Source organism: Impatiens glandulifera, chromosome 6 (genome assembly GCF_907164915.1).
Source record: "Impatiens glandulifera chromosome 6, dImpGla2.1, whole genome shotgun sequence".
Classification (NCBI taxonomy): domain Eukaryota; kingdom Viridiplantae; phylum Streptophyta; class Magnoliopsida; order Ericales; family Balsaminaceae; genus Impatiens; species Impatiens glandulifera.
Genome location: NC_061867.1, coordinates 51,133,947 through 51,206,035, shown reverse-complemented (window position 1 = coordinate 51,206,035; position 72,089 = coordinate 51,133,947). Strand labels below are relative to the sequence as shown.

General features: G+C 27.6%; 6 protein-coding genes across 6 annotated transcripts; 1 reads left to right on the top strand and 5 right to left on the bottom strand.

The window, feature by feature from the left end:
* Positions 1–1,861: 1,861 nt before the first annotated feature.
* On the bottom strand, positions 1,862–2,890 carry LOC124943807 (aspartic proteinase CDR1-like). Its single transcript, XM_047484279.1, has one exon. It carries the CDS (start codon positions 2,888–2,890, stop codon positions 1,862–1,864), a length of 1,029 nt encoding a protein of 342 aa, XP_047340235.1.
* Positions 2,891–11,819: 8,929 nt separating this feature from the next.
* Positions 11,820–13,416, bottom strand: LOC124941932 (60S ribosomal export protein NMD3-like). Its single transcript, XM_047482316.1, has one exon. The coding sequence runs from the start codon at positions 13,399–13,401 to the stop codon at positions 11,857–11,859; it is 1,545 nt and encodes a 514-aa protein (XP_047338272.1). The 5' UTR covers positions 13,402–13,416; the 3' UTR covers positions 11,820–11,856.
* A 19,778-nt stretch (positions 13,417–33,194) lies between these two features.
* Positions 33,195–34,241, bottom strand: LOC124943806 (aspartic proteinase CDR1-like). The gene has a single exon (XM_047484277.1). The coding sequence runs from the start codon at positions 34,239–34,241 to the stop codon at positions 33,195–33,197; it is 1,047 nt and encodes a 348-aa protein (XP_047340233.1).
* Positions 34,242–42,820: 8,579 nt separating this feature from the next.
* LOC124942189 (60S ribosomal export protein NMD3-like) lies at positions 42,821–44,406 on the bottom strand. The gene has a single exon (XM_047482647.1). It carries the CDS (start codon positions 44,389–44,391, stop codon positions 42,829–42,831), a length of 1,563 nt encoding a protein of 520 aa, XP_047338603.1. The 5' UTR covers positions 44,392–44,406; the 3' UTR covers positions 42,821–42,828.
* An 8,475-nt stretch (positions 44,407–52,881) lies between these two features.
* Positions 52,882–56,363, top strand: LOC124943805 (subtilisin-like protease SBT4.3). The gene is made up of 8 exons (XM_047484276.1): positions 52,882–52,961; positions 53,236–53,327; positions 53,412–53,658; positions 53,770–54,262; positions 54,907–55,001; positions 55,088–55,433; positions 55,535–55,754; positions 55,918–56,363. Exons 1-8 carry the CDS (start codon positions 52,882–52,884, stop codon positions 56,361–56,363), a joined length of 2,019 nt encoding a protein of 672 aa, XP_047340232.1.
* Positions 56,364–58,137: 1,774 nt separating this feature from the next.
* LOC124943804 (non-specific lipid-transfer protein-like) lies at positions 58,138–58,482 on the bottom strand. Its single transcript, XM_047484275.1, has one exon. The coding sequence runs from the start codon at positions 58,480–58,482 to the stop codon at positions 58,138–58,140; it is 345 nt and encodes a 114-aa protein (XP_047340231.1).
* Between the last annotated feature and the right edge of the window lie 13,607 nt (positions 58,483–72,089).

The window sequence follows — 72,089 nt, the reverse complement described above, 5'->3', positions numbered from 1 at the left end:
CCGTACTAAGAGATAAAAAGTCCTATATCAATTGTGACTTCGGTTTTGGCCTCAATATTTTCATTCTTTTTGCAAATTAAATTTCTTTCGAGAGTTAATTTTTCTTATCATATAGAAAACCATTCCAATATGATATCTTTTATTCAAAAAAGATTTATGGAACATCAATTTCCTTTCAAGACAATCCTCTATAATTTACTCTTACTCATTTATTAAAATCTATCATGTTCATTTTTTTCATTTTTTTAGAGGGGTCAATGTTTTGATAGACTGAATCAAAAAATAGACTGTTTATATATCTGCCAAAATAGGAGGATATATATATGTATGAAATTTTGTTATTTGAGATTGCAATAAGGTAAAAGAGAATGTCCAACCAACTAAGGGAGCTGAAGCCACCAAAGTAAGAATGCGCTAACTCAGTTAGGAATTTTACCGCACCGCCCTCATGAACCCCTCCTCGAAAGTAGACTCACATGCAACAACGAAGATCGATCTTAATGTGTCCTATATTTTAGAATAGATTGTCAATTCGCATTAGCGTGAATGAACATATAATTAATATTTGCATACCTTCAAATAAATGGTGACATGACCATAATACAAAGTTGTGCACATATAAGAAATTGATTTTCTTTTTTTTACCTTCTCATTAGGCTTCTTTTCTTTTAGGTTGGTATGGTGTAAAATGTCATAGCTTTATTTGCTAGCAACTTGTTTCAAGTCCATCATTCTATCTCTAATAGAATCGTTTGTTTCTGTACGCCCAAAAATCAGTTCCGTACCGACATCGACTTTTCTACCGGTGAAACTATGAAAAGATTGTATAAGCTTTTTCCCTTAAGATTTTTTATTTAGAGATTCTTTTCGGTTCAGTGATTATTTACGCGAGGGAAATAGCCTCAACTCTTTGGCCTACAATGAAGCTGTTGGCTTTAGACATGACTAATTTTATACCACTTATTTAAATAAATCTATTTTGGATATGCTCCAAACACAAGCTTATTTCTAACATATTTATAAGAGTCATGCATGTTATGTTCATAATAATTATTTACGTTTGGAATGACACATGACTAGAAAATGATAGGAAATCGTATAGAAAGCATACATATGGGAGAGGGTAAATGTGATAAAAACCTTAAAATATCCCCTTAACTTTGGCTCCTCCTCTCTTGTTTTTTCTAAGAAAATCCCTCTTTTTTCCTCTTCATTATCTATAGCGGGAATGAAATTTAGAAATTTCTTTCATTCCAATGTAGAATTTTCTATTTTGCCCCTTTTTTTATCTAAAATTCTAGTTTCGATAATCTCCACATTCCCCCAAAACTTTCCCACTCATCCATTTCGTTAGTGTCGCCGAGCCATTCGTGTTGTTCGTACCGTCCGTTTAATTTGTTTCGCGAGTTTTCTTTTTTAATTTTCTGCAAAAACACATATTAATACAAATAAATATATTTTTTTATATCATTTATTTTATTTATTCTCCCATGGTAATTTATTTATATATTTATGGCTTTATTTTTTATTTTTTTTATTTTTTTCCTCATTTAATTAATTTGGGATTCGATACAACACCTTTTCTTGATCAATTATTTTTATTTTAAACCCTAAAATGATTCTGTTTATGAATTTCAGAAAGAAAAAAAAAACAATTTTTGTTTATAAAAATAAGCTTGAGATTTTTTTAAATTATAATTTTGGAAGGTGAAAAAAAATAAATCTCTATAACTTTATTATATATGTAATAGGAGCCCTAAATAATTAAAGAAAAATAAAGAAAAATAATCTTATATGATTTTATTATAGTAATGAGAACTCAAAAATAATCTTATTGGATTTTATTGTAGTCATCTGAACTCTATGGTGTTATAACATGTCTCGAACAATCAGTTGGTTTGAAATAGACCTTCTTTCGAGGAATATTATATCCAATCAAGAAATCCGTTTGTGCCTGGCTCCCAAATACTGATAAATCATCGTCTTTTTTAATATCAAAACACAATATATCTCTAATTATAGAAAAAGCATTCATCTTTGACAACACTACGCTAGCGCTATTCGAAAAATGAAAGGTGATAATAGGAACATTGGCGTCAATATCAAAGCAAAGTTCATTAGGATTAGGAATATCTAATGGTGGCTCATTAGTCTCTTCTCTTATGGCATCCATCAATTTTTGTATCACATGCGAGGGCAAATAGCTGAAAATAGCACTTGTGTCAATCATGATGTTACCAGATTCTCTTCTCATTGGAATTAATTTAGATCCTACACTGATTGATCTCAATGTGAGATAATAATGTGGGCTGTCACTCTTTTTCGTCAAAGGGGTAGACATAACTCCATGCTGATTCTCATTCATGGCTGCATTATTTCCAAAGCTAATCATACTCTTTGCATTTTGGTTTGAACCGAACTCAGATACTAGGCAGTATGAAAACATTCCACCAATCAAATGTTTAGTCTGAGTAATGAATGATAGAGGCCCATCTCCAAGACCGATCATACCGGTGCTCTTCACATCATATGTCCCTATGTTGTTATACCCGCACCCATGAGCAATGTTTGGGATGGAAGTGCGGCCAATTATATAAGTTTCCTTGACTAGTTCTCCATTGCTTCTTGAACCTCCAGTGTAGGCTAAACCATATTTACAATTTAAATTAGGTTGAGTACAAACACGTTTGGATCCTAATTTAAGACACTCATTTGAATCACATCTCAATCTTTTAAACGACGATGATTGATCGGGATTAAATATGGGTTGATTTTGCTCGAAACAATTCACACATGAGCGACACTGAATCCATGTGATGTCGGACCCGGTGTCCACCATCACCGCCTGCTTGGCAGGCGGTGTGCCAACGTAAATCTCCATGGAGTACATATACGGATATGAAAGAGTCGCAATAGTTGTCGATATGTATGTAGTTTCCACCGCGTGGTTGTTGGGGAGTTTTAAGATAGACTTCAAATAAGACAAGCGAGACTGAGACCTAGAATGCTTAATATTTCTTGCCAAAATGCCAGTTCGGTTCGATTTTAATGAATCTGGGTGGACGAGATAGGTAGAAAAACCTATTGGTTTGGAAGTAGTTGTATTATAGGAATTTGAAATTTGAAACATGAAATAAAAGAATAGTATTATTGCATTGTATAAAAAAGATGTCATCTTTTAAGGTAAAGATGAGATATTAAATTAAAAATATAACCTCAAATTTATAGATGATAGAATTAAGGTTAGAGTAAGACCAGTTCTACTAAATATTACGGTAATATTGATTAGATTTTACTTAGAAATGAGACAATTTTGTACTATTAATAATATTATTATTTTATATTTTAAAATATTTTATTCTTAACAAATTTAAACACTTAATCTTATAATTATTTTATAAATGTATTTTTTTTATATTTTTAACAACAAATAGAAGGATAGTTTAAAATATAATTGTTGTGCTCTAATTTGAAATTTTTTCAAAGTTTGAAGTCACAGCATTAATAATTTTAATAATCTGGAATTTATTTTCTAATAAACATTTTTTCACTTACTTTAACATGAAATATTTTTGTTAAATAATTATAAAATGTCATATATTTCATTGAATTAAAAATGAAGATTTATAGTTTAAAGTTCCAGCATTATATAGTAAATGGGAAAAGAAACAGGTTTAGATGTATTATTTGTATAACTATTTAATTTAGACATGAATTATAATAAATATTTAAAATTAATGTAATCTTAAAAATTGACTTATTTAGTCTTTATCCTCAATTCAGCTAGAACATAGTCAACATTTATTTTTATAAAATTATTTTTCAGTTCAAACTACTCTAAATTATATATTTTCCTAAATCCTTCACAGATTACTTCTTTTCTGCTTTTCAAGTTATTCTTTTTCCTATTTTCATTACTGCATTTATTTTACTTTTATAATTTTAAATTTATATATTATATACATAATCTAATATAGATTTAACTCTACCAATAATACCACTTCATATGAAAATTCTTCATAGATCAAAGTTAATATTCTTATATATATATATATATATATATATATATATATATATTTAAGAGTTTTATTTGATCTGTTTTAAAAATATAAATTTATATTGAAAATGATTAGAAACATTTAACCACGACAAATATGACATGAAAGAATAAAGTATCGAGTTCGTAGATGCTCGAAAAGAACGATAATTTTCCAACCGACTTTTCGAAACAAATCTCAAAAAGTGTCATAATAATAGCATTATGGATTATACGCATTAGATGACTACAATTATTGAAAATTCAATGTTTTTTCTCTTAGTCCATTAGAAAATTATTGAGATAATAACTTAAATATGTAGGTCTACCTTATAAACCGCAACAATTTAAACTTACAAACAACTATTCAAAATCTCGGATATCACTTAATAAATCTCAGTAATATTCCTTCAAAATCTTCAAATACTAGTTACACCGCGATAATATAATATTAAGTGAGTTGTGATTCAACCGTAATACATACTATAACAACTTACACTAATACATATTTTTCACGTTATACAAAGAGTTTAACCCTATAGAACAAATAAGTTTTAACATATACTATATGAGAAGTTAGAAAATTTTGTTTTTTAAATAACTTTATTAGTTAGAGTCAACATTTTATTTTAATATATTTAATTTTCTATTCAAACTAATCTAAATATATTTTCCTATATCCTTAAGATTTATTTTTTTCGTTTTCAATTATTTATCCTTTTTTCTTATTTTCATTTCTCTACATTTGTTTACTTTAATTGTTTTTTAAATATTATATATATATATATATATATATATATAATTTAATATAAATAACTCAAGAGTCAACACTTAAGAAATAAAAAAATAAAGTTACATATTTTTTTGGTTTTTTAAATATATAATAAATGTTGTAATTATTTTAAATAAATAAATTTACATAAATGTGAAACATAACATAATAAAGGGAAAATAAATTATTTAAAAGATAGAAACAAATTAATTAGATGTATATATAATAATTTTAACCATATATTATATGAGAAGTTAAATAAGTTATTTTTGTAATCATTTATATATCAAAAACAAACTAATTATATAAATACGTCAAAATAGATTTTCATCCAAATAATAATTGTGCTAACTAATAATAGAGGTTCCATACATTTAAGTTCACTCATATATAATCTAAAATTTGAATTATAATAAATTTCATTTTATTTTTCATATATAATTATTTTTATTTAACTATTTTATAATAAATAAGCTATATTCCGATTTTTTTCAACTTTATTATTTACTAGATTACAATTATAATTTCTTCAACTTTATTATTTACTAAATTAATGACTAGATTTTAAAAAATATATATATTATATTTAAGTAATATTTGGTAGAGTTTTTATGTTTGGATTTTTTTTAGTGTTTGATAGTAAAAAAAAATTCTTTATAATAATTGGTTTGTTTGTATGATTGTGAACAAAAATGTAATAACGGAAACATATGAAAAATATAAGTACTAAAATGTATGAAATTTTAAACTTTTTATTATTTAATTTATTTAAAATAAACTAAATATATTTGTTTAGAAAAATAATTCTTTAAATAAATTAGTTTTAAATAATAGATCTAATCTAGTCTTTTTATATATTAATATTATAATATAAATATATTTTAATCCAACATAAACAATATAATTATATAAATATCTTTATATTCAATGTATATACTATAATGCAACGAGACAAAGTCTTCGCAAAAATTGTAGTCTAAGTAATTTATTTATTTTTGTGTAAAATTTTAATTTATAAAATTAATATTATAAGTTGTTATAATGATAATGTGTGTTGCAATGTTAAAATGCATCAATAATATGATGATAAAAAGTTAACCTTACAAACTCACAAAAGTATTGTACATTAAATTATTTGTGAGAGACATTTAAAATATTTAAAATAAAAAAAATTAGTCCAACTTTTAATTCATTTAATTTTTGAATTTGTTCTCTTCAAACATGTGAATTTTATAAATAGAAAATAATAAAATTAATATTTAATAGTGTAATATTTCTTATATACTCATGTTACCAGATGGTTATCGATAAATAGTCGTTGACCCTCTTTTATAATAAAAATTCGGCCATCGTTTGTGCCAATTTCATAAATATGACTCTTACACACGTGAATTTTCCTAATATAAATTAAAAAACATGATATTAAATAGTTACAAGTATTAAAAAATTTCATATTCAATTTATAAAAATAAAATAATTATATTGATTTATGTTTAAATTAATTAATTCTAAGGTCAAAACATAATTAAACAATTAATTAGATTAATTATTATAATAATTAAAACCTAATTAATTAAGGAAAATGGACAAATAAAATAAATAAAATTATATGAGATAAATGTTGTACTCATTTTATCTCAAAATAATTTTAGAAAAAATCAAGGAATTAAAATAAATAATTTAAAATGAATGGCCCAAAAATTATTTATTTAACCCAAAATATGCAAAATAAAATAAATTAACAAACAATTTGTCATATTTATTTTAAATATTTTGTGTATTGAAAAGATTAAAATTAAAGACAAAATTGTGAAAGAAAAATAAATTCGTATTGAAAAAATAATATATAAAAATAAACTACTTTAAGAATTTCAACATCGGTTTAAATGTCATGAATATTTTTAAAATAAAAAGATTTTAAATAACTCTTGACCGATTCTAGAATTAATTAAAAATAATTAATTATTTTGGATTCAAATTTTGATAATTCGGAAATGTGCATTATCAAATTACAATTTGATTTTTTTTTTTTAAATTGTTGTTTAAATTAATTAAAAAGAATTAATTTAAAAGAATTTTATTTGAAACAAAGTCGCTAATTGATATTTGAAAATCAATGAAAATGGCATATGAGTACAAACGTATTAACTAGTTTATTTAATTAGTAGTTTGGAGATAATCGGGAAAGGACTTTCACGCTTCATCATCCGTACCTGTTTTAAAAGCGGTCTTTAATAATAAATTTAGGTTTTGAAAAAGCGGTTGTATAACATTTTATTTTAACCAATTATTCTTTCGGTCCTAGGCATGTATAGAATTTAGCGTTATTTAAAAAATTGTAACAACAATTAATTAAATGATGGTACATATTGTTGATGACGACTATGAAAGAAAATACCTAAAGAACATCAGTTTGAAAGGCATTAGGGTTTAAAAATAAATCATGAACAAGCCTTTGTCAAAAAAATGTTGTGGAAACATCTCAAGAAATATTTTGAGATCATTTTCTAATTTTTGGGATTTTTGGAAAATGATTTAAGATTCTAAAATTATTAAAATAATTTTAGATTTTTAAAATGGAAACCAATCCGGCCTTATGACTAGTGTCATAAATCTTGGATTCATTTTATAATTCGGGGGCTATGAGCCCTCGATCCTATATCATGAGTCTCTCGATTAGGGCTTAGGATTCTCAGTCAGACCTATCGGTCCTAACTAAAAAGCCTAGGCCTGGTGCTAAGGACTATCGGTCCTTGGCTAAAATTCTCGGTTAGGGAGTTAAAACTACCGATCCTAAGTTCGTTTGGGGCTAACTTCATCGGTCAAGGTTTGGGAATTCTCGGTCGGATGTGAGATTAAAAATCATCGGTTGGACGTCTCGGTCCTAGGTGAAGAACACTGGTCGGACCTCTCGGTCTAAGCTGAAAAGCCTTGGTCGGACTTTTCAGTCTTGGCTAAGTTTTATCGGTCAGACCTCTCAGTCCTGACCAAAGATCATTGGCCGGATCTCTCGGTTCTCAAGAACATCAAAGTTGCAAGTTTTTCAATTTTGATGGAGGCTTAGATTATTCGATCCAAGGGTTTGGGTAGCTTCACAAAGCTCCCGTGTACACTAGAATATCATCCCAATGTATCAATCGACCTAGGTGATGATCAATTCGTTCAAAATAATTTGTAGCCAAAAATCGTGTTTTTGGTTTTAAAGTTGTTTTAAAGGGTAAAGAGCTAGCCAATAGCTTCATTATATGTCATATATTTGATTGTAACCAAAATAATGAACACTAGTTATTTCATTTGGACCAGTTCAAGAACTTAAAAATTTTAATTATTTTGAAAATTTTGATTTTGATCAAACATGATCTAAATAGTTTCTTAACATCATCAGAAACTTATTGGGATGCTTTCTAGTTAGTTGTTCTTGAAGATTAGTTCGAGAACATCAAACCCGTATTTTTGTATTTTTAAAATTCTAATTTGGATATTTCTATTTAAGGTTGATTGGTTAATTCTAACCTAAACAGAAAACTTGGAAATGATCTTAAGATCAATTTTCAATCCTAAAATTTAACAATCAGGTAGTGTACAAACTTGTGGATATTGAAATATAAAATTTCAAATTCAAATTAGAAATATGAATTCGAGGGTGATTGGAAGCATACCAAAGATTGTATAACATTCTTTAGACCTTAGGGAAGCTTTGAGATGCTCAGATCCAAGCTTTAAGGCCTTATACAAAAATTTCAATAAATCTGAAAGTTTGAGCTTTAATAACGGAATTCTGGTTTTTCTGATTTGAATCTTGAGAGTTGATCTCTTAGCTTCAGAATTGTTGAGAGGGACTATTTATAGAATCCCCAAGTGGTTGATCCATCCAAGTGAATTGAATCACGCAAAGACCATTAATGGTGTTTTGGTTGTTCTTGAATTAACTTGTCGGAATAGGCAATGATGATGCCTAGAATTATAGGGAAAATGATCACGTGGTAAGGTGATCAATCCACCTTTCCAATCAACCAAAAAAATTTAGAATCAGTTGAGTTCCATCTTTTCCATCTTTGAAAAATAAAAGATGGCGATCGTCCTTATCCTTCCGGTGATTGCGTTAAAGAAGATGACTGCATGCGAAACGACGACATTTCAAGGCTGTCTGGCGAAAGCGGAACACGTCGTTGGTGTTATGTTGTGTTCCGTCAGCGATTGGGTGCTTCGTTAGCGTTTCGGCTAACAAGCGTTAGCTGATCCTATGCAAGGAGGGCGCACAATCTTTTGGCTGCAATGGGCTATGCGGGCGCGTCTAAGGTGTTTGATGAGATTGCAATGCTTATCTGATGGACGTGGTTCCGATTGTAACAATAATTCTGTATTTCGGCTACTCCTGATTACAAATTTGTTTTTATTTAAAACATTAAAGGTTTGTTTGAAATTAATTTTTATTTCACTCTTTTTGATTTAATTTTGATATTTTCAAATACAGAAAATATTAAAATAAATAGGATAAATATTTTGCCAATTTTTTTTTATGGTTTAAGGTTAAGTAAATAATTTTTTGGGATGAAATGAATACTAGATTTCATCCTAAATTATTTGTTTTAATCCCTTAATTTTTTCTAAAATTATTTTAAGATAAAATGAGTACAATATTTATCACAAATAATTTAATTTTTTGTTTGGTCATTTTTTTTAATTAATTAGGCTTTAATTAACACGATAATTAATCTAATTAATTGTTTTATTAGGTTTTGGCCTTAAGTTAATTATTTTGATTTTATTTATTCGAAAATAAATCAAAATAATTATTTTAATTTTATAAATTAGGTAGGTAGATTTTTAGTGTTTATAGAGTGCACCTCTCGAATCGAGTTTGAATAATACAAACTGGTTTTGAAAAAGTTAATTTGAGTATGACATCTAACACTAAATTTTCTTGTCCAATTTATAATGAGGGTGTTTAAAAAGATATAATTTGTAGTGTGCTAATGTTGGAGTGACCTGGTGCTGCTGTGTATATATAGCAATTCATCGAGGTGCTTCCAAGCGTTGTTTTAAGGATCTTTATTTGATCATTATTCTAACAAGGATAATTTTTGGGAATCCTATTTTACATATATTAACAAAGAACCCGTAAAATCCATGGAATAAAGATAATTATAGGTATTGAAATATCGATTCATGTATAGCATGAATATGAACATTGGTTTTCCGATGAGCCTCTCCGATAAGGCATCTTTAGGTTGAATGATGACTGTGGACTAGGGAAAGCATACCGGTCTAGTTAAATTTGAGGTTAGAGGCTAGGAATGAAAAACCACAATTAAAAAGAATTAAAAAGAAAAAGAAAATTTTAAAAAATTATTTTTAAAAAATTATTTCAGAAAAGCTCATAACGCGAATTACCGTCAATTATTTTTGAAGAATTGTCCTTGACAAATGGCTCACATACTGTGGTGAAACCATTTTATGTCACTTGATAATCATTATTATATATATATATGTGATATTTTAATTCTTATTGAATTAGATATGCAATTATATTTCAATTTCTTTTATTATTATTTTTTTTCGTTAGATTGATAATTTTGACATTTATTTGTTCACTTATTATACTCACTTAAAATCATTCTATATTTTGATATTTATAAAATCTAACATATAAAAAAACTATAAGAGAACATAAGAATTTTTTTATTACAATTTAGATAAACTTTTAAATTAATTAATTATTATTATTTTAAATTTATGATAATAAAATTTTATAATTTTATAAATTTTTTATAAAAATTTAAATAAAAAAAGTGTAATTTATATTTTTAAATCAAAAGGAAATTAATATTTATTTAAATAAAATGAATTAATTAATATAATTAATTTTATTGAGTTTTAAAAAATTCTATTCTCAAAATAAAAGAAAGTTTGGGTTTGATTCGGCCTGACTGTTTATTCAAATTGATTTGTTTGGACTTCTTTGGATCCAGATCCCAAAACATAATTCACACTAAAAAAGAAATATATAATATTTAGATAGTTTGTTTTCATTTGGGCCGGGATTTAAATTAACTTCCTTCATCAATTTGTTTTTTTTTTTTTAACTTTAACCACGGTATTTAATTTCGAAATTTGCTTATAAACTGTCTAATATAAAATTTATTTGCAAGCGTACTTTATTGCACTTCAATGAAGCTAACATCACTTATATTTACATTGTAAAAAAAAAAAATAAGCAATTGCACTTCAAGCCTCACCTCTATTTAACTCGAAAAGAAGCGATCATATTTCCATGATCGAAATTTTTATATTCTTTTGTCCCGAACGAGATTTAATAATATAATATTAATGCTGGATTATTGTTGGTTTTCAATAACAGTAGAATTGATCAGTAGAAAATTAGCCTAAGCAAAGCCATTAAAATGTATATGAAAATTAGCTTTACAAAAATCATTCAATGAGAATATTTTTTAAACAAATTATAATAATGAGATTATTATCATATTTTAGAAACATTTAATTGAAAACCATTATAATATTTTTATATTATTAATCAAATTTAAAATTTTAAATATAAAATGATTAATAATTAAAAAAAAATTATATAAATCTCTATAAAATAAAGTGAGATCAAATAGGTTTTATGGGTTTTTTATTATTATTATTATTATTATAAAGTTTAACTCCGTTTCATAATTTTGTTAAGTTAAATAATTTTGACACTTTTTGACAAGTTTATATACATAAATAGAATTTTACAACTTTATAAATAAATTTAATAACTTTATAAATAAAATTGACATTCTTAAAAAAAAAAAAAAAAAAATTAAATAAAATTAAAAAATAAAAATAAAAAAAATAAAAAATAAAATTAAATAAAAATAAAATGTTTTCAAATGTAACCTCGAGAGTTAATAATATGGGGAATCAACCATGTGGTGGTGTTCCCAAATCAACAAAAGGAGAAACAAAACATGAAAAATAAAAAAAGTACTTTCAAAACATAGAAATAAATCATCAAATCCCATAACAGAAAATAGAAGACAAACAAAAACATAACTTATACTTACTCAGTCATGTTACCATCATCATCATGATCATCATTTAGTTCAAGATCAGCCAGCAGTTCATCCAAAGGCACAGAAGGCACATCCTCTCCATCAGTTACAGATCCCATTTCAGACATCTGATATTCCTTATTCCTATATAAAGATATATTAAACCTCAAATCAGGATTCTCCTCCAAATCCCTCAAGAAACTTTCATATTCAGAATCCCTCTTCTCTTCTTCTCCTCTAAGTCCTCTAGCATTAGGATCAATTTCCATATTCAAAGATTTCAGCTTCCAAGACCGCACCTTCTTTCCATGTTTCCTCAGCCGTTTCTCTTGATAACACTTCTTCACTAAGATCACTTCAGGAACAACAAGACCTCCTCTATACTTATCAAGCTCCATATCATTACTATTAGCACCATATAAGTCATATCCAAGAGCATAGTCTCCCGGATTCAACAAATGGCCCAAATGAGTTCTTATGTTAAATATTGTATCATTTCTACCAAAATCCGACACTCGAGCAACTTGGGCATCAGCCATTAAGTACTTGGAACCAGCAATGCTAACTTCTGAGGAGATTACCTCAATATCTAGAACAACATACTGAACGAGCTGCTGACTTGTAAGTAGTGATTTGAATCCGACTCGCCAATACTGATCGGCGTCTAGAAAACAGTGTCTGAGGCTAATAGGGTCCAAAAGGGATATAGTGTTGCTAACTTTAATGCAAATTACCATTGGTCCGAGATTTCCCAAGCTGTTTGAAACTTTCGAAGGTAGACAGATGAGATCTTCGCGACAGATTGGGCATATCTCGACTGAAAAAGTGTATTTGTAATGGTAAGTATTGCTCTTTTGGTCTTGAGAGACAAGTTGTTTATCGTCGCGACTTTTGATCGGAACAACCTTCCTTAGAAACTCGATGAATTTCACAGCGTGACTCCTGTTACCAAAGAAGAAATCCATTCCCTTATCCAACTGGATAACTCTTATGGATTTGACTGCAGCATCGTGCTTGAGTATAAGCTGCTCAAGAAAGAAGAATGATCGTCTATGAGAGACGTGTTGCCTTAATTGGACTGCGGCCACCCACTGGTCAGGATTCGCTTGAACTCTGGAACAAGATTCACACATGTGATCTTGAACTACAAACTCGACTACATAAGATTGCTCAAGTATAGCCCCGTTAAGGACTTCTTTCTGAACAGTGAGTTTCACTTTTATCCTCTTCGAGTGAGGCTCTGTCCAGATAAAATCCGCATTTACCAGCCTGATTTTGTTTATATTCTTCAGTCTCTTTACGCAGAAGGTTAGAAGTTCCTTAGATTCCAATTGGGTTTTAACCCATGTCCTTGGTGGCTGTAAATAACTATCGCATTCAGGGCAGTGTATGATAATCACATGCTTTTGTAAGCCTTCTGTGATATCAACTTCTGATCGAAGACACTTCACACACATGTTGGCAGCATTAGGGATCATTGAGATACCACATTTACAACAGAGAACATTACAGACTGTTTTCTGGACGGTGAACATGGCTGATTCCATGGACATTGCTACAGACCTGAAGGAAGGATGAAAATAATCAATGAAACATCATGATTTCATTCAAAATCAATGTTCTGTCATAGTTTTATTTGTTTGGATAAGAAATATCAGATCCTAATGAAGTCAAAATTCTCTAATTTGTCTAAAAAATCCACAATACAAAAGCAACTATGAGATGAATCGAGGAAAAGGGTTTTCAAATTTAAGCTGACTGAAGACATTATATTGCATGATTCATCTCATAGTTTAAGCTATAAAAGAAACGGGAATCTCATAATATCCGATATAAATCATATAATTTTCAGAATAAACATCTTCACCTGTTTCACAGATTAGGAGATTTCAAGAGAAAGGTAGTAATGGAGAATCTCTTACCTTGTTTTGCCTATAAATTGTTGAGAAAGAGACTGCAGAGAATTTCAGGTATACTTTTTTTTTAGGTTTCTTCTCTTATAATAATTCATTAAACCTAATATTTTATTTTAAAATATTTTTAATTAAAATTTATTTATTTTGAAAAAAATTCTTAAATAAACATTAATGTTTTCTTAAGTTTATCTTAACATTATTATTATATTATTTTTTTTATAATATTAATATTTTTAGAAAATTCTTATTGGTGAAATTAATTTCAAACTTTTAAATTACATTAAATAAACCTTTTATATTAATAAATTTATTTTTATTGTAAAAAAATAATTCTGATTTTTTTAAAGAAAAAAGTGAGTATATTATCAAAGATTTTAATAAATAGTTTTTATATGTTTAATAAAAAAATTACTTTGAATACAAAAATAGGTAAAAAAATAAATAAAAATAACCCATTATTAATTATATGATTTAAAAGTTATATTAAAATAATAATAATAATAATATAAATTTATAGATGAGAAATGATTAGGTGAGAGAATTTGGTGAGAGAATGACTTGGAATAATCTTATTATTCACTGAAAAATCAAATATATTCTCTATTTTCTCTCTTTCTGATCACTTTTATATTTTTCAAACAACCAATGAAGAATGAAGGTGATGTCAAGTCATTCCCTCACCAAATTATTTTACCAAATTTCATCTCTCTATCAATCCTCTTTATAGATATATACAAATATTTAATTTTAATTATATATGCTTTTAAATTAAGTCTTTTAAAAAAAATATAAAATTATTTTCCTTATTTTAATTTTAAGTTTACAAAATAAATTGTATTTTTTTATTTTTTTATTTTTTATTTTAAGTTGAAAATTTAATAAAAATAAATAATTATTAATTTTAATAAGTAATATATATATATATATATTAAATATATTCATTAATAATAAATTGCAATAATTTTTTTTTTTTTATATATATATTTTTTTTTTTTTGATAAATACAACTTTTAGTTATAGAAGAACCTGATTTACACACAAGGATTGATTCTCCTAATTGCGGTCTTGTTTGTACTTTATAGCACAAATATTACTATTTTTATTACCATGTGTCTAGTGTGGGCAAATTAAATGTTCTCAATCAAAATATATATGTAGGCAATTTATTACTCCAACATATAACATATAATAGTTAAATCAATATTACATATTAATGAATTGATTTGATCAATTAATATATATGAATGGAAAATTAAATTTGGAATATGCATACAAAAACAATAGACATGGAAGTTTAGTTAAAGACTACTTAGATGTATGACGGTTACTTTTGAGTCGTTTGATGAAAACTCAATTTGAGCTTGATTATGACCAAGTTCGAATCGGCTATTTGAGTTGAACTCGAACTCATATAATACTTGAACTCATATAATACTTGTTCGATGACTTTTCGAATTTTTTCGAGTCTAATAATATATAATATTTTTTTATATTTATTTTATTATTAAAATCTAAAATCTATAATTTTTATTTTTCATTCTCTATGTTCTATTTCCATATATAAAACCCACATTATTATATTATATTACTCATAAAAAGAAACTCTAATTCTCTATTATATTATAATAAAAATATATTCACAATTATATAATATATATTTATTTATTTTTTCACAATTTTTCTCACTTATTCACAAATAGTTTTTTTCCCCTATTTCTCTCACTTATTCATAAGCACTCTTCCCTATTCACAATTTTTCTCACTTATTCACAAACATTTTTTCATCTATTGTCGCTTCATTTTTTTATATTATTTCATTCGATAATTAATAAACTCAAGTTACTCAATTATTTTTTTGGTACGTAAGTTTGATATTTTCGTTTTGAAAATAAATTTTGGTTTGAGTTCGAACTCGAGTTTGAATATTTAATTTTAGTTTTAAGCTTTTCGAGTCAAGCCGAACTTGTAGGTAAGGTAAATAGTCAAGTCGAACTCAAATTTATAAAATTGTTTGAACTCGAATTCGAGTCGAGTTTAAAAATACTTAGTCGAGTCGAACTCAAGCTCAAGCTGGTTTGAGCTCGGCTCATTTGTAGCCCTAGGTAGATCATAGATGTTTAACATACCCATTAAAAAAATTTAACCAATAAATAAAGTTCAACTGAGCTGGAGGAAAGAGTTTGTACTTAAGCCAATGTCAAAAGAATTGGGAACGACGAACGACAAGGTCTTATGAATTATAAACATGATTCTTTTACTACAAAGAAATTATAAGAGAGAGTCCACTCACCCCGTCGGAGAGCATAAAATTACGTCGATTATAAAGAGAAATCATCGTCTCAATTGTGAATTTCTCACTTGTCCCCACGATGCATACCCCTCGAAAGGGGCTTCACCGTTGGGGAAAATGATTGATCTCAGCACATAGGTTCAGCTTCTTGCTTAATCACTCAAATTTGAAACATATCGTGATTCCTCATTAACTAACCTTGGCATATATAATATTATAAGTGTACAAATGACGTCAACACCGCACATCATGTATAACCTCAAAACAAAGGGTGATGTGCCCAATATTATAACTACTGCACGCAAAAAAGGCGAAGTTTGGTGATGTACCTTTTTTGGTCTTCATTTAATTTTATTTTTTATGGATTTTTTACTTTATTGATTTTTTTGTTCAAGGTGTAAAATAATACTTTTAAAAATAACCAAAAGTTTATTTCAAATTAAATATCGATTATTATCCCCAACAAAGTCGCTAGAAAAGTTGTAACGTCAAAAATCGATCTTTTTTGCAAAGAGGTTTTCGACTACTCGATAGTCTCATAATTTACATTCCTCTCAAATCTTGAGTGAGACAAGGAACCGAAATAAAATGTCTTGACTATAGTGCATTTAAATATGTAGATTTAGAGTAATTTTGATTTTTTTTTTAAGTCTATCTAATATTTTACTTCTTAAGAAATTAGTAAAAAAAAATATTTGCGTATTCAAACGCATTTTAGATATTATGTTTTTGGGTTGTTGTTTGGTTACACGTGAGAAATGGTATCATCGCTATATCTCATGTGTTCGTCAACATGACAGTCTCTACTTCAAGCTTTTTTGATCATTTAAAAAATATAATTTTACACTTTATTTATTTATTCAATCATAAGACATTCATTTAAAAATGAATTCAAATTTAAACATGTGTCTAGTTTGATATCATTAGACGATAGCTGTAGCTAAAAAATGGTGCCTAGAAAGTAAATGGAAGGTTAAGTTTAAAAAAACAAACTAAATACACGTCCTTATCCAAAATTCTTTGACACTTTTTGAACAAAATGAAACTAAGGGCTTGTTTGCGGAGGTGTTTTTTTTTTTTTTTGTTTTGTTTGGATTTTTCAAAAAAAAAAAAAAACTTGTTTAATTAAAAGTATATATAAAAAAAATAGTTTTTATTTATTTTTTACCAAATTACCTTTTATCTCTCTAGTTTTTTTATTTAATAATTAATTTATATTAAATAAATGTAAAGAATATTTTTTATATTTTAATAAATAAATAGATTGGTAATGTGATTATTAGGTTTTAGAATAAAAATGAGATTTTTTTTCAATAACTCATTCATCAAACAAGCTCTAATTGCAAAAATTGCATAAAAGTAAGATGTCATTTCAACATGAGATTCAATACAAATGCATGCATTGCATAATATCATAATATCATGGTACCTTCTTCTTTGTAAGCCAACTCACTATAATTAAGATTTAAAATATATTTCTATATAATAATAAAATATATATATTTTAATTAATAAATTGTATAATTCGATCAAATAAGAAAACGTATAAAAAGATTAGTTTTTTAAAATTATTTGAATAATCATATAAGATTATCAGTTGATGTCATACCAAAATATTATTATTATTATTAAATGATCTAGTTCTTATGAATAATTTGTTTTACTTAGGAGATGTAGCTCAGTAAGTCGTCATCACGGTTATTTTTGTTCTTTGGATTAATATTGTTTTATTTAAGTATTTTTATTATTATAGTTATGTTTATTCCTTGGTTTATTTCTTATTCTTCTTAATAATTTGTACCTTATTTATTATTATTCACCTAATTTATATACCTCAAACATTCCATGCCAAGTAATATTGGGTATAGTCTTGAAATGATCTGATCATTTGAATGTAGAGTACTACCTTGTAGTTTCAAATGATTGATGGATTTTCAAAAATGATTTTTTTTTTTATATATAAAATTCTCTATTACAATTATATTTTATAATAACAATTATGATGGACTTAAATAAATGTATGAAGAAAATTGATTATTTTTATCCAAATTTTGAATCATTTTACAAAAACAGTTTAGATTAATGATTGTTTTTGCTAAATGAAATATATATTTTTTTAAATTATAGATCAACTTAAATAATCTATCATTCTTATAAACATTTTTTTATCAATCAAATCAATTTATTACTATATCTTTAATAAAATAAATATGTTATTTAAAACTAACAAAAATATATTTATTTTTACAGAAAAAATATCAAATAGGCCTTAAAACTAAACTATATTACTATTTATTTTATGAAATAGGACTATAATATATATACTTTATATCAAATAAACTAATTTTTGTCATTTCCTTTTCCAATTTTTTTCACTCTTTATCATTTATCTTATTTTATATCAATTTCAAGTCTTTTACTAAACAATTAAATTTCCAACTTTTGATTATTTCAATTCAATATTAAATGAAGATATATAATTGAAATTTTATTGAAAAATAATATGTTTATAATAATTGAGTCAAATATTTGATGTTTTGTATGTATTGGGTTTATTTTAGGCCACTCAACTTGAAATTTTTACATAATTTAAAAAATAAAAAACAATTATAATTTGACTGATTTTGTTTCTTTTCTATAAATATAAACTGAGACAGCCCGGTCAAGCGATGTCCCACTGGTTCTGAGTGAACCACTTTTGTTATTTTTATAATTTTTTAAAATCCACTTAATTTGTAACTTATTAAAAGTATTATGCTTTCTTTTTGTTATAAGTTTTGGAGTATATATTAAAATTCACTCAATTTTGTAATTTATCAAAAGTATATATTCAAAAAATATATAATGTTAACATGTCTCTTCATAATAAGATTATGGATGAAAATAAAACGGATTAAAGGGTGAATGAACTTACTATCCTCAAACGAGAAGAAAATTCAATAGTTATTTTAAAGGATTAATGCGTATTTATGTTTAGATAATGATAAGAGTTGTGTTATTTATAATATATGACCTTAATTAATTTTATCTAACTAAGAACATAGTTTAATTTTTATTTTATTTTTGAGTAGCTAGGTATATAGTATTATACTACTATCATTATTTTTACTTTAATTTAAAAGGTTTTAAGTATATACTTCTATTCATTATTAATACACAAACCATATTTTTCTGCCTTGTTCTTCTTAATATTATTATTAATTATTTTTCAATTTGCAAAAGTTTCATTGTCTTATAATACTTAATATTATACGGAATTTCAGTTTGTTTGATATTACAAAATTCATAGAAATCTAAAAAAAAATACAAAAAAAAAACTCTTACATAATTTTTCTCTTAAATAAATTGTGAATATTTAAACCACAAAAATACAACAGTCTATTTATTATCTTTAACATAATTTTTAATGTAATGGTATTAGCAAAATCAATGTCATGAAGAAGTAAGCTACATTCTTTCAAACAAGTCCTCCTTAACCATTATTTTTTCAAATAAGTCTTATAAATGAATATGATCATATATAACAAGTTAATGTCATGCATGTGCCCACTTTTGAAAATGTTGCATGTTTTAGATGATACGTCCAAATATTGATTTATATATTGTCATAACCTTATTTAAAATAAAAACAATGAATGATCACATGCCTAATTTAACTCCCTTTCTCTCCTTTTCTAACTTGTCCACATCTCAACAAATTAATGCAGTGTTTTGTTTGAATTATTCTCATGTAATAATATATTTTAGTGATTAAACTAACATTGGTAATATATTTTTGTGACTTATGAGTGCAATAAATATAATATTAATGTTATTGGGTTGACATATTTTTTATCATTCATTTTTTTAAGTTTGAATATGATTCACTTTTGATTGCTTACTATTTCAGTTTTGATTTTGATTTCCCAAGTTAGTAGTTGTATTTATATTTCTATTTGATTTAGTCATTTTTATAGCGTGTATAAAATTTTGATTGAATCAGTGTATAGTTGTTTCGATTATGATAAAAAAAAAATATATACATGGGAACGAGAAAAGAAATGGCATGAAATGACTTCTTGAGCTGGCTCTCGAACTCGGTCTCATCATTTTGTTAATTCACCCTGAAAAGTACATGAGTTTATTCAAAATTTTAAATAAATTTGGGGGTTTCATTTGTTTAAGTTCAATTTCAAAATAAAAGTAAAACTTGGCAGAATTTATGCAATTGAACTCAAGCTAGCAAAACAATATTAGACTATAATTATGAAATTATATTAATAGAAAAAATAAATTGGACACATACATTTCTTTTAAAACTATATTCCAACCATTTTAAATGTAAATTGAAGAAAACTTTTATTCTCATTTTCTTTTCAATTGTTTTGAATAATTTTATATATTAATTTAAGAGTAATGATAGGATAAAGATTGATATTATTATGAAAATGATAGTTCATTTGGAGTTTTAATTTTTTTTTTTGTTTTTCTCTTTTAGCTAGGCCTACTTTGTTGCAACAAGAGCTAGCTAGATGACTCTCATATATGGATTCAAACATTTGAACTATTTTCTACCATTTTTACTTCTTAATTTATTGGTCAATTTATTTGAATTTTATTAAAGTTTGTAAAAATATTTACAAATATTACACTAAAATAATCAAATTCTTGGATTCAACACTTTCTCGTAACCAAACAACGAATCAAGAAAGAATCATAATTCACACGTGTTTTACGCATTTTCTCTTTATCGATTTCTTACGAAAAAATCGATTAAAGACTTTCATGACACCAAAGCTTTCTCTTTTTTAGTTAAACAAAAATACTTACTAAGTATTGGTTTACCTACTGAGAACTTGTTTGAAATAATAATATTTTTTCTCCTTACTTGTTTGAAAGAACGTGATCTTCTCTTTATTGGACCTACATGGTTCTAATTTAAGCATTCATTTCCCACATGTTACATGCTACACTTGGTTTTGTTTGTTTGTTTGTTTTGAAAGTGGGCATAAGATATGGACTAAAAAATTAAATTGAGTATTTAAATATTATGTGAAATATTTTAAAAATAGATCGAATAATGAGAATATTATTGATTATATATACATTAAGAAGCTATCCTCGAATGCGCAGAGAAGTTCCCACGACGTACGCGCTCCTCCATGTATGTTCATTTTGCATTTTGCATTTTTAGCCCAATTAGTTTGGTGTATAAAATTTGATTTTTTTTTTTATTTGACAGCAGAAGAAGAGAAGAAGATATAAACAAGGAGAAAAAACTGAAGAAGAATGGCTGGTACAATGAAGAAGTTGGTAATGGCGGTTGTGTTGGTGGTGGTGGTGGTGACCACCACATGTCCAAGTCCAACCGGTGCTGCGATCTCATGCGCCTCCGCGCAGAGCATGATTGCCCCATGCCGGGGTTATCTCCTGGCTACCACCGTGGTGCGGCATGTTGTGCATCTGCAAAGGCGCTTGATAACATCGCCTCACTTGGTGGTAGTGGAGAACAGCGGGGAGTCTGCTCATGTCTTAGGGACATGTCCCGGACTCAAGTTGGGAATCTAAACCTCTTTCACTGCAGATTCCTACCTAAGATATGTGGGTTGAAGTTTCTAAACTTCGACCCTAAACCCTAAACCATCAACCATAATCTATCTATTTATCTTTTGTTATGTCTTTCTTTGTTGTGTGTTTATGGACATGAATCACGTTTGCTACATTATTGTGATCTGTTTGTTTCATTATTATATGTTTGCTACATTGTCTTTAATTTATACATGATGGTTTGTAATGTTAGATTTATTTTTATTTGCTTTTTACTTGTATGTATTGTATTGTATAGAGTTAGCTTTGCTTCTATATATATGCATTTTTCTATGTTTTATAATTGACAGGGTCAGCTAGTATTCAACACTCAACAGCATCACAACTCAATCCTCTTCTTCTTCTTTCCTTCTTGGTAAATTTAAAGATATTTTATCTATTTATTATTATTATTATTAATATTTTTTTTATTTCTTTTTGCAGCTTCTTTGGCTACCCAGTTGGTAGAAGAGTATTAGGAAAGAAGAAGGAATATCTAATAATAATATTATTATTTATTATATAACATCTTCTATTCATAATTTTTTTTTAGTACCTTTCATTTCTTTATTATTAATGTATATATACCTTTTCTTCCTCTTCTTCTTTCTTACTTATAAGTATGGAACCATGATCTCATTAAATAATTGCAAAAATAAAACATTTGCATAAAACAAATTAAATATACTAAATTCAATTCAGTCCTTTCATTTTTCTTTTTCCTTAAATAGGTAAAAGAAAATTAATTTTCCTTACCAACAAGTACTTGGTATATTTCAACTTCAGCTTCTTCATGATCATCTTCTATTAATTAAACATAAATATTTAATTAATTAGCCAAAGATACAAATAAAACTATATATTATAGTATTGTTTTGTATTTTGCTACTTTTGGAACTAATTCCACTTATTTACAGTAGTACCCTTTTTTTTGACAGGAGGATTTAGGATTCTGTAATTGAATTTTTGTTGGCAATATATATAAATTTATATTATTTTGCAATCACAAATATTCTCTCGATTAATTATTTCAATTATATTATTCACTTCTCATATTTGTTCCCACTTGATCTCATTACTCAAATATTTTTCTTATTATTATTACTTTTTTTCAATTTTTATTTATTTTGATATTTTAATTTTAAAATGCTGGCTTTGGCTTGTTAAAATTTGAAAAGTAAGACTTTATCAACTGCATTAGACGGGATTGGGTGGTCTTTAGATCCCATATATAGTTTGTTTTCAGGACTTAATTATATTTCATTGAACATATATATATATTATATATTGTATTATTGTCTTGAGTCCGTTATTCTTTTTCTTATCTTTATTACTACAATAATAAAAGATTTGTTTGAGTTATGCAACTTACATTTATAATAAATTTTACATTTTTATTAGAGTTTATTAGGTTTGTATTTGATTTTGAGCTTGGGCCTGACCAAGAGTTATTTAGGTTTATTACATGAATGTTTACTCTATAAATATGTGATTATTAAGAGAGACATAATTCTAGAGAGATAAAGTGTGAGGCAAAAAAATTTTGTATTTTTTCTTCTTCTTTATAGTGAAATCTGGTGGTGCCTGAAGTGGATGTAGCTCAATTTGAGTAAACTACTATAAATCTGTTTCTTCTTGTGTTCTTTTTTCTTGCATTTTTACAGATTGTTTCAAGCTGGTCGGATTTGGGAGATACAAATCCTAACAACTGGTATCAGAGCAGCTATGCTAGATCTGAGCATTGGAAACAATGGCGAGTGAGAACAGTATAGGACATGGGATTGGAAGATTTTATGGGACAAATTATACCTTCTGGAGAATGCAGATTGAAGATTATCTTTATAGAAAGAAGTTTCATGTTCTTTTGAGTGAGAAACCAGAGAAGATGGATGAAGCTGAATGAAAACTCCTTAATAGACATGTTTTGGGAGTTATCCGATTGACGCTAACCAAGATGATTGCTCACAATGTAGCAAAGGAGAAGACCACCATGAGTTTGATGAAGGCTCTTTTTGATATGTATGAGAAACCATCTGCTAACAACAATGTACACTTAATGAAAAGACTCTTTTACTTAGAAATGATTGATAGTACTTTTGTCACTACTCATTTGAATGAATTCAATACAACTGTGAATCAATTGCTATATGTTTAGATTGATTTTGGGGATGAAGTTAGTGCTCTGATTTTGTTAGAATCTCTACCAAATAGTTGGAAACCTATAAGGGCAACAATTAGTAATTCAGTTGGAAATGGTAAACTAAAATTTGTTGAAGTTAGAGATCGTATTCTTGCTAAAGAGGTTCGTAAAATTGATTTTGGTGAAACATTCAAATGTTCTGCTCACAATGTACTACGTGACGTTTATAGATGACTCGACAAGAAAGGTATGGGTATATTTTATGAAGCACAAGTCTGAAGTATTTGCTATTTTCAAGAAATTGAAGGCTTTGGTTGAAAATGAAACAAATCAAGAAAGTTAAGTGTTTGAGATCCGACAACGGAGGTGAATATATCAATTCAGATTTTAAAGAGTATTGTGCTGTAAATGGGATCAGTATGGTGAAGACTATTCCCTGAATGCCTCAAGAGAATGGAGTAGTTAAACAAATGAATCCAACATTGAACGAGCGTGCTAGAAGCATGAGATTGCATGCAGAGCTGCCTAAAATATTCTGGGCAGAAGCTATTAATACTGTTGCCTATTTGATAAATAGGGGACCCTCTGTTCCTCTTGAATTCATAATTCTTGAAGAAGCCTAGAGCAATAAAAAGGTAAACCTTTCTTATTTGAAAGTGTTTGGTTGTTTATCATATGTTCATATTAATGAATGTGATAGGAGCAAGCTTGATCCAAAGTTTAATAAATATTTTTCATTAGTTATGGTGATATCGAGTTTGGTTATCGTTTCTGGGATAATCAAAATCGGAAGATCATTCGTAACAAAAATATTATCTTCAATTAACAGGTTCTCTACAAAGATTGTATTGGGAAGACATCAGATGGTGATTCCAAGTTGGAAGAGACTAGTACAATCGATTTGAGAGAATTTTCAGATGTATATATACCGACTGTCGAAGAAGAACAATGTGTTGTTGAAGATGAAATCGTCGAGAACGTGGCCCTAGAGGCAAATCAGCAAATACCGGTTATATAGTTGAGAAGAACATCAAAGAATCGAAAACTTGTCGAGAGGTGGTCTCCATCTCTAAACTATATATTGTTGACAGATAGAGGTGAACCTGAATGCTATGAGGAAGCAATACAATTTGATGAATCGGTTAAGTGGGAGTCTACGATGAAAGATGAGATGGACTTTTTGACGTTGAATCAGACTTGGGAGCTCAATGAGCTACCAAATGGAAAGAAAGCACTTCACAACAAATGGATCTTCATGATTAAAGAAGAACATGATAAAATCATGAGGTACAAGGCAAGATTGGTTGTGTAAGGATTTCACCAGAAAAAAGATATTAACTACAATGAGATCTTCTCTCTAGTAGTTAAATTTATGACAATCAGAACTATTTTGAGTTTGGTTGTGAAAGAAGACTTTCATCTTCAACAAATGGATGTCAAAACTGTTTTTCTTCATGGTGATTTAGATGAAGAGATTTATATGCGACAACCAGAAGGATTTGAAATCAATGGAAAAGATGAGCTTGTGTGTAACTTTTAGAAAAGTATGTATGGTTTAAAACAGGCTCCAAGGCAATGATACAAGAAGTTTGATAGCTTCATGAAAAGTAACAATTTTCTGAGGTGTGAAGCTGATCATTACTGCTATATCAAGAGATTTAATAAATCGTACATTATTCTACTCCTCTACGTTGATGACATGTTGATTGATGGAGAAAGCTTGTATGAGATTAACAAGCTCAAGAAAGAGTTGTCTGAAAAGTTTGCAATGAAGGATTTGGGTGCTGCTAAACAAATCCTTGGGATGAGAATTTTCAGGAATGAAGAAGTTTTCAAGCTTTCACAAGAAAAATATGTGAAGAAAGTTCTTAGCAGGTTCAACTTGTATGATGCAAAACCAGTTACTACCCCATTAGCTAGTCACTTCAGACTATCTAAAGATCAGTCATCTTCAACAAAGGAGAAGAAAAATTACATGGCCACTGTTCCGTATGCCTCTGTCATTGGTTGTATTATGTATGCAATGATTTGCATAAGACAAGACATAGCACATACAGTGGGAGTTGTTAGCAGATTCATGAGCAACCCGGGTAGACAACATTGGGAAGCAGTAAAGTGGATACTACGATATTTAAGAGAAAGTACAGATCTTGCTTTATGTTTTCAAAAGTCTAATATGGGTTTGAAAGGATATGTTGATGCTGACAATGGTGGTTATGTTGATAGTAGGAAGAGCACAACAAGGTACATTTATACTCTAGGAGGTACTGCAATCAGTTGAGTTTCAAAATTGCAGAAGATTGTTGCTCTTTCTAGTTATGAGGCAGAGTATGTTGTTGTGACAGAGGCTGCTAAGGAGATGATGTGGTTACAACCCTTTTTTGCTAGAATTGGGTCAATACTATGAGGGAAGTGTGTTGCGATGCGACAGTCAGAGTGTCATTCATTTGGAAAATAATCTTGTTTATCATGGCAGGACGAAGCATGTACAGGTTCGTTATCATTTCATCCGGTCAGCTTTAGAAGATGGAGTATTAGCTCTTGAGAAGATTCCCGGGAGTGAGAATCCAGCTGATATGTTGACGAAAGCTGTGACAAATGAGAAACTGAAGTTGTGTGCAACTTTAGTTGGTCTTCTTCATTAAGACACTGGATGGAAAGTCACTACCGATCGAGAGATGATGAAGTTAGTCTCTAAGTGGGAGATTGTTGAGTTATGGAGTCTACACTTATAATAAACTCTATATTGTTAATTAGAGTTTATTGAGTTTTCTTTTTGGTTTTGGGCATGGGTCTGACCAAAATTATTTAGGTTTATTACCTGAATGTGTACCCTATAAATATGTGATTATTAATGGTTTACATTATTAAGACAGAATTTTAGAGAGATAAAGTGTGAGGCAAAAAAACTTTGTATTTCTTCTTCTTCATAGTGAAATCTGATGGTGGCTGAAGTGGATGTAGCTCAATTTGAGTGAACCACTATAAATTTGTGTCTTCTTGTGTTCTTCTTTCTTGCATTTTTACAGATTGTTTCAAGCGGGTCGGATTTGAGAGATACAAATCATAACAGGAATTTGGTCAGCCATCAACCACTTTGATTTTTTTTGTCTTAGGACTCCACATTGACCCCGTTATCAAGAGATTGTCTCATTTTCATTTTATTACAGATTCTAGAAATATTTTATAATTATTGGCTCCGAGAACAACTTCATTGGACTCGGTGTGTTTCTATTAGAATCGGTACACTTAGGTTCTTACTTTCGCAATCTAGATAGTGTCTAGGTTAATAACGAGTGATGATTTTAGTATTTCAACCAGTGCTAGCTAATTGTTTTGGCAACTCGGTTTATCGGGTAAAATTGGTACAGTTACATTTTTGAAAAAATGGCAAGTAGCGATTTCAATACCTCAACCAACACAGGAGCTTTTATTTTTTAATACCACTGATATATCTGATAGAATCGATACACCTGCGTTCTCGCAAAACGATAAAGAGTGATTTTAATATCTCAACCACAACAAGTACTTTTGCACTTTTATTCGTTTTTTAGCTTTGAGTTTAAACATCTTTTTTAGGCCGTACTAAGAGATAAGAAGTCCTATATCAATTGTGACTTCGGTTTTGGCCTCAATATTTTCATTCTTTTTACAAATTTCCTACGAGAGTTAATTTTTCTTATCATATAGAAATACATTCCAATATGATATCTTTTATTCATAAAAATTTATGAAACGATCAATTTCCTTTGAAGACAATCCTCAAAATGATAGTATATAATTTACTCTTACTCATTTATTAAAATCATCATGTTAATTTTTTTTTCATTTTTTTCATTTTTTTTAGAGGGGTCAATGTTTTGATCGACTGAATCAAAAAATAGACTGTTTATATATCTGCCAAAATAGGATATATATATATATGTGTGTGAAATTTTGTTATCATGACTGTTAGAATCCAAACCACAATAAACGAGGATAAAAGCAATAAAGAAGAACGAACACCAAGATTACGTGGAAAACCCTTTACGGGTGAAAAACCACGGGCAGAAGAGAAGATTTCACTATAACAAAGATTGTACAGATTTTTGGTGGACAACGTAAAACTGTTCGAAAGAGAAAAGACGGCCGCAATCTCTATATATTGTCTAACCCTAGAATATGATGTAAATTAAAAAAAAGGGGCAAACCCATTAAGACTACAGGTCCATATAGTGCGGGCAAAGCCCGCTGACCCAACAAGAATTCGGGCCATAAACTATAACAATCTCCACCTTGAAACGAATTCCAATCTTTGATAGCATAACCACAAAATCAAACCTCTTCCACCAAAGCCCCTAAGGGCATAACTCAGCAATGAAGACCAACCAGGTTCAAGCAATGCTCAAACTTGGTAATGGGAAGTGACTTGGTCATCATATCTGCAGGATTATTGTGTGTACTCACCTTGCTCACAACAATATCACCACGAGCAATCACATCACGCACAAAATGATACCGTACATCAATGTGCTTAGTCCTCTCGTGAAACATCTGATCCTTTGTTAGAAAAATAGCACTCTGGCTATCACAAAATATTGTAGAAATCTGCAAATCATTACTAAGTTCGCCAAACAAGCCTTTCATCCAAATTGCTTCTTTGCAAGCTTCTGTAATCGCCATGTACTCTGCCTCTGTAGTAGACAAAGCAACTGTAGCCTGCAACATAGCCTTCCAGCTAATAACGCAACCACCAACACAAAAAATATAACCAGACAATGATCTTCTCTTATCAAGATCTCCAGCGTAATCTGAATCAACGTAACCGACAACTCCATCTCTACTTTTCCCAAACTGTAAACAAACATCAGTAGAACCACATAAGTATCTGAGAATCCACTGAACTGCTTTCCAATGTTCCTTACCAGGGTTTGCCATATATCTACTAACAACACTAACTGCATATGCTAAGTCAGGTCGTGAACAAACCATAGCATACATAAGGGAGCCAACGGCACTAGAGTATGGCACTCGCGACATATAATCATCATCACTATCTGACTGTGGTGACAAAGAAGACGAAAGTCTAAAATGAGCAGCTAATGGAGTACTTACCGGCTTGGCACTTTGCATGTTAAACCTACTAAGGACTTTCTCGATGTATCTCTTTTGACTTATGTATAATTTACCAGCCGGTCGATCTCTAAGAATCTCCATTCCAAGCATCTTCTTTGCTGCACCTAAATCTTTCATCTCAAACTCGCTACTCAACTGTGCTTTCACCTTTCTGACCTCTCTCTGATCTTTAGCGGCAATTAGCATATCGTCAACATACAACAACAGGTAAACGAACGACCCATCATCACATACTTTAAAGTATACACAACTATCGTAATTGCTCCTCCTGAAATCATGAGTGGTCATAAATGTATCAAATCTCTTGTACCATTGCCTCGGTGACTGTTTCAAACCATAAAGAGACTTTTTCAGCTGACATACATAGTCCTCCTTTCCTAAGGCTACGAATCCCTCTGGTTGTTGCATGTAGATGTCTTCTTCAAGTTCTCCGTGTAAGAATGCAGTTTTTACATCTAACTGTTCAAGCTCAAGATCGTGGTATGCCACAATACCTAGTAAAGCCCGAATGGAACTATGTTTCACAACTGGAGAAAATACATCAGTAAAATCAACACCTGGAGTTTGACTATATCCTTTTGCAACAAGCCTGGCTTTATACCTGGCTTCTTCAACTCCCATCGTACCTTCCTTTCTCTTATACACCCATTTGCAGCGAACAACCTTCTTGCTCTTTGGTAACTTCACTAGATCCCATGTAGCGTTCTTGTGAAGCGATTCTATCTCTTCCTGCATAGCGATCATCCACATACCAGAGTTTTTGCAGGTAATCGCCTCTGAATATGTCGCAGGTTCTTCTTCTGAATCAATCTCTTCAGCCACATTTAATGCATACGCAACTAAATCAGCCTCTGCATATCTCTGAGGGCGTCTAATTTCTCTACGAGGCCTATTTTTAGCAATTGAATGTTGTGGAGGTGCTTCTGAGGAGCTAGCATCATCCATTAAAACTGGAATAGGCTCTGGAGTTTGCTCTGGTGTAGGTTTCAACCCAATCTCAAGCTCCACCTCAATACTTGACTTCTGTTGATTTCCCTCGGAGGGAGTTGAAGACGGAGACCCCTGAAGCATGCTAGTCTCATCAAAAACAACATCTCTACTGATGACGACTTTACTAGTCTCAGGACACCACAACTTGTATCCCTTCACACCTTGCTTGAACCCTATGAACACACACTTCAGCGAACGAGGCTCTAACTTCCCATTATCCACATGAGCATACGCAGGACATCCAAAAATTTTTAAATCAGAATAACTAGCAGGAGAACCAGTCCATACCTCTTGTGGAGTTTTCTTATCAATAGCAGTCGAAGGAGAGCGATTAACAAGATGACATGCATACGCAGCGGTCTCAGCCCAAAACGACATCGGCAGCCCAGCATTAAGGCGCATACAATGCACCTTCTCCATCAAAGTCCTATTCATCCTCTCTGCAACTCCATTCTGTTGAGGATTATGTCGAACTGTATGATGCCTCACAATACCTTCAGTTCTACATAAAGTATTAAACTCATTAGAACAAAACTCCAAACCATTATCAGTTCGGAGATGCTTCACTTGCCTCCCTGTCTGCTTCTCAATCATTAACTTCCACTCTTTAAAGGTAGAAAACACGTCACTCTTTTGTTTCAAAAAGAATGCCCAAACCTTCCTGGAGAAATCATCTATAATAGTCAACATATAGAACGCACCACCTTTAGATGGTACTCTAGAAGGCCCCCACAAATCAGAATGAATGTAGTCTAGAGTCCCCCTCGTATTATGAATACCAGCCGAGAACCTAACTCTTTTCTGCTTACCAAAAACGCAGTGTTCACAAAACTTCAGCTTCGTAATACCCTGCACATCAAGAAGCCCTCTCTTGTTCAATTCGACCATGCCATTCTCACTCATGTGACCTAGACGCATGTGCCATAATCTTGTTGCATCAGAATCAGACAAAGACGAACTAGCAACATCAACATCACCTGTAATCGTAGAGCCTTGCAGAACATATAAATTGGCAGTTTTCTTGAGTCCCTTCATCACAACAAGAGACCCCTTGCTGACCTTCACAACTCCACCTTCACCAGTGTATTTGTACCCTTTAGAATCAAGAATACTCAATGAGATCAGATTTCTCTTCATGTCAGGAACGTGCCTTACATCACCAAGTGTTCGAATAGTGCCATCAAACATCTTAACTCTAACCGTACCAATACCAGCAATTCTGCAAGATGCATTATTACCCATCACAACGGTACCTCTAGAGACCACTTCATATGTAGAGAACCAGTCCCGATTAGGACACATATGAAACGTGCATCCAGAATCAAGAATCCATTCGTCGCTCTGTTTCGAATCAATATCAGACGTAACGAGGAGTTCTCCATCATTGTACTTTTCAGCAACATCAGCTTCGCCATATTTCTCTGGTTGATTGCTCTTATGATCCTCACCAGCCCTCTTATTTTTATTCTGTAACTTATAACACTCAACAACAATATGACCTTTCTTCTTGCAGTACCTACACGTCTTATCCCTGTTCTTGGATTTTGACCTGCCACGGTTATTGCTGCTAGAATACCTCTCCTGCTGTCTGCCTCGTGCAACAAGGCCTTCAGCCATATTATCTGAACCAACAAGTTTATGCATCTTCTCTTTCGAGAAGAGTGCATCATAAACCTCATCATGTTCATTTTTTTTTCATTTTTTTCATTTTTTTTTAGAGGGGTCAATGTTTTGATCGACTGAATCAAAAAATAGACTGTTTATATATCTGCCAAAATAGGATATATATATATATATATGTGTGTGAAATTTTGTTATCATGACAAACGAATTTGTGATTGCAATATGGTTTTGGGCTTTCTAAGGTTTTCAAGGTAAAAGAGAATGTCCAACCAACTAAGGGAGCTGAAGCCACCAAAGTAAGAATGCGCTAACTCAGTTAGGAATCTTACCGCACCGCCCTCATCAACCCCTCCCCGAAAGTAGACTCACATGCAACAACGAAGATCGATCTTAATGTGTCCTATATTTTAGAATAGATTGTCAATTGGCATTAGCATGAATGAACATATAATTAATATTTGCATACCTTCAAATAAATGGTAACATGCCCATAATACAAAGTTGTGCACATATAAGAAATTGATTTTCTTTTTTTTACCTTCTCATTAGGCTTCTTTTCTTTTAGGTTTGTATGGTGTAAAATGTCATAGCTTTATTTGCTAGCAGCTTGTTTCAAGTCCATCATTCTATTTCTGTACGCCCAAAAATCAGTTCTGTACCGACATCGACTTTTCTTCCCGTGAAACTATGAAAAGATTGTACAAGCTCTTTCCTTTAAGATTTTTTTATTTATTTTCTTTTTTTTTATTTAGAGATTCTTTTCGGTTCAGTGATTATTTACGCGAGAGAAATGGCCTCAACTCTTTGGCCTACAATGAATCTGTTGGCTTTAGACATGACTAATTTTATACCACTTATTTAAATAAATCTATTTTAGATATGCTCCAAACACAAAACCTTATTTCTAACATATTTATAACTTATAAGAGTCATGCATGTTATGTTCATAATAATTCTTTTACGTTTGGAATGACACATTACTAGAAAATGATAGGAAATCGTATAGAAAGCATACATATGTGAGGGTAAATGTGATAAAAACCTTAAAATATCTCCCTTAACTTTGGCTCCTCTTCTCTTTTTTCCTCTTTTTTCCTCTTCATCTATAGCGAGAATGAATGTAGAAAAATTATTCTAGTTTTCATTCTACATTGGAATGAACTCGCTATAGATAATGAAGAGGAATTCTAAAATTTTAGTTTCGATAATCTCCACATTCCCCCAAAATTTCCCGCTCATCCATATCGTTAGTGTCGCCGAGTCATTTGTGTTGTTCGTACCGTCCGTATAATTTGTTCCGCGAGTTTTCTTTTTTAATTTTCTACAAAAACACATATTAATACAAATATATATATTTTTTATATTATTTATTTTATTTATTCTCCCATTGTAATTTATTTATATATTTATGGCTTTATTTTTTTTTCCTCATTTAATTAATTTGGGATTCGATACAACACCTTTTCTTGATCAATTATTTTTATTTTAAACCCTAAAATGATTCTGTTTATGAATTTCAGAAAAAGAAAAAAAATATTTTTTGTTTATAAAAATAAGCTTGAGATTTTTTTAAATTATAATTTTGGAAGGTGCAAAAAATTAAATCTCTATAACTTTATTATATATGTAATAAGAGCCATAAATAAAAAAAATAAAAATAATATTATATGATCTTATTATAGTAATCAGAACTCAAAAATAATCTTATTAGATTTTATTGTAGTCATCTGAACTATATGGTGTTATAACATGTCTTGAACAATCAGTTGGTTTGAAATAGACCTTCTTTCGAGGAATATTATATCCAATCAAGAAATCCGTTTGTGCCTGGCTCCCAAATACTGATAGTTCATCGTCTTTTTTAATATCAAAACACAATATATCTCTGATTATAGAAAAAGCATTCATCTTTGACAACGCTACGCTAGCGCTATTCGAAAAATGAAAGGTGATAATAGGAACATTGGCCTCCATATCAAAGCAAAGTTCATTAGGATTAGGATCATCTATTGGTGGCTCATTAGTCTCTTCTCTTATGGCATCCATCAATTTTTGTATCACATGCGAGGGCAAATAGCTGAAAATAGCACTTGTGTCAATCATGATGTTACCAGATTCTCTTCTCATTGGAATTAATTTAGATCCTACACTGATTGATCTCAATGTGAGATAATAATGTGGGCTGTCACTCTTTTTCGTCAAAGGGGTAGACATAACTCCATGCTGATTCTCATTCATGGCTGCATTATTTCCAAAGCTAATCATACTCTTTGCATTTTGGTTTGAACCGAACTCAGATACTAGGCAGTATGAAAACATTCCACCAATCAAATGTTTAGTCTGAGTAATGAATGATAGAGGCCCATCTCCAAGACCGATCATACCGGTGCTCTTCACATCATATGTCCCTATGTTGTTATACCCGCACCCATGAGCAATGTTTGGGATGGAAGTGCGGCCAATTATATAAGTTTCCTTGACTAGTTCTCCATTGCTTCTTGAACCTCCAGTGTAGGCTAAACCATATTTACAATTTAAATTAGGTTGAGTACAAACACGTTTGGATCCTAATTTAAGACACTCATTTGAATCACATCTCAATCTTTTAAACGACGATGATTGATCGGGATTAAATATGGGTTGATTTTGCTCGAAACAATTCACACATGGGCGACACTGAATCCATGTGATGTCGGACCCGGTGTCCACCATCACCGCCTGCTTGGCAGGCGGTGTGCCAACGTAAATCTCCATGGAGTACGTATACAGATATGAAAGAGTCGCAATAGTTGTCGATATGTATGTAGTTTCCACCGCGTGGTTGTTGGGGAGTTTTAAGATAGACTTCAAATAAGACAAGCGAGACTGAGACCTAGAATGCTTAATATTTCTTGCCAAAATGCCAGTTCGGTTCGATTTTAATGAATCTGGGTGGACGAGATAAGTAGAAAAACCTATTGGTTTGGAAGTAGTTGTATTATAGGAATTTGAAATTTGAAACATGAAATAAAAGAATAGTATTATTGCATTGTATAAAAAAGATGTCATTTTTTAAGGTAAAGATAAGATATTAAATTAAAAATATAACCTCAAATTTATAGATGATAGAATTAAGGTCAGAGTAAAACCAGTTCTACTAAATATTAAGATAATATTGATTAGATTTTACTTAGAAAGGAGACATTTTTGTCCTATTAATAATATTATTATATTATATTTTAAAATATTTTATTCTTAACAAATTTGAACACTTAATCTTATAATTATTTTATAAATGTATTTTTTTTTATATTTTTAACAACAAATAGAAGGATAGTTTAAAATATAATTGTTGTTCTCTAATTTGAAATTTTTCAAAGTTTGAAGTCACAGCGTTAATAATTTTAATAATCTGAAATTTATTTTCTAATAAACATTTTTTCACTTACTTTAACATGAAATATTTTTGTTAAATAATTATAAAATGTCATATATTTCATTGAATTAAAAATGAAAATTTATAGTCTAAAGTTCCAGCATTATATAATAAATGGGAAAAAAACAGGTTTAGATGTATTATTTGTATAACTATTTAATTTAGACATGAATTATAATAAATATTTAAAATTAATGTAATCTTAAAAATTGACTTATTTAGTCTTTATCCTCAATTCAGCTAGAACATAGTCAACATTTATTTTTATAAAATTATTTTTCAGTTCAAACTACTCTAAATTATATATTTTCCTAAATCCTTCACAGATTACTTCTTTTCTGCTTTTCAAGTTATTCTTTTTCCTATTTTCATTACTGCATTTATTTTACTTTTATAATTTTAAATTTATATATTATATACATAATCTAATATAGATTTAACTCTACCAATAATACCACTTCATATGAAAATTCTTCATAGATCAAAGTTAATATTCTTTTATATATATATATATTTAAGAGTTTTATTTGATCTGTTTTAAAAATATAAATTTATATTGAAAATGATTAGAAACATTTAACCACGACAAATATGACATGAAAAAATAAAGTATCGAGTTCGTAGATGCTCGAAAAGAACGATAATTTTCCAACCGACTTTTCGAAACAAATCTCAAAAAGTGTCATAATAATAGTATTATGGATTATACGCATTAGATGACTACAATTATTGAAAATTCAATGTTTTTTCTCTTAGTCCATTAGAAAATTATTGAGATAATAACTTAAATATGTAGGTCTACCTTATAAACCGCAACAATTTAAACTTACAAACAACTATTCAAAATCTCGGATATCACTTAATAAATCTTAGTAATATTCCTTCAAAATCTTCAAATACTAGTTACACCGCGATTAATATAATATTAAGTGAGTTGTCGATTCAACCGTAATACATACTATAACAACTTACACTAATACATCTTTTTCACGTTATACAAAGAGTTTAACCCTATAGAACAAATAAGTTTTAACATATACTATATGAGAAGTTAGAAAATTTTGTTTTTTAAATAACTTTATTAGTTAGAGTCAACATTTTATTTTTATATATTTAATTTTCTATTCAAACTAATCTAAATATATTTTCCTATATCCTTAAGATTTATTTTTTTCGTTTTCAATTATTTATCCTTTTTTCTTATTTTCATTTCTCTACATTTGTTTACTTTAATTGTTTTTTAAATATTATATATATATATATATATATAATTTAATATAAATAACTCAAGAGTCAACACTTAAGAAATAAAAAAATGAAGTTACATATTTTTTTGTTTTTTAAATATATAATAAATGTTGTAATTATTTTAAATAAATAAATAAATTTACATAAATGTGAAACATAACATAATAAAGGGAAAATAAATTATTTAAAAGATAAAAACAAATTAATTAGATGTATATATAATAATTTTAACCATATATTATATGAGAAGTTAAATAAGTTATTTTTGTAATCATTTATATATCAAAAACAAACTAATTATATAAATACGTCAAAATAGATTTTCATCCAAATAATAATTGTGCTAACTAATAATAGAGGTTCCATACATTTAAGTTCACTCATATATAATCTAAAATTTGAATTATAATAAATTTCATTTTATTTTTCATATATAATTATTTTTATTTAACTATTTTATAATAAATAAGCTATATTCCGATTTTTTTCAACTTTATTATTTACTAGATTACAATTATAATTTCTTCAACTTTATTATTTACTAAATTAATGACTAGATTTTAAAAAATATATATTATATTTAAGTAATATTTGGTAGAGTTTTTATGTTTGGATTTTTTTTAGTGTTTGATAGTAAAAAAAAAATTCTTTATAATAATTGGTTTGTTTGTATGATTGTGAACAAAAATGTAATAACGGAAACATATGAAAAATATAAGTACTAAAATGTATGAAATTTTAAACTTTTTATTATTTAATTTATTTAAAATAAACTAAATATATTTGTTTAGAAAAATAATTCTTTAAATAAATTAGTTTTAAATAATAGATCTAATCTAGTCTTTTTATATATTAATATTATAATATAAATATATTTTAATCCAACATAAACAATATAAATATCTTTATATTCAATGTATATACTATAATGCAACGAGACAAAGTCTTTGCAAAAATTGTAGTCTAAGTAATTTATTTATTTTTGTGTAAAATTTTAATTTATAAAATTAATATTATAAGTTATTATAATGATAATGTGTGTTGCAATGTTAAAATGCATCAATAATATGATGATAAAAAGCTAATCTTACAAACTCACAAAAGTATTGTACATTAAATTATTTGTGAGAGACATTTAAAATATTTAAAATAAAAAAAAAATTAGTCCAACTTTTAATTCATTTAATTTTTGAATTTGTTCTCTTCAAACATGTGAATTTTATAAATAGAAAATAATAAAATTAATATTTAATAGTGTAATATTTCTTATATACTCATGTTACCAAATGGTTATCGATAAATAGTCGTTGACCCTCTTTTATAATAAAAATCCGGCCATCGTTTGTGCCAATTTCATAAATATGACTCTTACACACGTGAATTTTCCTAATATAAATTAAAAAACATGATATTAAATAGTTACAAGTATTAAAAATTTTCATATTCAATTTATAAAAATAAAATAATTATATTGATTTATGTTTAAATTAATTAATCCTAAGGCAAAACATAATTAAACAATTAATTAGATTAATTATTATAATAATTAAAACCTAATTAATTAAGGAAAATGGACAAATAAAATAAATAAAATTATATGAGATAAATGTTGTACTCATTTTATCTCAAAATAATTTTAGAAAAAAATCAGGGAATTAAAATAAATAATTTAGAATGAATGGCCCAAAAATTATTTATTTAACCCAAAATATGCAAAATAAAATAAATTAGCAAACAATTTGTCATATTTATTTTAAATATTTTGTGTATTGAAAAGATTAAAATTAAAGACAAAATTGTGAAAAAAAAATAAATTCGTATTGAAAAAATGATATATAAAAATAAACTACTTTAAGAATTTCAACATCGGTTTAAATGTCATGAATATTTTTAAAATAAAAAGATTTTAAATAACTCTTGACCGCTTCTAGAATTAATTAAAAATAATTAATTATTTTGGATTCAAATTTTGATAATTCGGAAATGTGCATTATCAAATTACAATTTGATTTTTTTTTAAATTGTTGTTTAAATTAATTTAAAAGAATTTTATTTGAAACAAAGTCGCTAATTGATATTTGAAAATCAATGAAAATGGCATATGTGTACAAATGTATTAACTAGTTTATTTAATTAGTAGTTTGGAGATAATCGGGAAAGGACTTTCACGCTTCATCATCCGTACCTGTTTTAAAAGCAGTCTTTAATAATAAATTTAGGTTTTGAAAAAGCGGTTGTATAACATTTTATTTTAACCAATTATTCTTTCGGTACTAGGCATGTATAGAATTTAGCGTTATTTAAAAAATTGTAACAACAATTAATTAAATGTTGGTACATATTGCTAATGACGACTATGAAAGAAAATACCTAAAGAACATCAGTTTGAAAGGCATTAGGGTTTAAAAATAAATCATGAACAAGCCTTTGTCAAAAAAATGTTGTGGAAACATCTCAAGAAATATTTTGAGATCATTTTCTAATTTTTGGGATTTTTGGAAAATGATTTAAGATTCTAAAATTATTAAAATAATTTTAGATTTTTAAAATGGAAACCAATCAGGCCTTATGACTAGTGTCATAAATCTTGGATTCATTTTATAATTCGGGGGATATGAGCCCTCGATCCTATATCATGAGTCTCTCGATTAGGGCTTAGGATTCTCAGTCAGACCTATCGGTCCTAACTAAAAAGCCTAGGCCTGGTGCTAAGGACTATCGGTCCTTGGCTAAAATTCTCGGTTAGGGAGTTAAAACTACCGATCCTAAGTTCGTTTGGGGCTAACTTCATCGGTCAAGGTTTGGGAATTCTCGGTCGGATGTAAGATTAAAAATCATCGGTTGGACGTCTCGGTCCTAGGTGAAGAACACTGGTCGGACCTCTCGGTCTAAGCTGAAAAGCCTTGGTCGGACTTTTCAGTCTTGGCTAAGTTTTATCGGTCAGACCTCTCAGTCCTGACCAAAGATCATTGGTCGGATCTCTCGGTTCTCAAGAACATCAAAGTTGCAAGTTTTTCAATTTTGATGGAGGCTTACATTATTCGATCCAAGGGTTTGGGTAGCTTCACAAAGCTCCCGTGTACACTAGAACATCATCCCAATGTATCAATCGACCTAGGTGATGATCAACTCGTTCAAAATAATTTGTAGCCAAAAATCGTGTTTTTGGTTTTAAAGTTGTTTTAAAGGGTAAAGAGCTAGCCAATAGCTTCATTATATGTCATATATTTGATTGTAACCAAAATAATGAACACTAGTTATTTCATTTGGACCAGTTCAAGAACTTAAAAATTTTAATTATTTTTGAAAATTTTGATTTTGATCAAACATGATCTAAATAGTTTCTTAACATCATCAGAAACTTATTGGGATGCTTTCTAGTTAGTTGTTCTTGAAGATTAGTCCGAGAACATCAAACCCGTATTTTTGTATTTTTAAAATTCTAATTTGGATATTTCTATTTAAGGTTGATTGGTTAATTCTAACCTAAACAGAAAACTTGGAAATGATCTTAGGATCAATTTTCAATCCTAAAATTTAACAATCAGGCAGTGTACAAACTTGTGGATATTGAAATATAAAATTTCAAATTCAAATTGGAAATATGAATTCGAGGGTGATTGGAAGTATACCAAAGATTGTATAACATTCTTTAGACCTTAGGGAAGCTTTGAGATGCTCAGATCCAAGCTTTAAGGCCTTATACAAAAATTTCAATAAATCTGAAAGTTTGAGCTTTAATAACGGAATTCTGGTTTTTCTGATTTGAATCTTGAGAGTTGATCTCTTAGCTTCAGAATTGTTGAGAGGGACTATTTATAGAATCCCCAAGTGGTTGATCCATCCAAGTGAATTGAATCACGCAAAGACCATTAATGGTGTTTTGGTTGTTCTTGAATTAACTTGTCGGAATAGGCAATGATGATGCCTAGAATTATAGGGAAAATGATCACGTGGTAAGGTGATCAATACACCTTTCCAATCAACCAAAAAAATTTAGAATCAGTTGAGTTCCATCTTTTCCATCTTTGAAAAATAAAAGATGGCGATCGTCCTTATCCTTCCGGTGATCGCGTTAAAGAAGATGACTGCAGGCGAAACGACGACATTTCAAGGCTGTCTGGCGAAAGCGGAACACGTCGTTGGTGTTATGTTGTGTTCCGTCAGCGATTGGGTGCTTCGTTAGCGTTTCGGCTAACAAGCGTTAGCTGATCCTATGCAAGGAGGGCGCACAATCTTTTGGCTGCAATGGGCTATGCGGGCGCGTCTAAGGTGTTTGATGAGATTACAATGCTTATCTGATGGACGTGGTTCCGATTGTAACAATAATTCTGTATTTCGGCTACTCCTGATTACAAATTTGTTTTTATTTAAAACATTAAAGGTTTGTTTGAAATTAATTTTTATTTCACCCTTTTGGATTTAATTTTAATATTTTCAAATACACAAAATATTAAAATAAATAGGATAAATATTTTGCCATTTTTTTTTTATGGTTTAAGGTTAAGTAAATAATTTTTTGGGATGAAATGAATACTAGATTTCATCCTAAATTATTTGTTTTAATCCCTTAATTTTTTCTAAAATTATTTTAAGATAAAATGAGTACAATATTTATCACAAATAATTTAATTTTTTGTTTGGTCATTTTCCTTAATTAATTAGGCTTTAATTAACACGATAATTAATCTAATTAATTGTTTTATTAGGTTTTGGCCTTAAGTTAATTATTTTGATTTTATTTATTCGAAAATAAATCAAAATAATTATTTTAATTTTATAAATTAGGTAGGTAGATTTTTAGTGTTTATAGAGTGCACCTCTCGAATCGAGTTTGAATAATACAAACTGGTTTTGAAAAAGTTAATTTGAGTATGACATCTAACACTAAATTTTCTTGTCCAATTTATAATGAAGGGTGTTTAAAAAGATAGAATTTGTAGTGTGCTAATGTTGGAGTGACCTGGTGCTGCTGTGTATATATAGCAGTTCATCGAGGTGCTTCCAAGCGTTGTTTTAAGGATCTTTATTTGATGATTATTCTAACAAGGATAATTTTGGGAATCATATTTTACATATATTAACAAAGTACCCGTAAAATCCATGGAATAAAGATAATTATAGGTATTGAAATATCGATTCCTGTATAGCATGAATATAACATGAATATGAACATTGGTTTTCCGATGAGCCTCTCCGATAAGGCATCTTTAGGTTGAATGATGACTGTGGACTAGGGAAAGCATACCGGTCTAGTTAAATTTGAGGTTAGAGGCTAGAGGCTAGGAATGAAAAACCACAATTAAAAAGAATTAAAAAGAAAAAGAAAATTTTAAAAAATTATTTTTAAAAAATTATTTCAGAAAAGCTCATAACGCGAATTACCGTCAATTATTTTTGAAGAATTGTCCTTGACAAATGGCTCACATACTGTGGTGAAACCATTTTATGTCACTTGATAATCATTATTATATATATATATATATATATATATATATATATATATATATATATATATATATATATATATATATATATATGATATTTTAATTCTTATTGAATTAGATATGCAATTATATTTCAATTTCTTTTATTATTATTTTTTTTTGTTAGATTGATAATTTTGACATTTATTTGTTCACTTATTATACTCACTTAAAATCATTCTATATTTTGATATTTATAAAATCTAACATATAAAAAAACTATAAGAGAACATAAGAATTTTTTTATTACAAATTAGATAAACTTTTAAATTAATTAATTATTATTATTTTAAATTTATGATAATAAAATTTTATAATTTTATAAATTTTTTATAAAAATTTAAATAAAAAAGTGTAATTTATATTTTTAAATCAAAACAAAATTAATATTTATTTAAATAAAATGAATTAATTAATATAATTAATTTTATTGAGTTTTAAAAAATTCTATTCTCAAAATAAAAGAAAGTATGGGTTTGATTCGCCTGACTGTTTATTCAAATTGATTTGTTTGGACTTCTTTGGATCCAGATCCCAAAACATAATTCACACTAAAAAAAGTAATATATAATATTTAGATAGTTTGTTTTCATTTGGGCCGGGATTTAAATTAACTTCCTTCATCAATTTGTTTTTTATTTTAACTTTAACCACGGTTGTAAAAAAAAAAATAATAATAATAAGCAATTGCACTTCATGACTCAAGTGGGTACATATATAGTTAGTTGACAACCATCAATAATGACAATAGTTTAGCTATGACAAATCACTTTATTTTCAACACCATATATATATCAATTAATTTATTTATAAATATAATCATTTAGATCAAACAATGTCCAAATAATCCATTCAAAACAATTAATTTGTTATTTTAATCCTCATTTCAAAACACTTTTTGAACATGAAAATCAAAATAATAACAATTGTAAATAAACATTTTTTTTAGTTAAATAATAGTTTCACATCAAGATTTGGGTGGATCCATATCTATATATATCTAAAAAAAATGTTATCAAATGTAACCTTGAGTTAATAATATGGGGAATCAACCATTTGGTGCATGTTCCCAAATCAACAATAAGGAGAAACAAAACATGAAAAAAAAAAAAAAAAGTACTTTCAAAACATAGAAATAAATCATCAAATCCCATAACAGAAAATAGAACACAAACAAAAACATAACTTATAATTACTCACTCATGTTACCATCATCATCATGATCAACAACTTCATCTTCATTATCATCATTTAGTTCAAGATCAGCCAGCAGTTCATCCAAAGGCACAGAAGGCACATCCTCTCCATCAGTTACAGATCCCATTTCAGAAATCTGATATTCCTTATTCCTATATAAAGATATATTAAACCTCAAATCAGGATTCTCCTCCAAATCCCTCAAGAAACTTTCATATTCAGAATCCCTCTTCTCTTCTTCTCCTCTAAGCCCTCTAGCATTAGGATCAATTTCCATATTCAAAGATTTCAGCTTCCAAGACCGCACCTTCTTTCCATGTTTCCTCAGTCGTTTCTCTTGATAACACTTCTTCACTAAGATCACTTCAGGAACAACAAGACCTCTATACTTATCAAGCTCGATATCATTACTATTAGCACCATATAAGTCATATCCAAGAGCATAGTCTCCCGGATTCAACAAATGGCCCAAATGAGTTCTTATGTTAAATATTGTATCATTTCTACCAAAATCCGACACTCGAGCAACTTGGGCATCAGCCATTAAGTACTTGGAACCAGCAATGCTAACTTCTGAGGAGATTACCTCAATATCTAGAACAACATACTGAACGAGCTGCTGACTTGTAAGTAGTGATTTGAATCCGACTCGCCAATACTGATCGGCGTCTAGAAAACAGTGCCTGAGGCTAATAGGGTCCAAAAGGGATATAGTGTTGCTAACTTTAATGCAAATTACCATTGGTCCGAGATTTCCCAAGCTGTTTGAAACTTTCGAAGGTAGACAGATGAGATCTTCGCGACAGATTGGGCATATCTCGACTGAAAAAGTGTATTTGTAATGGTAAGTATTGCTCTTTTGGTCTTGAGAGACAAGTTGTTTATCGTCGCGACTTTTGATCGGAACAACCTTCCTTAGAAACTCGATGAATTTCAAAGCGTGACTCCTGTTACCAAAGAAGAAATCCATTCCCTTATCCAACTGGATAACTCTTATGGATTTGACTGAAGCATCGTGCTTGAGTATAAGCTGCTCAAGAAAGAAGAATGATCGTCTATGAGAGACGTGTTGCCTTAATTGGACTGCGGCCACCCACTGGTCAGGATTCGCTTGAACTCTGGAACAAGATTCACACATGTGATCTTGAACTACAAACTCGACTACATAAGATTGCTCAAGAATAGCCCCGTTAAGGACTTCTTTCTGAACAGTGAGTTTCACTTTTATCCTCTTCGAGTGAGGCTCTGTCCAGATAAAATCCGCATTTACCAGCCTGATTTTGTTTATATTCTTCAGTCTCTTTACACAGAAGGTTAGAAGCTCCTTAGATTCCAGTTGGGTTTTTATCCACGTCCTTGGTGGCTGTAAATAACTATCGCATTCGGGGCAGCGTATGATAATCACATGCTTTTGTAAGCCTTCTGTGATATCAACTTCTGATCGAAGACACTTCACACACATGTTGGCAGCATTAGGGATCATTGAGATACCACATTTACAACAGAGAACATTACCGACTGTTTTCTGGACGGTGAATATGCATGATTCCATGGCCATTGCTACAGACCTGAAGGATGAAAATAATCAATGAAACATCATGATTTCATTCAAAATCAAAGTTCAGTCATAGTTTTATTTGTTGGGCCAAGAAATATCAGATCTTAATGAAGTCAAAATTCTCTAATTTGTCTAAACAATCCACAATACAAAAGCAACTATGAGATGAAACGAGGAAAAGGGTTTTCAAATTTAAGCTAACTGAAGACATTATATTGCATGATTCATCTCATAGTTTAAGCTATAAAAGAAACGGGAATCTCATAATATCCGATATAAATCATATAATTTTCAGAATAAACATCTTCACCTGTTTCACAGATTAGGGTTTCAAGAGAAAGGTAGTAATGGAGAATCTCTTACCTTGTTTTGCCTATGAATTGTTGAGAAAGAGTCTGCAGAGAATTTCAGGAATACTTCTTTTTTAGGTTTCTTCTCTTATAATAATTCATTAAACCTAATATTTTATTTTAAAATATTTTAAAATTAACATTTATTTATTTATTTATTTTGAAAAAAATTCTTAAATAAACATTAATGTTTTCTCAAGTTTATCTTAACATTCTTATTATATTATTTTTTTTATAATATTAATATTTTTAGAAAATTCTTATTGGTGAAATTAATTTCAAACTTTTAAATTACATTAAATAAACTTTTTATATTAATAAATTTATTTTTATTGTAAAAAAATAATTCTGATTTTTTTAAAGAAAAAAGTGAGTATATTATCAAAGATTTTAATAAATAGTTTTTATATGTTTAATAAAAAAATTACTTTAAATACAAAAATAAGTAAAAAAAATTAATAAAAATAACCCATTATTAATTATATGATTTAAAAGTTATATTAAAATAATAATAATAATATAAATTTATAGATATATACAAATATTTAATTTTAATTATATATGATTTTAAATTAACTCTTTTAAAAAAAATATGAAATTATTTTCCTTATTTTAATTTTAAGTTTACAAAATAAATTGTATTTATTTATTTATTATTTTATATTTTAAGTTGAAAATTTAATAAAAATAAATAATTATTAATTTTAATAAGTAATATATATATATATATTAAATATATTCATTAATAATAAGAGTAATGATAGAGAATGGGAATTTGGGGACGCAAAGTCAGCGAAAATAAAATATTCTATTTAAACATATTTTCTCTCCTCTTATTAATTAATTTTTCTCTCTACCTCTTTTATGAATTAATTAATTTATCTCTCTTTCTCTCACTAATCAATTAATTTATCTCACTAATTAATTTATTTAAACCCTAAACTCTAAACCTTAAACTCTAAATCTTAAATCCTAATTAATATCTCTATTAATATTAAGGTTAATTTATTAATAATTAATGTGGAGAGAATAGAAATATTAGATAAACATTTATAAGTAATGAAACTACAAAAAATAAAAAAATAAGAAGAAAAAAAAAAGAGGGCATAAAGAATAAATAAAAAAATATTTGATAAATAAAGGAAGGGAGCTGCTTTTCCCACCCCCCTCCCTCACTCCTTAATTAACTACAAAATGACATATTTATCACTGTCACCTTTATATATTTACATTTCTTATTTTATTTATTTTACTTATTTTATTTTATTTAATTATTAAGATTTTTTATTAAATATAATTAATTAATTAATTTTTAATATTTTTAACTTTATTTATTTAATTAAAAATACAAAATATTATTATTTTTATATTACAATTATTTAAAATATATTAAATATAATATTATTAAGTAAAATATTATGATTAGATTAATTATTAATTATTATTTAATAGATAATTTTATTTATAAAAATATTAATAATTATTAATATTATGTTTGAATGATTATTAATATATAATATTATTAATTAAAATTAAAAATAGTTATTAATATATAATACTATTAATTAAAATTAAAAATATTATATTTGACTAATTATTAATATATAATATTATTAATTAAAATATTATGATTAGACTAATTATTAATTATTATTTAATAAATAATTTTTATAAGTATTTTAATATATATATATATATATATAATTAATATAATAAAATATTAAATATTTATATTTTATTAAATTAATACACATTTCAATATTTAATATATTTTAAATAATTATAATATAAAAATAATAATATTTTGTATTTTTAATTAAATTAATAAAGTTAAAAAAATATTAAAAATTAATTAATTAAATTTAATAAAAAAAAACTTAATAATTAAATAAAATAAAATAAGTAAAATAAATAAAATAAGAATATATAAATATATAAAGGTGATAAGGATAAATAAGTCATTTTTGAATTAATTAAAGAGTCGAGCGATGTTGGGAATATGGGAGGGTGTTGGAAAAGCAATTTGCATAAAGGAATTTGAAAAGTCATAAAAATATAAAAAAATAAAAGAGATAAATTCATAATTCAACTAAACAATGATATTAATTAGGGTTTAGGATTTATGGTTTAAGGTTTAAGATTTAGGATTTAGAGTTTAGGGTTTAAGATTTAAAGATTAGGGTTTAGGATTTAGTGAAAAAAGAAATTAATTAATAAATCCAACATTTTATTTAAATATATTATTAAAATATTTAATGTGAGAGTTTATTGTAAAGTATTGAGTTATTTTACTTAAATATCAAAAAATTAATGAAATAATTAATCGTGATAATAGGGATAAATTAATCGATTAGTAAGAGCAGAGAATATTTTGAGTTTAAAAAGGAATATTCTATTTTCCTGAATTTTCGCGGCCCAAATTTGCGTTCCATATTATTACTCTAATAATAAATTGCATATAATTTTTTTTTTTTTTTTTTTTTTTTTTTTTTTTTTTTTTGATAAACACAACTTTTAGTTATAGAAGAACCTGATTTACACACAAGTATTGATTCTCCTAATTGCGGTCTTATTTGTACTTTATAGCACAAATATTACTATTTTTATTACCATGTGTCTAGTGTGGGCAAATTAAATGTTCTCATTCAAAATATATATGTAGGCAATTTATTACTCCAACATATAACATATAATAGTTAAATCATTACATGTTAATGAATTGATTTGATCAATTAATATATATGAATAGAAAATTAAATTTGGTATATGCATACAAAAACAATAGACATGGAAGTGTAGTTAAAGACTACTTAGATGTATGACGGTTACTTTTGAGTCGTTTGATCAAAACTCAACTTGAGCTTGATTATGACCAAGTTCGAGTCGAGCCGACCCGTTTAATATTTGAGTCGAGTTCGAACTCATATAATAATTGTTCGATGACTTTTCTAGTTTTTTCGAGCCTTATAATATATAATATTTTTTTATATTTATTTTAATATTAAAACCTAAAATTTACAATATTTTTTTTTTCATTCTCTATGTTCAATCTCCATATATAAAATCCACATTATTATATTATATTACCCATAAAAAGAAACTTTAATTCTCTAGTATATTATAATAAAAATATATTCACAATTATATAATATATATTTATTTATTTTTTCACAATTTTTCTCACTTATTCACAAATAGTTTTTTCCCATATTTCTCTCACTTATGCATAAGCACTCTTCCCTATTCACAATTTTTCTCACTTATTCACAAACATTTTTTCATCTATTGTCGCTTCATTTTTTTATATTATTTCATTCGATAATTAATAAACTCAAGTTACTCAATTATTTTTTTGGTACGTAAGTTTGATATTTTCGTTTTGAAAATAAATTTTGGTTTGAGTTCGAACTCGAGTTTGAATATTTAATTTTAGTTTTAAGCTTTTCGAGTCAAGCCGAACTTGTAGGTAAGGTAAATAGTCGAGTCGAACTCAAATTTATAAAATTGTTTGAGCTCGAATTCGAGTCGAGTTTAAAAATATTTAGTCGAGTCGAACTCAAGCTCAAGCTGGTTTGAGCTCGGCTCATTTGTAGCCCTAGGTAGATCATAGATGTTTAACATACCCATTAAAAAAATTTAACCAATAAATAAAGTTCAACTGAGCTGGAGGAAAGAGTTTGTACTTAAGCCAATGTCAAAAGAATTGGGAAGTGCATATTGATAAAGATGGAATGATATGCATTGTTAAAATTGGTTAAAAATATATAATAACAAATAAGTTTTAGAGAACAAATGAAGTCCAATAAAGTGTTTAATTAGGCTCATTCATATAATGATAGGTGTTTGTCATGATATGATTTTTTTTTTGTCTCCAAACAAAATACCTAGATTTCTTATGAAGAAAGAGTAAGATATAATTCAAATTCAAATTCAAAAACCATTGTAACAAGGATATTTGAACTTAATATTAAGTGATTCTAAAAATATAGAAAATCAGTTGGTGAACATTGAATTTTAATCCTTTTTAAATATTAAACTGTTTTTTCTTTGAAGTAAAGTTGGAACAATAGACATTTACAGAAAGATTTAATAAATTTAGACAGCATGCCCTTTGAGATCATTTGATAGGTAATTGTCAAATTGATTCTAAAGCACAAAAACCCATAATTAATCAAATTAGTTTAGAATAGATATGTAATCAAGTTAAGACCCAAGTTCAAAAGGATTTACAAATTGAAATGCAAATGAGAATCTGATAAGCTTGAAGATGATTCAAATACAAAAAACCCACATCGGCCCATTTGAGAGAAAACATCTAATTACAATAGGCTTCAAGAAATTTGAAATTAAAAATAGCCAAGTTTTGTCCAAACAAGTTAAAATCGAAAAACTCTAAAAGAGACCTATGTCAAATTCACTATTTATTCCGGAATTCTACGTAGATGTAAGTTATAGAATTTGACTATAAAGTCATTTTTTTATTTGTAGAAATAGTAATATCTCTAAGGCCATACAACCCAGAAAAATTGAACAATTTTATCAAGTTCGAATTCCCGGTCTCCCATGAGTTTTCTGTTGATGATTCAGATTTCTTCGGTCTATTAGATGATTGAATTAAGCTAAAATTTCTTATGGTTCCTTTTTTCTAGCTTAGTTGACCAAGTTTTAATTGGGTTGACCAGGTGAGTTTAATTTTATTTTTATTTTCCTACAAAATACAAACACAAAAATCAAAACTAACTATTTTTTTTTATATTTTAATTATTTATTCACTTATATTACTATTTATTTTGTGTTTTATTTGAAATTTTTCAGTATTTAATCAATTCGGAAATTAGTTGATAAAACACCATTTTCGAAACTAATTATTTATTTTAAATAATATGCAATGAGCCCATTTATTAATTTTGGAAAGCATTATAAGATATTTTTTTTTAAGTTATGAAATTGAAGTGTAGAAAATGAGTTTCATACACATGCTAACTATCTATTTATAGAAAATGAACAAAATATTGTAAAACTAATGATCATGTAGTTTGAGGAAACTTTTGATTGATTAAGAAATTAATATAATTGAATGATAGTCAAAAAAAAAAATATTCAAACACATAACAACATTTCAACCACACAAACCTTTAAACATACCAAGCAATAAATAAAATAATATTAAAACTATACTCTACTTTAGTAACTTTACCTTCTTAGTTTTGTGCTTTAAACCTTTCACACTTTTATTCTCCTCTTTCTCCATACTTATATATATTTCATTTACATCCATTGTTCTTTCTCTTCCATTCATCTAGGGACGAATCTAAACATTTAAAAAGAAAAGTGACATTACCTTCAATTGTTTTTTAAAAATTCAATATAATTCATTATTTTTTAATTTATCTAATTATTAAAAACACTGTATAACTTATCATATCCACTTGTTTTATCAAACTTTTCTCGATAATTTTTTAAGTATACCTTAATTTTTTTTCAAGCCCACCCAAACCCTAAATCTTGAGTTCTTCCCTGATTTTATGTACTTCCTCTTAAAACCAACTTTGCTCTTATCATTTTCATGCTAGAATTATCCTTAATTAGATCCTAATTTAATGTGTGAGAAATTAAAAACTGAATGGCGGAAACGTATCTTAATTTGATGAATCATGAATCTTCTCTTTCTTAGACTCTGCATGTATGGAATGATTCTTTAATCTTCTCTTTCCTTAGACTTTCTTTATGTGGAATGGTTCTTCCATTTGATGAGTACGACAATGGATTTCTCTCTCTGTTGATTGGGACGCAAAGGAGAATTGGTCGTACATAAAATGGAGACCATTACCGTTACATATAACTAACATTAAGTTAGTTATTATAGTTAGATTATTTCTAATTCAGTCCCTTCATAAAATTAGAAATGACACTTAGGTATCCTCACTTTATATTCATGACAAATACACTATAAGCCATAAACTTAATCACATTAGATCACATTATTTTGACTTATATTAAATATGACAATTACACAATTATTTATTATAATAGTGACCCTAAAAATTCTAACATTTCAAATTTAAATAATAAAATTTCCTCCTTTTTATTAACCCACAACAACAATACTACATGCAATTGCACCCCAAGTTAATATCAACATCTCTTAATTTGAAATTATGCATTTCAAAAATCTTACACAACTATTCCATCCATTACAATATTTATAAATGTAATACTAGATGAAAATTTATAATCAATTTTAACAACCTCGTTTCAATCATTAACCCCATTCATTAACCAATGGTCTTACATATTTCCCTTAATTATAATCAAATCTTACTACGAAACTAAGACTTATTCGCATACCTTTACTTTTCTTTTTCATCTATACATAACACTTAGGGATGACAATGGGTACCCGTATACTCGATACCCGTGGGTACCCGATGGTCGGGTTCATATTCGGGTATTTTAAATTGGAGTCGAAGTCGGGGATAGAGAGTGAAAATGATTACCCAATCGAGTTCGAATTCGAGGATGGGGATTGGGAAGTGTGCAAAACCCAAACCCGATACCCGAAATATTAATATTATATATATATTAAAAATTTTAATGACTTTTCAAATATTACATTAATACCATCATTACAAATTTACATTAAATATATTAATTAATTAGTTATACCAACACTCAATTACCACTCTAACACGCCATCATTAATTTAATTTATATTCCCCATAACTCTTAATCTTCCATTTCTTTAATAACAAATATTTTTCCTCTCTGTTCACTTCTTATTTCAAGAATAACATTTTTTTTTTAATTTTTTTTCAACATTTTCTTTAATTTTTGTTGAACTTATCTCTAATTCTACATGAAATTCATGTATGTATATTATTCAACTTCTACAATATAACTATACAAGTAAATAATATTTTCATATGTAATTTTAATATTTAATATTTAATATATTTAGAAAATAATAAATAAAAATTCATATTTTTATCGGGTAATGGGGTACCCGTAGGGTATCGGGTACCCGACGAATCGGAGATGGGGATAGAAATAGATATATCCGTCAGTTTTGGGGTCGGGAATGGGTAACAAAATAAAAATCGGGTTCGGGGATGGGTACTTCGCTACCCGACGAGTAGGGTTCCCGTTGTCATCCCTAATAACACCTATTTAATACTCTCTCATATTCTTTTTATCGTTATTTTTCACATTTTCACCAAACGATATCATACCATTCAAATAATGTATCTAGATCTAAATCATTTTCCTTATAACATTTAAGTTCAGGAAATACTCACTCCATCTCCCCTTCATCCTTCTTTGTCTTGTCAATCATTCTCTCTTCCAATTATACAAAACCTGCACATTACATCAATTCTTACATATTCATTTTCGACCCATGAGCTGATCAAAACTAATTAAACCTATAGGAACAAAAGAAGTTGATACTTCTCTATTTAAATATTATCATTTCAAACCAATCAATACTCAAAATATTTGATACTGAAAAGGGCAAATATATGAATTACTTGATACTTAAGAGGTGAATATATGAATTTTTACATATTTGAGTGGAGTTTCTTTATTATACATATTTAAGTTAATTGAAAAGATATTTTTCTTCTTTAATCCATAGCTTTTAAGGTTCAAAATTAATGCAAAAATTGTTATCTTTGATTTTTCTTTTATTATGATGGAAAGTAATAAATGTACAATCATTTGAGATTTTCAAATCAATAATAGAATTGGAATAAAAATTAAATGTTGCTATATTTGTAATGAAAAACAACCAAGATAATAAAAGCAGCGTCACTATTTCCATATATACCTATTTTATTTATTTAAATAAATTGTAATGAAAATATGACAATCTCTCACCGAAGAAACAAAGGAGACAAGTATTTTACCATGGCAAAATTTAGTATTGTGTATTTGTCTTGCATACTCTTATTAGTTATTTTTATGTTCTCAATTATTCACATCAGGTCTGAATTAATATACGAAGAAAGAGAGGTGACATTTCTACATTCTTTTGCCCTTATCTAGTTCAACTAATTTGAACGATCTATAATCTGAATTTTTTTTCTTTTGCATTCAACTAATGATGAAAATATATATTATTTTTTAGGTATACATCATTTACATGGGAAGTCTTCCTGAAGGAGAGTACTTAGCTCGCTCTCATCATGTTAATCTGCTCCAAACTTTAGGTCATAACAATAAGTATGTGGTTAAATAATTATTAGTTTTTGTTTTTGTTGTATGTCATATTGAGTTGTCACTGTTTTTTTTTTTTTTAGGGTTAATAAAAGAGAATACTTTTTGAAGTCCAAATAAATTAAACTTTTTAATTAAATAAATAAAATATGAGTTAAAACAAAAATCAAGGAAGATAATTAGATTATATTATAAATCCTAAGAAATATGTGTTTGATATATCTCATATATACCCTATCATTATTGGCATTAGTCATTTATGCATGCTTATATGTAATAGGATGGTGACGAAGACATTAATAAGAAGTTATGCAAGAAGTTTTAATGGTTTTGCTGCCAATCTCACAGCATCAGAAGTATCAAAATTGAAAAGTAAATATTTTATCTCATTTTTTTATAAAGAAAATAACATAAATTCTTAATAACTAATTTTTTTTCTTTCATTGAGTTATACAGGTGTTGACGAGGTTGTTTCAGTTTTTAAAAGTCGTAAATTTCAGATTCAGACCACAAAATCTTGGGATTATCTAGGCATGACCCTGGATGTCCCCAGATATCCAACTATTGAGAACAACATCATAATTGGGCACTTGGACACCGGTGTGTTACCCGAGTCACATAGTTTCTCTGACCAAGGTTTAAGTCCTATCCCCAAAAAATGGAAAGGTGCATGTGTTGGTGGCAAAAAATTCTCTTGCAACAAGTACTCTCTTTATTTAAATCAATATTGTTGTATTATACATAAGTTATTTTTGATGTACCATGCACCGTATCAATTAATGTAATTCGATCCTTCTTCAATCTTGTAATATAGGAAATTGATTGGAGCGAGGTTCTATGACCTTTTCGATGACAAGGCAATGGATATAGAAGGTCATGGGACTCACACAGCCTCTATAGCGGCCGGTAGAATATTGGAAAACACCAACTTTTTTGGTTTAGCAAATGGAACCGCTAGAGGAGGTGTTCCGTCAGCTAGGATAGCTACTTACAAAGTTTGCACAGCATTGGGCTGTTATGATCATGATATGTTGGCAGGCTTCGATGATGCAATTAGTGACGGCGTTGACATTATTACCATCTCGATTTCTTATGGCCATGCCTTAAACATTAGTGAAAATTCAATTTCCATTGGCTCATTCCATGCACTAGAGAAAGACATTTTAACTGTAAATGCAGCAGGGAACAACGGGAATAAAGGGATTGGAGCTACAACGAGCATTGCACCATGGATATTTTCAGTCGCAGCTAGTAAAGATAGAAACGTTTTCAACAAGCTTGTCCTTGGAAATGGACACACAATCGCGGTAATTAAGTTATAATTAATTAACCTAATTTATCCAAACCTACTTATACATTTTTTATTTAAAACTTTTGTAGTTTTAGAGCTCACTTGCATAATTAATAATATGCTTAATGCATGAAGTAACAACTGATAATTTATTCTTCATATCTAAACATAATATATATATTATTAGCATTGTATTACATTTAATTATTTTGTCACATCCAAGCAATTCCTTATAGACTGACTACCTTTGTTTAGATTAAGAATTAGAATTAAAAGTTATAATTCAATGTTGATTTTTATGTTTGTTAGATAATTTAAGAATATGCTAACATTAAACACTAAAATTAATTAAGAAGTTGTAGTTAAAAAATTACATAGCAATATTTAATTATGTGATAAGTGTTTTTGTGAAAAGTTTTACATTTTGTTTTTTTTTCAGAGTAAGTGATGAACACTTTATTAATAAAAAATAAAAAAATCTAATAGTATGAATATATGAAATGTAAATTATTACTGGTTAGTAATTTTGTTCCAAATTTAACTGTGCAATCTTGATTTTTCTTACAAATATCTTTTTTTTCTTTTTTATATGTTTTACATTGTACATTGCTAAAAGCCTAAAATGTTTCACTTATTATAAAATTTATATGTAATATATAGAGTATTGCGGTGAATACTTTTGAGATAAGTAACCAAAACACGAGATTGGTGTATGGAAGAGGAGTTAGCCATCAATGTAATGAATCATTAGCAAGGTAATTAAAAAAAGTCCACAGCATTTAATTATTTCTTGTAGCTAATTTCTCCATTTAACTTTTGTCCAAATTTGAATTAATTTCAGGCAATGCGCAATTGGTTGTGTAGACCCACTCTTGGTCAAAGGAAAGATCATATTATGTGATTTAGACTCTACTGACTTAGATCATGTTTTTATAATGGCGGGGAATGCTGGTGCGAGCGGGGTTATTGTTCGACTAAATGAAACATTTAAAGACTTGGCTCCAATCGTACCCCTACCCACTGCAATTATTAATGATCATGATTTTCATTATGTTGAATCTTACCTCAAGTCCAAAACATTGCACTCAGCCCACATAATGAAGACTGATATTGTTCGCAATCACGCTCCCATAGTAACCGCATTTTCTAGTAGAGGGCCGAATACAATTCTTCCAGAAATATTTAAGGTATAAATACATGTAACATACATTCTTTTGCATCATTCTTGTTGAAATATTTTTGCATCTTTTGTTTCATGTTGTTATTAATATGTATGCATGGCATGCAGCCTGATATAGCTGCGCCGGGCTTTAATATCTTGGCTGCATTTTCACCATACATTGATGATGTAGTACCCTTGAGGAATTTTAGCTCACTAAGGAGTAATTACTCATTGTTATCCGGAACTTCCATGTCGTGTCCCCATGTTGCGGGTGTAGCTGCTTATGTGAAATCAAAACATTTTGATTGGTCTGCTTCTGCTATCAAATCATCTATTATGACTACAGGTACGTAATTAATTAATGAAGTAACAATTCAATTTAACCATTGACCCATAGCTAGGTTAAGAGGGTGACACTTTGTTATTTGTATTGTTGATAAATCCCTAGTCAATTAGTTTTACTTTTTAAGTAAAAAATTGAATTAATTTACTAATTAATTTGCATGTAGCGCTGAACATGAATGGAAAGTATAATTTAGATGGTGAACTTGGGCACGGAGCAGGACATATTAATCCAGTGAAAGCTAATTACCCTGGACTTGTATATGAGACTTCCATAGAAGATTATTATCAAATGTTTTGTAGTTTAGGTTCTGAAGGAGATAAGTTGAGAAAGATGTTTAGAGCAAAACATAAGTGTCGAAATGGGATGAGAACGTCTTCAAAAGATCTCAATTACCCAGCAATGACTGCCTCAGTGCATAAGAACTCGTCATTCACTGTTCAATTTTTGAGAGTTGTGACAAACGTTGGACATGCGAACTCAACATATTACGTAGAGATTAGTAGAGACGATGACACTGTCCATGTCAATGTGGAACCAAATGTCCTCACTTTCACTAAATTGAAAGAAAAAAAAATCATTTTTGGTGACTGTTACAGGGAAATTGCTTAACCAAGATCACGTTTCTTGTTCTTTAACGTGGTTTGATGCTACTCATAAGGTGAGAAGTCCCATATTCTTGTATGATTCATCAATTATTTGATTTTTGAGTAATAATTTATATTGATCATATCCATATTCAATATGTCATGCATGCATTTTGTAAGTCAATGTTCAATTAATTAATGTATCCATGGCTATCTTCACTAAACTTAAACTTGGGTGGGTGATCAGTAATAATTAATGTAATTGGATTGTTGAAAAAAAATAAAATATGATAATACGTGAATGTTTTGTAAAAACAAACTAAATATCAAACGGGCTCTTATACTTCTATATATTTTAATTGGAGCCTATATATATATATATATTTTTTTTTTAGTTAGTAGCTGATACTCTTCTTCTTTGGTTTTTTCTTTATTTATATTTATTTAAAAAATACTTTTATTTATCGACAAAGAACAAATTTATTGATACTTTTTTGGTATTAGAAATTGTACACCATCAAATTGATTATTATTTTTTTCCGAGAGTCACCTAATTTAATTTACAAAAATTAGAAAATAATTGAGATTATTTAAAGTTTGGTGTTGGTTACACGTGAAAATATAATCGGAAATAGGTAATATGTGTCCGTCTAAAAGATGGTCTCTACTACTAAAATGTTAGGTTTTAAATTAAGAGACATTACAAATTTACACTGAATTGAAAATTTAAATATATCACATACTACTAATGTCGTAACCTAATTTTAGCCTTTCATGGACAGAATATGCTATAAGTATACATGTATGCAACTAGAGAGGGTAGAAAATAGTCAAAAACTTGAAATTATTTCAAAAATTAAAGTTGGTACATCACATGGTCAAGAATATTATAAATATCATGTAGTAATTTTTCTAATATATTTTTTTTGAATAATATATAGAACTCAACTTATGAATTTATAAACAATAATAAAATTGAGAAAATATTCTAAACTTAAAATTTGGATAATCTGCATAAATATTAAGAAGAGTATAAAATGTATTAAAAATAAAGATTGGGAAGCAAAAACAAAACAAGTCCTAAGTTAGGCTTGGACTTAGGCGTGCTGCTTGGTTCGGAGGATAAGAATTCAAGGTTGTGGTGGTTTGGGTTTCGGTTCGGGCTTATCCGTAGGATCGGATTTAGGTCTGATCCGAGGTCGATTCTCAAGCAAGCGAGATGAAGATGTGGTTTTCTTTTATTTCTTTTAATTACTTTGATTTAATTCAAAATAATTTACAAATTGGGTAAGTGAAATTTCAGTGTTTACAAAGTCGAATTCGAAATCGATCAAGTATATGGCAACTCACTCGATTCGCCTTCAAAATTTTGTACCGCAATTTCTAAGAATATTTCTTGTTGGTTGTGGATCTGGCGCGTCAAATTTACTATGAAGGTTCCGGACATAATTGCTTAACATCTTGTTTTGTAACTTAAAATTCTTAAAACTCTTTCTATTGGTTCTCAAGTTTAATTTAATTTAAAAAGCTGGAAACAAATCCAGCAGCAGTACAGGCATAGAAATCCAACAGCAGTACATAAACATAGATCCCATAGATAAATAGATAAATAGATAAATAGAGTGACTCCTCTTCTTATTATTATTCTTATTCTTCTTCTACTTCTTCTTCCTCTGATCTGCCATCATCCCCGCCTTTCTTAATTAAGAAAATAGTTGAGAAAAACATGATAAGCTGAGATCATTTAAAATAGAGAAAATTATGAATGATGATATATACTTACACGTACATGCAGTTAGTTAATTACAGGCGGCTTGCGGGTCGATGGTTAAGTATTTGAGACCGCAGTTTCTCTGGAAGGCCCTGGCATGATCGAGGTTAAGGGATGAACCTACTGCATGTGCAGCACTTCGAAAGCATTGGCAGAAGCTCTTGGCTAATCGTGGAGATGCAGCAGCTGCAATAGCATGATCAAGTTCCTTTGCGGCAGAACAGCAAGATGCAGGCGGAAGGACGAACGTCTTTGTGGACAAGTAGACTTCACATGGTCCCAGCAGTTTTTTTATAGCCTGACCGCAACCGACCGTTATAGACCGTGCATTGCCGGTTCTCATGATAAATATCAGCACCAGCAGCATCACCATAGCTACCGTCCACTTCTTGGTCAAGTTCAAGTAGTAGTATTCCATCCAAATTATCAGACTTTGTGTGTGTGTGTGTGAGTATTTTTTTCAATGCTGGTGTGAATTTCGTAAGAGAATTCATCACCCTTTTTATAACAAACTTTTGAGACCTTGTTTGGTTTCATATTCAATTTATTTAAATAACCCAATTCACCCGTACATACATAGTTTCATCTTGTTTTCTTAATTTATCTTTTTATTAAAATATATATATATATATATATATATATTTTTACTAGTATCATCTTTATATTTTTTTTCTCAATAGTCTTTCTTACAAATAATTGTAAGTATGAGTTTTAGGGTAACAAATTAAGCAGCTCGCATTCTTTCTGTGTTTTTTGGGTTAGGTGTCGTATACATTTTCCATTAGCGCGTTACTAATAAGAATTGAACTTGTAACATTTTTTTCTCTTAGGTTGACTAATTAGTATACTAATATTATTTGACTAATAATTTGTATTAATTTAATATTATATTTTTTTTTTACTAATTTCACATTTAGGTTTTTGATATGATACAAGGTTATAATAAATTCTACCTCTTTCAAATATTTTTTTCAAAACATTAAATAGTCCATGACCCCATGTACCTTTTTCTGCAAAATGAAATTTTACATTTAAAAAAAATATATTTAAAAAGTTATCAAATTGAAAATAATTTTATTTTATTTAATTGAAAAGTGTGTAAGTAATATAAAATGTGTGAAAGTTTCAATTTTTTCTATTATATTTACAGAAAAAAACTGAATTTTTTTTTTTTGTCATTTTTATCTTAAAAAGGTTCAATAATTAGGCTAAAAAGTTAAGTTTCTCTTTTTTATGTACAATCAATTCATGAGAGGCAAAAAAAAAAATATGGTTTTAAACACTCAAATTAATTTGAATTATTTGTTTCATATTATACTTTTGTTATTCTTATCAATATATCTTATTTGGATTGAAATTAAATTAAAAACTGAATTGTATGATAGAAAACATTTAAAAACATATTTATATAGAATAAAATATTTTAATTAATTATGACTACACAATTTATAACTTGTTTTTGTGTTTGGGATTTTATTGATTAAAAAAACAAATTGATAATAAGGGAGATTATTTGTGTTTTGTATTTAAAACCCTATATCAATTTAGCTTTATACTCTATATATTTTAATTAATTATAGAAACATTTTTTAAAAAAAATTATTTAAATAACCCAATTCAATTCACCCGTACATGGTTTTATTCTGATGCAATAAGCCACTTCATATAGTAAGAAAAAGAAGTAAATGAAGTTTGTTGAAACGTATCCATCATCTAATTAATGAATTGTATTTATTTAAAAAAAAAAAAACTTAATACAATAAATTTTGTTATAATCTTTTATGTTTTTTTAAATTGGAAACATAATTCTTCAAATCAGTTTCTTAATTTATCTTTTTATTAAAAAAAAACTATTTTTTATGAATTTTTACCAATGTCATCTCTATATTTTTAATTTTCTCAACAATCCTTTTGACATTAATTGTAAGTATGACTTTTAAGGTAATTATAAATTATAAATAAAAAGTTTATTTGAATGTTAAATCAGTTGAATTATTATAAAATATTTAAAATTTAAATTAAGTAACTGGATTGTTGAAAAAAATTAAACATCATAATACGATAATGTTTTGTAAAAACAAACTAAATTAATATCAAAAGGGCTCTTATACTCCTGTATATTTTAATTGGAGCCTCTCTCTCTCTCTATATATATATATTTAGTTAGTAGCTAATACTCTTTTCTTTGGTTTTTTTCTTCATTTATGTTTATTTCACAAAATTTATTCATACATTTTTTTTTTTGTATTAGACGACACTTTGAATATGTTTTCCTAATTTTGTTTGAGAGTCGTCACCTTCTTATGTGCCCATCTAAAAGACGGTCTCTGCTACTAAATTGTTGATTTTATATTACATGACAAATTTACACTTGTAACACAAGGAAAATTCTCTAATCCCAGAAAAGGGTCAAGATTTGAGAAATTTCAACATCAGGTGTATCATGGATCTTTTTAAATAAAACATTTAATAACGAATCTATTTGAAACTTGATTAATGTTGGGGTTGGGAAGGCATTGTTATTCATATATGCCTTGGGGTCCTTTTTTAAAAAGTCAAGTTGGTTTAGGTCATAATACGACCTAGGATGATAAGAGAAATGATCCCACAATTATTTGTGATCATTTCCCTTTTAGAACTTTTTATTTTGGTTGATAATAACCGAAGTTTGAATTTCTAAAATTTTCAAATATTTTTTCTTTGGTTGGAAAAAGAGGATCTAGGCAGAACGAACGCCATTTTGCTCTTAGGCATGGAAACTTTGACGCGTAACTCGCGCTCTTTCTATGTTTTGTGTGCGATATATATATATTTCATTAGCGCGTTATTAGTGAGAATTGAACTCGTAACATTTTGTTCTCTTAAGTGAATTATTTTCACTTAATCAGGAATGATTTTACTAATATTATTTGGCTAATAATTTGAATTAATTTAATATTATATTTTTTTTACTAATTTCACATTCAGGTTTTTGATATGATACAACCTCTTTCAAATATTTTTTCAAAACATTAAATAGTCCATGACACTATGCCCCATGTACCTTTGCAAAATAAAATTGTACATTTAAAAAAAAATATATATATATATATATATATATATTTAAAAAGTGATCAAATTGAAAATAAATTTATTTTATTTAATTGAAAAAGTAATATAAAATGTGTGAAAGTTTCAATTTTTTTGAAAACAATATTTATTATTTTTGTCATTTTTATCTTAAAAAGGTTCAATAATTAGGTTAAAAAGTTAAATTTCTCTTTTTATGTACAATCAATTCATGAGAGGCAAAAAATGTACACTCAAATTAATTTGAATTATTTGTTTCATATTATACTTTTGTTATTCTTATCAATATATTTTATTTGGATTGAAATTAAATTAAAAATTGAATTGTATGATAGAAAACATTTAAAAACGTATTTATATATAATAAAATATTTTAATTAATAATTTAATAAATTATGACTACTCAATTTATAACTTGTTTTTGTGTTTGGGATTTTATTGATTAAAAAAACAAATTGATAATAAAGAGATTATTTGTGTTTTGTATTTAAAATTTAAATGTAATAAAAATAAATAATTTATTAATTTTTAGTTAATAAATTAAATAATTTGATAGAATAATAATAGAATAGAAAATTAAAATAGAATGATCTCTTGCTAACTATAAAATTTCAACTATAAAATAAATCTCCTATATGAGTTCATATTTTCACCGTAAAATTTTGTTATCCACTCTAAATAAAACCAGCTTTAATTAAAAAGCTATCAAATTTTGTATATATTAATACTATACAAAAAAATTGTTCATCTACTCTTATAAACTACAATCATATATTGAGTAACAAATAAAAAAATACTTTTTATTTTAACAATTTACAAAATTAATTGTGATTGTGACGATAACAACGAAATAATAATTTATTTTATTAAATAAACTCTTGTGATTGTGACAATAAAATATTGAGTAACAAATAAAAAAATCACTTTTTATTTTAACAATTTACAAAATTAATTGTGATTGTGACTATGACAAAATAATAATTTATTTTATTAAATAAACTCTTAGTTCAATATATATCTTGTTTAACATAAATATATTTCAATCCAGATATAAAATTTGTAATCATTTAAGAAAAAATATGTATAGGCTATATCTCAACAATTAAAAGGTTGGAAGAAGAAGGAATTGGTCAATGGTGATAAACCATTGTTTTTAATTTTTCAGAAAAAGTGACCAATGACTAATTTAGCCTTGATTGTACAAAAATAATAATATATATTTTAGTTTAATAATCTAATAATAATTTCAAAATAAAACCCAAAATAAATAATAATATAGGAGAATAAATAATTATTATATTAAAAAAATTAGTTTTGATTTTTGTGTTTGTATTTTGTAGGAAAATAAAAATGAAATTAAACTCACCTGGTCAACCCAATTAAAACTTGGTCAACTAAGCTAGAAAAAAGGAACCATAATCTTAGCTTAAGTCAAGCATCAATCAAAGGGACGCTCATTCAATAGACCAACACAAAACTCATGGGAGAACGGGAATTTGAACCTGATAAAATCGCTCAATTTTTCTGGGTTGTATAGCCTTATAGAAATTACTATTTTACAAATAAAAAAATTAGACTTTATAGTCAAATTCTATAACTTACATTTGCGTCCAATTCCGGACGAGATTGTGAATAAATAGTGAATTTGACATAAGTCTCTTTTAGCGTTTTTCGATTTTAAGAACAAATATCACGACAAAGAATCATCACTTATTCTTCTTGCAAAAGTATAAAATTATAAGTTTGATGTACAAACACCATGAATAAGAGATTCTATTTTGCAGGCTCGGTGTTTGGTTACATGTAAAAAAAATGACTTCCGTTTAGTTAATTAGACAATCTCTACTACTGTATTTTTTACCATGTAAAAAATATTATTTTACACTTTACATTTTATGCATTTTTAACTCTGGTTAAAATTATTTTAACGTGCTAATACTATTGATAAGTTTGATTTTCATGTAAACGGTCGCCGTTTATCAAAAACACTAACTAATTCCAAAATCTCGTGATAAGAATATTCAATCAAAATCATTGCTCTTATCATATTTATGACAAATAAAATATATATGTAAATAAATACAACAAATATACAAGAATAATACATTTATATATACAAATAAATATTCATGAAAAAATCCTGCAAAAGAAAAAATGCAAAGAAATATAAAATAATGAGCATATATAGACAAACATTTAAACGTCTTAAAAACTTTCATGGAGGAATATTAAAAAAAGTTAAAAATTACGAAATGTCCAGAAAAATATGAAATGTCGATTTCTGAATTGAAAATATTTTTGTGATAACAAATATATCAATTTTATATTTATTGGAGAAACAGTTGAAAATCATGATGGTGTGCACTTGTTTGGACAAAACTTAGCTAATTTTAATTTCAAATTGATTGCAATATGAAACTGGACATGAAAAAATTTAAAAATTTCTTGAAGCCTATTGTAATTAGATGTTTTCTCTCAAATGGGCCGATGTGGGTTTTTTGTATTTGAATCATCTTCAAGCTTATCAGATTCTCATTTGCATTTCAATTTGTAATCCTTTTGAACTTGGGTCTTAACTTGATTACATATCTATTCTAAACTAATTTGATTAATTGGGTTACTGTGCTTTAGAATCATTTTGACAACTAGCATGTAACCCGTGTATTTGCATTAAAATTTTATGGGCGGGTCAACCAAAAATCTGACCCAAGTATCCATTTACTCTCACATATATCCAAATTAACTACGTCTATGCATCATTATATATATATAGATTAGTTAGTTAAAAAGTTAAACTTATATTGTTAAAATGTCAAGTGTTTTTCAAATTTTGGGTTGAATTTAAAATATAAGGTGTTATTAACCTAGTTGGTTAAAAGGATGTACTTGTTTTGTTAGGTTGCAAGTTCGAACCATATCTATAGTATTTTTAATTTTATTTTTAACCGTTTTAAGTTTATGGGCGGGTCAACTCACAATCCGACCCAAGTATCCATTTACTCTCACATATATCCAAATTAACCCGAACTCTCGACCCGACAATCCGGACACTTTAAAAATTAACCATCACTATATATATATATATATATATATATATATATATATATATATATATATATATATATATATATATATATATATATATATATAAATTACCTATCAAATGATCTCAAAAGACAGGCTGTCTAAATTTATTAAATCTTTCTGTAAATGTCTATTGTTCCAACTTTACTTCAAAGAAAAAACAGTTTAATATTTATAAAGGATTAAAATTCAATATTCACCAACTGATTTTCTATATTTTTAGAATCACTTAATATTAAGTTCAAATATCCTTGTTACAATGATTTTTGAATTTGAATTTGAATTATATCATACTCTTTCTTCATAAGAAATCTAGGTATTTTGTTTGGAGACAAAAAAAAATCATATCATGACAAACACCTATCATTATATGAATGAGCCTAATTAAACACTTTATTGGACTTCATTTGTTCACTAAAACTTATTTGTAACAATGCATATCATTCCATCTTTATCAATATGCACTTCCCAATTCTTTTGACATTGGCTTAAGTACAAACTCTTTCCTCCATCAGTTGAACTTTATTTATTGGTTAATTTTTTTTAATGGGTATGTTAAACATCTATGATCTACCTAGGGCTACAAATGAGCCGAGCTCAAACCAGTTTTGAGCTCGAGTTGTATTTTAAACTCGACTCGAATTCGAGCTCAAACAATTTTATAAATTTGAGTTCGACTCGACTATTTACCTTACCTACAAGTTTGGCTTGACTCGAAAAGCATAAAACTAAAATTAAATATTCAAACTCGAGTTCGAACTCAAACCAAAATTTATTTTCAAAACGAAAATATCAAACTTACATACCTATTGAACAAAAAAAAATAATTGAGTAACTTGAGTTTATTAATTATCGAATGAAATAATATAAAAAAAATGAAGCGACAATAGATGAAAAAGTATTTGTGAATAAGTGAGAAAAATTGTGAATAGAGAAGAATGCTTATGAATAAGTGAGAGAAATAGTGGAAAAAAAAAAGTATTTGTGAATAAGTAAGAGAAATTATGAAAAAAATAAATAAATATATATTATATAACTGTAAATATATTATTATTATAATATACTAAAGAATTAGGGTTTCTTTTTATGGTAATATAATATAATAATGTGGGTTTTATATATGGAGATTCAACATAGAGAATGGAAAAAAAAAATATTGTAGTTTTTAAATTTTAATATTAAAATAAATATAAAAAAATATTATATATTATAAGACTCGAAAAAACTAGAAAAGTCATCGAACAATATTATATGAGTTCGAGTTCGGCTCAAATATTAAACGGGTCGGCTCGACTCGAACTTGGTCATAATCAAGCTCAAGTTGAGTTTTAATCCAACGTCAAAAGTATCCGTCATACATCTACGTAGTCATTAACTAAACTTTCATGTCTATTGTTTTTGTATGCATATACCAAATTTAATTTTCTATTCATATATATTAATTGATCAAATCAATTCATTAATATGTAATGATTTAACTATTATATGTTATACGTTGGAGTAATAAATATATATATATATATATATATATATATATTTTGATTGAGAACATTTAATTTGCCCACACTAGACACATGGTAATAAAAATATTAATATTTGTGTTATAAAGTACAAACAAGACCGCAATTAGGAGAATCAATCCTTGTGTGTAAATCAGGTTCTTCTGTAACTAAAAGTTGTATTTATAAAAAAAAAAAAAAAAAAAAATTATATACAATTTATTATTAACGAATTTATTTAATATTAAATTTTTATTTAATATTAAATAAATTTATGATATAAGATTATATACAATTAAAAAAGTTGTACTTATTAAAATTAATAATTATTTATTTTTATTAAGTTTTAAACTAAAAATATAAAATAATAAATAAATATAATTTATTTTGTAAACTTAAAATTAAAATAAGGAAAATAATAATAATTTAATATTTTATTTAAAAGACTTAATTTAAAATCATATATAATTAAAAATAAATATTTGTATATATATATATATATATATATATATATATAAATTTATATTATTATTATTATTTAATATAATTTTTAGATCATATAATTAATAATGGGTTATTTTTACCTTTTAAAACTATTTTTGTATGTAAAGTAATTTTTTTATTAAAACATCTAAAAACTCTTTATTAAAATATTTGATAATATACTCACTTTTTTCTTAAAAAAAATCAGAATTATTTTTTTTACGATAAAAATAAATTTATGATATAAGATTATGATTAATATAAATTTAATTAAAAGTTGGAAATTAATTTCAGTAATAAGAATTTTCTAAAAATATTAATATTATAAAAAAATTAATATAATAATAATGTTAGGATAAACTTGACAAAACATTAATGTTTATGTAAGAGTTTTTTTTTTCAAAATAATTAAATAAATGTTAATTTTAAAATATTTTAAAATAGAATATTAGGTTTAATGAATTATTATAAAAGGAGAAACCTAAAAAGGAAGTATTGCTGAACAATTCTCTGCAGTCTCTTTCTCAACAATTCATAGGCAAAACAAGGTCAGAGATTCTCCATTACTACCTTTCCCTTGAAACCCTAATATGTGAAACAGGTGAAGATGTTTATTCTGAAAATTATATGATTTATATCGGATATTATGAGATTCCCGTTTCTTTTATAGCTTAAACTATGAGATGAATCATGCAATATAATGTCTTCTGTTAGCTTAAATTTTTAAATTTGTAAACTAATAGATAATACTAATTGAGTTGAATTAGTTGATTTGATACTAATTGATTTGATTATGTATTTTAGGTAATAAAGATAATATCTTAATACTAATTGATTTGATCATGTATTTTAGATAATAGAGATAATATCTTGTATTTTAGGTAATAGAAATAATACAATATCTTACAGGTGTATATATATGTGAATATACTCTCACCAAATACATACGGTGATTTTTCAATTTTCTCTCAAGATTACATATTCTGTCATGGTATCAAAGCGAGTTCGTTCCTAAACCCTAAATTCTACATCGCTTGTCTTTACATCCTGTTCTCCTCTTCCTCTGTCTTGGTGACATTGGTCACTTTCGTCAATATTATGTCATTCTCTAATAATGATCCTCTCCCTGTTACCACAATGATAAATATGATGCCACTTAAACTTTATGATGCCACTTAAACTTGAAGCCTCCACATACTTGATGTGGCGCCGCCAAACAACACAAATGGCCGAGTGTTTTGACATTTTGGGCCATCTCGACGGTACGACTCCGGTGTCGTCTCCCACGATCACGGCAGATAACGGCGCTGCCACTACAAACCCGGCTTACAAGGCGTGGCGTCTGAAGGATACACACCTCCTCAATGTCATATATACCTCTCTCTCTCTACCGACGCGGCCTCGGAGGTCATCGATTGTACATCCGCCAAACAAGTCTGGGAGACACTTGAGAGTGTCTATGCCACTACATCCCGTTCTCATCAACTTGAAGACTATAGAAAGAAGTTTAAACATCTATGTGATCATCTTCCAGGCCATTGACCGTCCCATTGATGCCAACGATAAAAGGCACTGGTTTCTCCGCGGGTTGGGGGTGCAATTTGCAGGTTTTGCCGACACTAGGATGTCCATCTCTCTAGTTCCGTCTCTACGTGATCTTCTCCACTAGGCTGTACAATTTGATATGATGCTTAAATCCATGGAGGGTTCATCTCCCTCTCCTGCTTTCTCAGTTGTTCGCTAGAATTTTCAGACGGTTGCCCCTAAGTCGTCGTCTCACACCTCCCAGCAGCAGTACTCTTCTCGCTTAGGAGGAAACTTTAATAATGGTAACAATGGTTCAGGTTTTGGTGCTTCATTTAATTATGGTCGTCGTAACAATTTTCAGACACGATACAAGCATGAGACGACACAATCACGACACGATTATAATTTTATACGATCGTAACACAGTTACGAGTCGACACAGACACAACACGAGTATATGCACAACACAAGTATAGACACGACACGACACGAGTATACACACGAAACAACATAAACACAATTAATAACATGACCTTATAACTACTTACATTGGCATTCTCTAAACCTATTACATTTTTATTCCATTAATAAATTTTTTAATTTCATAAATGTAATATTTATAATTAAAATTAAACCTACTAAAATACAATTTTAATTTTTTTAATTTAAATAATATAAATTAAAATAAAATATAAATAAATAAATTTTAAAAAATCAATTAATTTCTCTCTCTTCTCCTTTTCTTTCCACATTTTCTTTTTTCCAACTAAAGAGGTGATGTCAAGTCATTAATTTATTTCTCATTCCTTCCCTATCACTCTTAAAATAAATAGAGTATTTAGGCTCGTCTGATATTTAGTTTGTTTTTACAAAACATTCTCCAATTATTATGTTTTATTATTTTCAACAATCCATTTACTTAATTTAAATTTTAAATATTTTATAATAATTCAACTGATTGAACATTCAAATAGCCTTTTTTAAATATAAGAGAAAATATAGAGATAACATTAGTAAAATTCATAAAAAGGGGTTTTTTATAATAAAAAAGATAAATTAAGAAAGTGATTTTAAGAATTATGTTTCCAATTTTTAAAAAAAAAACATAAAAGATTATAACAAAATTTAATATATTAAGTTTGATTTTGTTAAAATTAAAATTTTATTTGCAAAACCTTGTGCAGATTTTGGGTTTACATAATTATAATTCATTAATTATATGGCATTAATTAGATGATGTAGTGATGTTTCAATTTATGGTATCAAGTAGCTTATTGCATCCAAATAAAATATATACGAGATACGAATACGTTTGTATTTACTTGAGTAAGTCGTATTAGACTCTTAATTGTGTTGTGATGTGTCGTATCTTAATTTTATTTGTGTTGTATTGTGTCTTGACCAACTAAAAATATTATGATTCACTTACTCTTTCGTGTCATGTTATTCGTGTCCACAAATTTATTCGTGTCGTGCTAACTCGTGTTTAAATTCATATTTCATGTTATTTTGACTAAACTTTGTCATTGTGTCAACAAAATCATGACACACTCATGTTAATTATTTATTTTTTTATATATAGTAATATATTATTAAAAAATTATAAAATATGATTATTAATTTATTTTAGTTTAAAAAAATTAAATTTATTTAATAAGTTAAATGTATTAAATTTATTTAAAAAGTTATTTAATATGTAAAATATGTAAATATAAATTTTAACATATAAGTTTATAAATAATAATTTGGATATCAATTATTTAAAATGTGTTTTAAAACCTACAAATAATTATCTAAATAAAATTAATTAAATTTGTTGTTATAAAGTTATTAATTTAATTAAAAAAAGATATATATTAAACTAGTTAAATATAATAAATGTGAAATTTTATAATTTAAAATATTAGATAATTTATACCCAATTATTTAATTAGGTATATGATATTTATTATTATATATAATTAAATGTAGTGGATATTTTTTTATAATAAAACAAAATTTATTTTTTGAAATGTTTTATTAATTTTTAAAATTTTAGAGTGATTTAAGATTTTTTAAAATTGATTTAGTGATATACAAATATTAATCCATTATTAATGGCAAGTAGTTTTTTATGAAATAATTATTAGAATTAATATATTATTAATTTTTTATTTAATATAGTTAAAAGTAGTTTGAGATTTTTTGGGTTAAAATATATTTTTATAACTAATTACTGGAAATTGATTTTTTTAATAAATATTAATTTTATAATTTAATTTTTTATTTAATTAATAAAATTATTTTAAATTTTGTTATTTTATAAAAAAAAATTTGTTAGATAAAACTTCTTATAAACTTGTAAAATTTTGGAGTGATTTAAGATTTTTTTAAAATAATATAATGATAAACAATTAAATATGTGATCAATTATTAAGAGACCGTAAGAGAAGTGGTAATTTGATAATATTGATGTGAATGTGGGTAGTTTGATTATGAAAATGAGAAATGTGGGTATAAATTTTAAATATAAATTATTATATTATTAAAATTATTATATTATTAAAATTATTATCATATATTTATTAATTATTGTATTAACAATAATTAAAATTATAAATAATTAAAAAATTAATAAGTAATTAATGAAAGTAATATCTCAAGAATTATTAATAGTCTCATATTTTTATTCATATAATTTATTTATTTATTATTTTATTTAATTTTATTTTATTTAAATTAATATTTTTAATATTATTTTAGTATGTTTAATTTTAATTATAAATATTATATTTATGAAATTAAATAATTTATTAATTTAATAAAAATGTAATAGGTTTAGAGATTGTGAATGTGAGTAGTTTATGTCATGTGGCTAATTGTGTTTATGTCGTTTCGAGTATATACTAGTGCTCGTGTCTATACTCGTGTTGTGTCCGTATCGACTCGTAATCGTGTTACGATCTAAACTAATGATTGTGTTGTGATCGTGTCGTCTCGTTCTTATATTGTGTCAACCCAAGACCCGAGTGAAATAATATTGTATCGTGTCGTTTCGTACAAATATCGTGTTGGATCGTGTCAGTTCATATTTATCTATATACGGATGAATTGGTTATATAAATGAATTAAAGTTATTTTAAATAATTTAAAATACATTTCCTTAATTAAAATATTGAGAGAGAGTATAAGAGCTGATTGACATAAGGTTTGTACTAAAAATCCACTTATGGTATTTTATTTTATTTCAATCATCCAATTACTTAATCTAAATTTTTAAATAACCTAGAATTTGTTTTCTAACTTTTTCAACCAACAATCAATTTTAAAAAAATCATATTAAACCCCTTCTCAAATAAGAAAAACCAAACAGGTAATGACTAAAAGAAAACTAAAAGAAATGAATCTCCTAAGATTTTTTATGACATAGCTTAATATATCTCAAAATCAATACTATTATGATTATCAGGCTTGGAAAAGAATATGATTTGAGATTATTTTTGTATTGATTTTTTTTAGTAAGTTTTTAATATGACTTGTCATTGTGATGTCATTCTCGTGATGATGTGGTCTAATCATAATTACTATTTATCTATTGCACTTAATAAAGAAAAACCCAATTCTCAAAATAAGATGAAACCAAACAAGGTCTCAAAGTCGGTTATAAAGATGGAGAAGAATTCTCCTTCATAATTCACAGACGGTACATACGCTTGAAAATTGACTGACTGTGATATAAATATGAAACGACACGATTCAACATTATAATATTGGTACGGAACAACATAATAATATATTATTTCACTTGGATCTTGAGTTGTCACGATACAAATACGAAACGACACGACACGATTATGAGTTTATACGATCGTAATTCGGTTACGAGTCAACACGGACACAACACGAGTATAAACACGACACAATACAACACGAGTATAAACACGACACAATTATAGACACGACATATCACCATTACTCACATTAACATCCTCTAAACCTATTACATCTTTATTTAATTTATAAATTATTTAATTTCATAAATGTAATATTTATAATTAAAATGAAACATAAAAAAAATACAATATTAAAAATATTAACTTAAATAATATAAATGAAAATAAAAAATAAATAAATTATATTAATAAAATTTTTAATATATTAATAATTTTATTTCGATATTACTTTTTTTAATTACTTATTAATTTTTTAATTATTTATAATTTACACATTAAATAATAAATATATTTTATTTATTTTAATTTTAATAATATAATAATATATATTTATAATTTCTATCCAACTTTCCCATTTCTTTCTCATTTTCGTATTCAAATCACTC

What these genes read in the sequence shown, in the direction of transcription:
- LOC124943807 (XM_047484279.1), bottom strand. Translation starts at nt 2,890, where the DNA reads ATGTACTCCATGGAGATTTACGTTGGCACACCGCCTGCCAAGCAGGCG.
- LOC124941932 (XM_047482316.1), bottom strand. Translation starts at nt 13,401, where the DNA reads ATGTCCATGGAATCAGCCATGTTCACCGTCCAGAAAACAGTCTGTAAT.
- LOC124943806 (XM_047484277.1), bottom strand. Translation starts at nt 34,241, where the DNA reads ATGGAGATTTACGTTGGCACACCGCCTGCCAAGCAGGCGGTGATGGTG.
- LOC124942189 (XM_047482647.1), bottom strand. Translation starts at nt 44,391, where the DNA reads ATGGCCATGGAATCATGCATATTCACCGTCCAGAAAACAGTCGGTAAT.
- LOC124943805 (XM_047484276.1), top strand. Translation starts at nt 52,882, where the DNA reads ATGGGAAGTCTTCCTGAAGGAGAGTACTTAGCTCGCTCTCATCATGTT. An exon ending in AAAAAATTCTCTTGCAACAA is followed by an intron (nt 53,659 to 53,769) that starts GTACTCTCTTTA and finishes CTTGTAATATAG; the next exon opens with GAAATTGATTGGAGCGAGGT. An exon ending in TTCTTCCAGAAATATTTAAG is followed by an intron (nt 55,434 to 55,534) that starts GTATAAATACAT and finishes CATGGCATGCAG; the next exon opens with CCTGATATAGCTGCGCCGGG.
- LOC124943804 (XM_047484275.1), bottom strand. Translation starts at nt 58,482, where the DNA reads ATGGTGATGCTGCTGGTGCTGATATTTATCATGAGAACCGGCAATGCA.